Source organism: Bufo gargarizans, chromosome 6 (assembly GCF_014858855.1).
Source record: "Bufo gargarizans isolate SCDJY-AF-19 chromosome 6, ASM1485885v1, whole genome shotgun sequence".
NCBI lineage: Eukaryota > Metazoa > Chordata > Amphibia > Anura > Bufonidae > Bufo > Bufo gargarizans.
Window position 1 is genome coordinate 323,172,104 of NC_058085.1, and position 72,089 is coordinate 323,244,192.

The 72,089-nt window shown below is 45.7% G+C and overlaps 3 protein-coding genes and 1 long non-coding RNA gene across 4 annotated transcripts in view; 2 read left to right on the top strand and 2 right to left on the bottom strand.

The window, feature by feature from the left end:
* TMEM74B (transmembrane protein 74B) overlaps positions 1-175 on the top strand; it is a 681-nt gene extending 506 nt beyond the window's left edge. Inside the window, exon 1 of the mRNA XM_044299683.1 lies at positions 1-175. This exon is cut by the window's left edge and continues 506 nt beyond it. Coding sequence (XP_044155618.1) covers positions 1-175 — 175 coding nt within the window.
* A 6,587-nt stretch (positions 176-6,762) lies between these two features.
* Positions 6,763-17,544, bottom strand: PSMF1 (proteasome inhibitor subunit 1). Its single transcript, XM_044297678.1, has 7 exons — positions 17,374-17,544; positions 12,164-12,310; positions 10,561-10,643; positions 10,056-10,226; positions 9,912-9,965; positions 7,689-7,832; positions 6,763-7,596 (listed from the first exon to the last, which is right to left on the bottom strand). The coding sequence occupies exons 1-7, from the start codon at positions 17,506-17,508 to the stop codon at positions 7,545-7,547; spliced, it is 786 nt and encodes a 261-aa protein (XP_044153613.1). The 5' UTR covers positions 17,509-17,544; the 3' UTR covers positions 6,763-7,544.
* On the top strand, positions 12,319-17,365 carry LOC122940852. The gene is made up of 3 exons (XR_006390388.1): positions 12,319-15,062; positions 15,212-16,179; positions 16,212-17,365. It is a non-coding gene; the product is annotated as an uncharacterized LOC122940852 (long non-coding RNA).
* A 17,632-nt stretch (positions 17,545-35,176) lies between the features above and the next one.
* On the bottom strand, positions 35,177-38,816 carry FAM110A (family with sequence similarity 110 member A). Its single transcript, XM_044297975.1, has 2 exons — positions 38,731-38,816; positions 35,177-37,277 (listed from the first exon to the last, which is right to left on the bottom strand). The coding sequence occupies exon 2, from the start codon at positions 37,182-37,184 to the stop codon at positions 36,192-36,194; it is 993 nt and encodes a 330-aa protein (XP_044153910.1). The 5' UTR covers positions 37,185-37,277; positions 38,731-38,816; the 3' UTR covers positions 35,177-36,191.
* Positions 38,817-72,089: the final 33,273 nt, after the last annotated feature.

The following is a 72,089-nucleotide window of genomic DNA, read 5'->3' on the forward strand; positions in this document are numbered from 1 at the left end:
TAAGGGTGAGCTGTACCGCAGGAGGAAATTTACCACATCCAGAGGACCAAGGACAAAATATGGCTCCCTCAATTTAAGAATGAGACAAGTGACTACAGAGGGTGGGCAGGTGCTGGTAGAACATGAAGTTCTTGAAATGACAAACAATGTTAACCAGTATCAACAGGAGTCTTGAATGTACCAGTATCACTTACAGTATGTATGCTGGAATGTGAGGGGTTAAAAGTCTCAGATGAGCAAATTTTCTGGTATGGCGGTATTAATGTTTAATGAGGTCAGATTATTCCCGTCCTGAGAGGTTCCTCCTGTTTCAGTCTTAGGAGGGTTGAGGAGGAAGGGTGACAACACTGCAGAAGAAGCATGTCAATCTATAGCCTGAACTCACTGTAATGGAACTGCAAATTCCAGCATGCCAAACCTCATGCACATGACCGCACCTGTCTTGTGGTCCACAAACCGCGGATCTGCAGAACATGGATACCGGCCATGTGCGCCCCACACTCTCCTATTCTACTATTGTAGCACTGTCTATTTTTGTCTTCAAAAAGGACAAGAATAGGAAATATTCTATCGTTTTTGTGGGGCAGCAGCAGGAACATACGCATTTTTTGCGGCCCCACTAAAATGAAAGGGGCTAAATCTGATCTGAAAAAAAAACGTGTATCAAATGCGGAAATAAGTGACAGTGGTGTCCATGAGGCCTAGGGAGAATGTTCTGTTGCCTGGTCCCCGTCACACTAAAGCTGGCTATTCACATTAGGTCTATGCTGGCTGACCATCTAATGTGTTTGGCGTGCTCCCTACTACTCGTCACTGATGGTTGATGTCAGGTAAGACAAGGATGGGGTATGTTGGATTTCAACTGCCTGATCCTTTTGTTCTTGGCGAGATAACCTGCTGACATAGGTACAGTATATGGTAGCGGCTTTCTTCCCTCTCTGCATTCACTACACATGCATGCTTGGCTATGCTGAGCGAGTATATGCATGGGAGGATCAGGGGAGCTGGACAAGTTACCTCATGTGTGTGGCCAGCTTAACAGACCAGAGGGTTGGATTTGTCCGGTTTCATGATATTGATGGCCTATCCTCATGGTAGTTCATCAATATCAGATCTTTGGGGGTCCAACTTTCGGCTCCACCATGCTCAGCTGTTTGAAGGGCTGCTGCACTCGCGCGTGACCAGTGCGTTCTCTTCAATATTTACCTGCATGCCAGCCGCTTTGTAGCAGTGGTACAGGGTATTTACAGCTTATGTGCCATTCAGGCGAGCGCTGGACTAGTACCAATCGGGTATTGATGACCGATCCTGATGATATGTCATCGAGATGAAACTGCATACCCCTTTTAATAATAGTTGGGGGGGGGGGGATTATTGTTCTTAAACATCCTGCATCATTTAGGAGTCATTTATGGTGAGTTTACACTCTACAGTTTCTCATGCAATACAATTATGTAGAATGACCAATAACTATTGCTGCCATTTTTGAGTCCTGATTCAAAGGGCATGATTCTGCCCGTATAACAGACGTATGTGGACTTCCTGTCGGTGTCCCTGGTGCATCCATGTTTTCCCAGACCCGCTCACTTAATTGAATGAGTCTTGGGAAAAAAAGAAGAACGGCAGATGATGTGACTTTCTCGGGGCTTATGAATTGCCCCATTTACTTTTAATGGGTCCGTGTGCTTTACTGGTGCAGTCATAAAAGCACAAAAACTCCACAGGCAGCACAAATCCATTAGGTGTATTCACATATGGTTCCACGGAAGCGTGCACTACTTTGGTCCAATTTCTGGACCGAACACGCCCATCAGTGGGTCTGTGAAAACCACATGATACCATCCATTTGTAGCCCAATTTTCATTGACCCATTACATAGAAAAATGTCTACAAATTTTGTAAAATGGTGAATAAAAGAAAAAGAAAAGAAAAATGGTCCATGTGGACATGTGAATAAGCCCTAATAGTGGATTCAGTCGTAATCAGAGGGAGATGCAGGATCTGTTTACGATTAGTTTACTTATACTAGATCATACTGTGCAGATGGAAGAATTTATGAGAATGTACTACACCTCCCATCCTCTCAAATGTAAGGCTAGGGCTACACAACGACATTTGTTGCGCGACAATTTTAATAATAATAGTCTATGGTGTCTCACTGCAACATGCTGCGGCACTACAGTAGCAAAAAAATTGTTGCGTCGCAGTATGTCACAGTGCGACTCCATAGACTATCATTCTAAGAATTGTCACGCGACAAATGTCGTCGTGTAGCCCTAGCCTTACATCTGACAGGATGTAGACTATCATTATAAAAATTGCCGTGCAACATCAATGTCGTCCGACACATGTTGCAGTGTAGTTGTGCCCTATGTGTCACGCGACTTATTGCCGTCGTGTAGCCCTAGCCTAATAATATCACTGGCTTCTTAACCGCAGAAAAATCAAGATGAAACCATTCCATATACCGTATTTTGCAGAGGTTGCACTTGCGGTTGCAGAGAACATACCAATGACACCACAAAGGCTGGTGGTACACAATGGCAAAAGTAGTGCACTGGGGGTCATTCATCGTAGCTCTACGCCACTTTTCTAGCATAAAAAAGTCCCACATTTTGTCACACGTGCTGCTTTGCACCACAATGTTTGACTTTTTAGACTTTTCTGACACCCTTGCCACCATTCAAAAAAGTGGGTGGGAAAAAGCGGCCTGCGGGCAGGATCTCAGTAGTCTGTAACAAAATGTATGCCGCCAGAAAACTGACGCACATTACACCAGAAATCTACTTTAGCTCCTGGCTGAAGTAGATTTCCGTTCTGGCGCATGGTTGCAGCTCTTGATAAATTAGTCGGATCTTCCTCCAGCAGAGTTTTTACCAAGAATGGCATGTGAGACGCCGGTCTTTAGTAAATGACCCCCCGTGCAGGGCTTGAGGGGACGGAGCGTGACAACAGTGCTGACTTTGGTGGTTTTGATCTCTGGATCATGCACCCCCACATCAGACCTGGAGTGCTGTTGTGCTATTTGAACCAAGCTGGGAAAATGAACTATCAAAGGGGTTTTCCGGGAGTTTTAGGGTACTTTCACACTAGCGTTATTTTTTTCCGGCACAGAGTTCCGTCCTAGGGGCTCAATACCGGAAAAGAACTGATCAGTTTTATCCTAATGCATTCTGAATGGAGAGCAATCTGTTCAGGATGCATCATGATGTCTTCAGTTCAGTATTTTTGCCTTTTCAGGACAGAGATAATACCACAGCATGCTGCGGTTTTATCTCAGTCCAAAATTCTGGAATTTTTTCCCATTAAAATGCATTATTGCCGGATCCGGACCCGAGTGTTCTGGCAAAATGGATCCGGATGACACCGCAGATACAGATCCGGCATTTCATGCATTTGTCATACGGATCAGGATCCTGATCTGTCTGACAAACGACATCAGGTGGCATAAGTTTTGACGACTGATGACTATCCTCTGGATAGGATTCCTAGGCAATGTGACGTAACATTCATTGGTCATACCGTCTAGGCGCAGCTCAACCCCTTTGAAGTGAATGGGACTGAGCTGCGATACCAGGCACAGCCGCCATACAAAGTACAAAGCTGTGCTTGGTTTGCAGAGAGAAGGCTCAGTGCTACCGCGAGTGCCGGTTCCTTCTCAAACAGCTGATTGGCTCCAGTCCCGGGTGTAGGACTCCCACCGATCAGATACTGATGTCCTTCTCCTGATAGGTCATCAGTAAAGAACTCCCAGAGAACCCCTTTAAAAACGACATGCCCACCAGAAACTTCAATGCAGGGTGCAGCAACTAGGATACGTGTGTAGTAAAACTACCTCTTTGATTGCTCTGAAAGGCACAAGTCATCCTGGGATCTGTAGTGCCACAGGCTGCATAGGAGTAGCTACAATATTTCTGTAACTATAAAGAAAGAACACAGCCACTATGGTGGTGTGAATCCTGAGTGCTTGAATTTCAGAGAACAGTCAGGTCAAATTTACTGTGATGCTTCAATTTGTTAGAAAGATTAAAGGGGTAGTCTAACTTAGAAACCCCATTTCCATATACTCTATTAGTAAATTATGGGGGGTCCTCCAGCCGGGATCCTCCTCCTCTCGCTTTGGAGCACATGTCCTGCATAACACAAACCCTTTAATATAAATGGTCAATGTGTAATACTTCATATTCCCTGTGGTGGCGCCACAAGAAAATTAACACCTATAACCAAAGTTCCCCATAGATTACAGCTGAATGCTGGGGGTTCCAGCAGGTGGACAGTTCGTGATCTGCCTAATGTCAAGGGACCCTTTAATCAAGTAGAGACTCTGGCTAAAGGGGAGAGCCCTTTAACAGACACCAATTCTCTTTAACACTGCATTTTCTTAGATCAGCTGGACCTCTCACCTTGTGCACCCATTGATCAGTTGTTTCAGGCAGCTGCGGCACCATTAACTATACTGTGGACAAAGTGAGAGCTGACAGATCTGTACACCGCATAGTGGTCATGCTGTTGTACTGCAGCTCCCATTCTGGATGTTAAGGCACCAGAAACTGCACAATGTACGGAGCCTTCTGCTTCCGCTCCATATACTGTATAGTAGGAGAGGTCATCAGTATCTGATCCGGTATGCTCTACAGCCTGCTCACCAGCACAGCATTGTACGTTGTATAGCAATTGGGCTTGGTATTGCAGCTCAGCCCCATTCACTTGAATAGGACCGAGTTGCACTTCGGCCACGTAACATCACTGGCCTATGAAGAAGTCGTAGTGCTCACAGGATTGCCGTGGCCTTTTCAAACAGCTGCTTGGCGGGGGGTGTTGGACCCGGATTAGATATTGATGACCTTTTCTGAGGATGGATCATCAATATTAAAGGGAACCTGCCACCTAGAAAATGCATATTAAACCGCCAGCAGTACCTTATTGCAGCCTGTAGCATGACTATAAAGAGTCTGTGTCTTTTCTGTACAATGCGCCAAAAGTCTTAAAAAAGACTTATTCAACTGGATGCGCTATGTTAACAAAAAGTCTTGAAGTCAAGGGGCAGCGGCTTTCTCGCCTGAAGTCAAGCGTGTCCCGCCCCCTTTGTATTTGATCAGGGTTGCCAACCTAAATTTTAATTTTTTTCAGGACAATTTATCCAAAAATCACTGACAGCCAACATTTTTTATGGACAAATTGGAAAACTATAATGAACTATGAAGATAAGTTATAGGTCAGATTCTAAGGGTCCATTCACACGTCCGTAGTGCATTGCGGATCCGCAATACACCTGGCCAGCACCCTGATAGAAATGCCTATTCTTGTCCGCAATTGGGGACAAGAAAAGGATGTTCAATTTTTTTCCGGAGCCGCGGACCGGAAGATCGACAGAGTGCTCCGGAGAATGCGGATAGCACACTGTGTGCTTACCGCATCTCTTCCAGCCCCATAGAGAATAAATGGGTCCGCACTTGTTCCGCATAATTGCGGAACGGATGCGGACCCATTCTACGGACGTGTGAATGGAGCCTAATAGTGCACACATTACCAGCTTTTACTATGAGCTCTAAAATGCTGAGCAATACAAAAGTGACCTACTCAAGTACCACAACTTAAAAAAAAATTAAAAATCACGGACACTGGAAAAAAAAAGTGCCCTATTTTTACGGACTGTCCAGGAATTTCTGGATGGTTGGCAACTTTGCGTTTGATTGATAGGATTTCCAATTTCTTCACTACTGGACGCTCAAACGTAGTCTTGCGCATGTGCCGGCGCCTGTGCACTGTTCCCATCCGCTGTGAGGTAGTTTTAAGAGGCTCGATGCTCAGGCACTTGCACACGAGCGCCCGCTACAGACTGCAATAAGGTACTGGTGGCGGTTTAATATGCATTTTCTAGGTGACAGGTTCCCTTTAAACTCCTGGAAACCCTTTTTTTAACAATATCTGCAGTAACGTACAATATCCCCCTGCGATCACACAGGGCAGTAACCGCAGCACGTAAAAGTTGCCACGGGCCTTGACCTGAGGTTTAATGGCCGTCTAATTGGACCATTTATCACAAACCGTGTTCTAATTACAATTTGTGAAGGGGGTTGTGTTTTCTCACCGATCTGGCCCAGAGGAGAAACATTCGGCTGCAGTAGAAGACGTCAGCCAAAAAACGTAAGTCCAGGCTGCAGTTTAATTTATTGCAAAATGAAAACGCTTATTTGGCGACTAGAACCTCTCAATACGCCGAATGTAGTCCTCGGGCCAGAACTGGAGCACTCTTTACAATAGGTATTGAAGCCCCTTGTAATCATTTCCTGCGAGGGTTAAAACACATGTACACCACTGTAAGCAACTTTTTTTTTCTTATAATGGATTAAAAATAAAAAAATTAATTAACTTTACAAATAGTCTTCACTAAGCATTTCTTGCTGTATTGTGTCTACCGCTCCTATGCAGATCCATCTGTCTCCATGGTTACAGACTACAAACAAACCTGTGTAGTCTGATCCTCAGTCATGTGTTACTTCACACGCAGACAAATGAGGAAAAGGCAGGGTCGAGAAATAACACATGACTACACGTGGTATGTTTGTAGTCTGTAACTATGGAAACACGTAGGTCTACATAGGAACTATAGACAGACAGGGCTTGTAGGAGGTTTTAAGACTTTGCATAGTTTTTTTATTTTGCTAAGAGAATTGTGAGACTAAACATGGCAATAAGAACTGGGGTCTGGTCATGATGTAACATTATCAAGGGGCAAGGACACCACACCACCGTCACAACTACCGATAATGTGAAATTTATTAATTACAAGAATCACGCATCATGAAAAGAGCAGGGGTGATAACCCCGATCTGAAGGAATATACAAGTGCAAGACCTGACACCCAGGGCTGGATCGGGGAACGCTCACCCTATGCGTCAGTCGTACTCACCCTCCAAACACAAAGTTTTACTCTACCAGCGCCATTCATCAGAGAAAATGCCAAGGATTCTCTGCCATTGTGTCTTGTTACTGGTTTATAATAAATAATACCGCTCTATGTTGTTCTGTTATTTTTAATTAACTCTTACAGTCGGAGGCTTAAAAAAAAGGTCAGCAGCTGATATTACTGCAATTACACATACAGATGGAAAGGTCTCTGGGGATACTCGGCACTGGACATAAAGTAGTGATAATTGGGGGGGGGGGGGGGGGGGTAGAGAGGAAAGTTTTTTTTTGTATTTCCTGTAAGTCATCCCATTAAAAAAAGACGTACAGTCAAGGCCTGTCTGCAGCTGCAAAGGCCTGACAGCAGACAGCAATAGACTGTATTCATTTATGCAGCCATATTTTTGGCAAGGAATGTACAGAGCTAACCTAGACCAAAGCCACATGAAGTCGTTCCATGTTTGTTAGGTCACCCATGTAGCAGCAATGAAGCGACCAGGTTCTGACGTGAACGGGTCCAGTTTTAATGCGTGCAGAAAGCAGTTTATTGTACTTGTCATACTCTATATTAGCCCAAACCACCAAATAGCATGGAAGAGAAGTGCAACTCCTGTTGTGTGGTCGCAATGGGCACTTCACATGAACATGTCGTCATATCCCGGGGGCGGCAGATGATCAGGATCAGGCCTGTAAGAGAAGAGAGACGCTATTCACTTGTCTTAGGGACACTTCAACCACATACAAAAAAAAAAAAAAAGGCAGTGCTTTATTATACTCACCCAGGACGGCCAGAACCTATAGGCCCAAAGGGATCAAAACGTGCACCAGGAGGCACGGCTCCAGGAGGAAGGCCTAGTGGATCAGGCCTGGGTCTGGCCCGGCCAGCATGGAAAGGATCCATGATCATACCGCCAGAGCGCCCTCTGCAGGAAGACAGGCGCTTGTTTGTATTATAGAATAGACAAGTAGTCACAACAGTTAAAAGGGATTTTTCACAATTTTTTTTTTTTACTGATGATCTATCCTAAGGACAGGTCATCAGTATCTGATCGGTGGAGGTCCGACACCCGGGACCACCGCCGATCAGCTGGGGGGCTGCCTTAGGGTACTTTCACACTAGCGTTTTTCTTTTCCGGCATAGAGTTCCGTCGTAGGGGCTCAATACCGGAAAAGAACTGATCAGTTTTATCCCCATATATTCTGAATGGAGAGCAATCCGTTCAGGATGTCTTCAGTTCAGTCTTTTTGACTGTTCAGGACGGAGATAACACTGCAGCATGCTACGGTTTTATCTCTGGCCCAAAAAACTGAACACTTGCCTGAATGCCGGATCTGGCATTTTTTTTCCATAGGAATGTATTAGTGCCGGATCCGGCCGGATCCATATGACAAACAGACGGATCCGTCTACAAATGCTGTCCGTTTGCATGCGGCGACGGAACTGCTTGCCGGATCACTCTGCCGCAAGTGTGAAAGTACCCTTAGCTGCTCATATCTCCTGATTGGTAGCAGCTAGAGACATGGGCCTGGTCTTGTTTGAAAGCTTTCAAACAAGACCAAAATGACAACATTAACAACATAAGCATCAAATATATAGAGAAATTTGTCATCATCATAATTGTAGTGACCGACATAATAAAGTTATGTTATTTATACCACACAGTGAACGTTGTCATTTAATTCCCACAAAATAATGTAAAATTGTTGTTCTATATACACCCCAAAATGGTTCCTAAAAAAAAAAACTACAATTAATCTTGCAAAAAAATAAAATAAAATATTTAGAATTAAAAAAAAAAAAAATGATGACTGCTGGAACATGAACGGGGAAAATGTTACTGATCCTTAAGCCTAAATTAATTATGTCACTAAAGGGTTAAAAATGCAATTGTGTCCAGTGAGTTGTGCGCCAGCAAGATTTACTTCAGACACACATAAAAAAAGTGACATTTTTGGGAGGGTCTTTCCAATTTTAAGGTTAAAGGAGTTTTCCGGGACTTAGATATTGATGCTGTATCCTCAGAATAGGGCATCATTAAGATAATGGGGGTCGGACACTCAGCATCCTTGCTAACCGCTGGGACTGGAATCTATACCGGGGATGAAGCCGGAAGCAGAAGGCTCCATCCATTGTGTAGTGGTCATGTCAGGGCTGGAAACTACACAGTGGATGGAGCCTTCTGCTTCCAGCTCCATCCCCGTAATAGATTCCAGTCCCGGGGGTTGCCCGAAACAGCCGATTAGTGGGGTTTCAGGGAGATTAGACCCTCATCTGATATTGATGACCTGTTCTGAGGTTATCAATACTTAAGTCCCCAAAAACTTTTAATCAGTCTCTGGTTATAATAACCGTTTAGTTATATACTGTATTATACTCCAGAGCTGCACTCACTATTGTATTAAAGTCACTGTGTACATACATTACTCATCATGTACAAATCCCGAGTTACATCCTGTATTGTACTCCAGAGCTGCACTCACTATTCTGCTGGTGGAGTCTCTGTGTACATACATTACATTACTCATCATGTACAGATCCCGAGTTACATCCTGTATTATACTCCAGAGCTGCACTCACTATTCTACTGGTGGGGTCACAGTGTACATACATTACGTTACTTATTCTATACTGATCCTGAATTATATCCTGTATTATACTCCAGAGCTGCACTCACTATTCTACTGGTAGAGTCACTGTGTACATACGTTACTTTTCTTGTAAATCCTATAGAATATTGTAAAGTTTAGTTTCATTTACTAATAGGCCGGTTATTAGAAACAGTCAGCAAGCTTGTGGACAGAAACACACCACAGCAGCTGAGTTGTGTCTAATCTATATGTAATGCGGTGTTCAGGTGAACGAGCAGTTATATACAGTATACAGCTCGCTTTCATATATGTTCTGGATGTACAAGTACACTGCATCTGTACTGGATGTCACAGTATAGAAGGAATCTGCTCTGTCCATACATATACAAGCACATGGACCTAAGGGAACTCACCCCAATGGGTCCAGATCTGCTGCGCCATATGGAAAGTACCCAGGAGGGTCTGTCCTAGAGAAAAGAGGTAGCAGTGGTTTGGCAGTGACACAAGGAACATAGTAACAAGAAGGAGGAACAAGGAATATGAAGGGGACCGTCTACCAAGGAGGGTGATGTGATGGTGGATTCCTGGTGGGAACTCTAAGGGGGTCATCATCTGCAGGTCTCTCCCGTGGTCTCTCAGCCCTCACGTTCTCCTTCTTTGAGCCAAGTAAAGAGGAGAAAAGCTTGGCTTCCAACTGGTGCTTCAACTCCACAGGGTTTTTATAGACACTGGGAAAAGGAAAAGTGAACACATCAGCCAGAAGTATTTGAATTAGCAAATCAAACCTTTGACACTTAAAGGGGCGTGTATACTTTTGCAACCATTCTCTAATGCATCTAAAACAAAGGGAGGCAACTCTGAAATCAAGCGCCTTCCATGTTATGTATACAGCTCTCATGCAGACCTATAGCAAGAGACTAGAAACAAACCATGTGTACCCGGATGCCATATTTAGGGGTTACTGCCGCCATCCTCCTGTTCTTGATCATCTACATTGTTTATATGGAACTCTAACCACAAGGAGGCGCCCCGTGGTCAACATTATATGGTAGATGCACTGACCTGTGATACTGCTGGAGGTGAGCACCATCTATGAAGTCCTCAATGTTCAGGGTGACGTCAGAAACCTTCTGAGACTGAAGCTCCTGCAAGGAGGAAACACAGGTCTCTGCCAATTTCAAAGGAACAAGTGGACCAGGAAACATTCTTGTTTCAGAATAATCCAGGGCAGCAGGTAATGAAAGGGTAGGGAGATTTTTTAAACCATTTTTTGCTCAAATGACCCTAAAATAAATAAAGCAACTAGTCCCAATCATTCTACGGCTCCTATGCAGACCTATGTGTCTCCATGCAACAAATCCTAGATAGTGGGATCCTTCATTCTTCCTCCCCTCTTGCTGATTAGCTACAGACAATACTAGAGGAGGCAGATGGAACAGTAACATGACCGCAGGATCAGACTACACAGGGTTTGTTTTAGGGATCGACCGATATTGATTTTTTAGGGCCGATACCGATAATCTGTGAACTTTCAGGCCGATAATTTATACCGATATTCTGTGAATTTTCATTAAAAAAAAAATAAAAAATTCCTACACAAATCTGCTGAAAGTGAATATGTTTATTGTTAATGTGTATTTTTTTTTTTTGTAAATCTTTCTTTTTCATTTATACTTTTTTTTTTTTTTTACAAACTTTTAGCCCCCTTAGGGACTAGAACCCTTGTCCTATTCACCCTGACAGATCTCTAGGACCTCACACTCTCCCTGCTGCCCTGTGCTCTGTGCACACAGCATCATGGAGCTGACTATGGCAGCCAGGGCTTCAGTAGCATCCTGGCTGCCATGGTAACCGATCGGAGCCCCAGGATTACACTGCTGGGGCTCCGATCAGAGGGGAGAGGGGACCCTGTGGCCATTGCCACCAATGATTAACTGCGCCACCAATGTTTTTAATACGGGGGTGGGGGGCGCACTGCTCCATCAATGATTAATACTGGGGGACGCACTGCGCCACCAATGAAGATAACTCTCTCACCTATTCATATACAGGAGGCGGGAGCTGGCTGTAGAATCACATAGCCGGCTCCCGACCTCTATGAGCGGTAGCTGCAATCTGCGGCACCTGAGGGGTTAACTACCGCAGATCGCAGCTATCGCTCATAGAGGTCGGGAGCCGGCTATGTGATTCTGCAGCCAGCTCCCGCCTCCTGTATATGAATAAGTGAGAGAGAGTTATCTTCATTGGTGGCGCAGTGGCCACAGCCCCGCCCCTCCTCTTCCCATCTGTCTCCTCATTGGTGGCAGCGGCACAGGGGGAGAGGAGACACTGCTTCCTTCTCCCCTGTGCTGCTGAGGGAACACAGAGAGCGCCGTAATCTGTGTTCCCCATACATTATCGGAATATTGGCAAAACAGATGCCGATAACGGTCAAAATCCTGAATATCGGTCGATCCCTAGTTTGTTTGTAGTCTGTAACCATGGAGACACGTAGAGTTTCAAATTAAAGCGAAACACTTGATATTTTTTTCTTAGCAAAGACTGATTGCTTTATTTCATATTTTAGAGCAATAAAAAAGTGTTTCAAAAGTATACATACCCGTTCACATACACAGTGTATTAGATGCACCTAGCGCATAGCCCATGTGCATTTTCCTAGGCTTACCATGGCATTGACTATCAGGGTCTTCTCTACGGTCAGTGCTTTGAGTAGGATCTGTGATGTCCCGTGTCCATAGCGCAGGGTGTATAACTCTTTGTTATTGGCCCATCCATCCGGCAGCCGCTCTGTACCCGTCTCCTGAGCCCCGGCCTGCAGGTGAGAGAAGCTGTGGGGGTGGGTAGGCTCACCATGGAACAATCTGCACTGCAGCTACCATTTTTACATTGATCTCTACAGCCACATTGTTATACTATCAATGCATGAAGAAGACCTGTTGAAGGTTGAAACGCGTTGATCGATATGCAGGAGGATTCATTGTCTACATATATTTTTAATGAAAGGAATAAAAATCCCTTGACTTTACTCGCTGGATCCAATTGGACTGTTGTGACACAGCTATTACATGTGGGTCAGATCCATGTTCACAGGCAGGGGGGACACAGCTATTACATGTAGGTTATATCCATGTACACAGGCAGGGGGGACACAGCTATTACATGTAGGTCAGATCCATGTACACAGGCAGGGGGGACACAGCTATTAGATGTAGGTTATATCCATGTACACAGGCAGGGGGGACACAGCTATTACATGTAGGTCAGATCCATGTACACAGGCAGGGGGGACACAGCTATTACATGTAGGTTATATCCATGTACACAGGCAGGGGGGACACAGCTATTACATGTAGGTTAGATCCATGTACACAGGCAGGGGGGGACACAGCTATTACATGTGGGTCAGATCCATGTTCACAGGCAGGGGGGACACAGCTATTACATGTAGGTTATATCCATGTACACAGGCAGGGGGGACACAGCTATTACATGTAGGTCAGATCCATGTACACAGGCAGGGGGGACACAGCTATTACATGTAGGTCAGATCCATCTACACAGGCAGCGGGGACACAGCTATTACATGTAGGTTATATCCATGTACACAGGCAGGGGGGACACAGCTATTACATGTGGGTTAGATCCATGTACACAGGCAGGGGGGACACAGCTATTACATGTAGGTTAGATCCATGTACACAGGCAGGGGGGGACACAGCTATTACATGTAGGTTAGATCCATGTACACAGGCAGGGGGGACACAGCTATTACATGTAGGTCAGATCCATGTACACAGGCAGGGGGGACACAGCTATTACATGTAGGTTATATCCATGTACACAGGCAGGGGGGACACAGCTATTACATGTAGGTCAGATCCATGTACACAGGCAGGGGGGACACAGCTATTACATGTAGGTCAGATCCATCTACACAGGCAGCGGGGACACAGCTATTACATGTAGGTTATATCCATGTACACAGGCAGGGGGGACACAGCTATAACATATAGGTCAGATCCATGTACACAGGCAGGGGTGACAGCTATTACATGTAGGATCCATGTACACAGGCGGGGGGGGGGGGGGCACAGCTATTACATGTAGGTTAGATCCATGTACACAGGCAGGGGTGACACAGCTATTACATATATGTCAGATCCATGTACACAGGCAGGGGGGACACAGCTATTACATGTAGGTTAGATCCATGTACACAGGCAGGGGTGACACAGCTATTACATGTGGGTCAGATCCATGTTCACAGGCAGGGGGGACACAGCTATTACATGTGGGTCAGATCCATGTACACAGGCAGGGGTGACACAGCTATTACATATAGGTCAGATCCATGTACACAGGCAGGGGTGACAGCTATTACATGTAGGTTAGATCCATGTACACAGGCAGGGGGGACACAGCTATTACATGTAGGTTAGATCCATGTACACAGGCAGGGATGACACAGCTATTACATGTAGGTTAGATCCATGTACACAGGCGGGGGGGCACAGCTATTACATGTAGGTTAGATCCATGTACACAGGCAGGGGGGGACACAGCTATTACATGTAGGTTAGATCCATGTACACAGGCAGGAGTGACACAGCTATTACATATAGGTCAGATCCATGTACACAGGCAGGGGTGACAGCTATTACATGTAGGTCAGATCCATGTACACAGGCAGGGGGGACACAGCTATTACATGTAGGTCAGATCTGTGTACACAGGCAGGGGGGACACAGCTATTACATGTAGGTTAGATCCATGTACACAGGCAGGGGGGACACAGCTATTACATGTGGGTTAGATCCATGTACACAGGCAGGGGGGGACACAGCTATTACATGTAGGTTAGATCCATGTACACAGGCAGGGGGGACACAGCTATTACATGTAGGTTAGATCCATGTACACAGGCAGGGGGGACACAGCTATTACATGTGGGTTAGATCCATGTACACAGGCAGGGGGGACACAGCTATTACATGTAGGTTAGATCCATGTACACAGGCAGGGGGGGGACATAGCTATTACATGTAGGTTAGATCCATGTGCACAAGCAGGGGACACAGCTATTACATGTGGGTCAGATCCATGTACACAGGCAGGGGGGACACAGCTATTACATGTGGGTTAGATCCATGTACACAGGCAGGGGGGGACACAGCTATTACATGTAGGTTAGATCCATGTACACAGGCAGGGGGGGACACAGCTATTACATGTAGGTTAGATCCATGTACACAGGCAGGGGGGGACACAGCTATTACATGTAGGTTAGATCCATGTACACAGGCAGGGGGGACACAGCTATTACATGTAGGTTAGATCCATGTACACAGGCAGGGGTGACACAGCTATTACATGTAGGTCAGATTCATGTACACAGGCAGGGGGGACACAGCTATTACATGTAGGTCAGAGCCATGTACACAGGCAGGGGGGACACAGCTATTACATGTAGGTCAGAGCCATGTACACAGGCAGGGGGGACACAGCTATTACATGTAGGTCAGATCCATGTACACAGGCAGGGGTGACACAGCTATTACATGTAGGTCAGATCTATGTACACAGGCAGGGGGGACACAGCTATTACATGTAGGTCAGATCCATGTACACAGGCAGGGGGGACACAGCTATTACATGTAGGTATTGGGTCAGATCAATGTACACAGGCAGGGGGGGACACAGCTATTACATGTAGGTCAGATCCATGTACACAGGCAGGGGGGACACAGCTATTACATGTAGGTTAGATCCATGTACACAGGCAGGGGGGACACAGCTATTACATGTAGGTTAGATCCATGTACACAGGCAGGGGGGACACAGCTATTACATGTAGGTCAGATCCATGTACACAGCTATTACATGTAGGTTAGATCCATGTACACAGGCAGGGGTGACACAGCTATTACATGTAGGTTAGATCCATGTACACAGGCAGGGGTGACACAGCTATTACATGTAGGTCAGATCCATGTACACAGGCAGGGGGACACAGCTATTACATGTAGGTCAGATCCATGTACACAGGCAGGGGTGACACAGCTATTACATGTAGGTCAGATCCATGTACACAGGCAGGGGGGACACAGCTATTACATGTGGGTCAGATCTGTGTACACAGGTAGGGGTGACACACCTATTACATGTAGGTTAGATCCATGTACACAGGCAGGGGTGACACACCTATTACATGTCGGTTAGATCCATGTACACAGGCAGGGGGGACACAGCTATTACATGTAGGTTAGATCCATGTACACAGGCAGGGGGGACACAGCTATTACATGTAGGTTAGATCCATGTACACAGGCAGGGATGACACAGCTATTACATGTAGGTTCGATCCATGTACACAGGCGGGGGGGCACAGCTATTACATGTAGATTAGATCCATGTACACAGGCAGGGATGACACAGCTATTACATGTAGGTTAGATCCATGTACACAGGCGGGGGGGGCACAGCTATTACATGTAGGTTAGATCCATGTACACAGGCAGGGGACACAGCTATTACATGTGGGTCAGATCCATGTACACAGGCAGGGGGGACACAGCTATTACATGTAGGTTAGATCCGTGTACACAGGCAGGGGGGACACAGCTATTACATGTAGGTTAGATCCATGTACACAGGCAGGGGTGACACAGCTATTACATGTAGGTCAGATCCATGTACACAGCTATTACATGTAGGTTAGATCCATGTACACAGGCAGGGGTGACACAGCTATTACATGTGGGTCAGATCCGTGTACACAGGCAGGGGTGACACAGCTATTACATGTAGGTTAGATCCATGTACACAAGCAGGGGACACAGCTATTACATGTAGGTTAGATCCATGTACACAGGCAGGGGTGACACACCTATTACATGTAGGTTAGATCCATGTACACAGGGAGGGGTGACACACCTATTACATGTAGGTTAGATCCATGTACACAGGCAGGGGGGACACAGCTATTACATAGGTTAGATCCATGTACACAGGCAGGGGTGACACAGCTATTACATGTGGGTCAGATCCGTGTACACAGGCAGGGGGGACACAGCTATTACATGTAGGTTAGATCCATGTACACAGGCAGGGGTGACACAGCTATTACATGTGGGTCAGATACATGTACACAGGCAGGGGGGACACAGCTATTACATGTGGGTCAGATACATGTACACAGGCAGGGGGGACACAGCTATTACATGTAGGTTAGATCCATGTACACAGGCAGGGGACACAGCTATTACATGTGGGTCAGATCCATGTACACAGGCAGGGGTGACACAGATATTACATGTAGGTTATATCCATGTACACAGGCAGGGGGGACACAGCTATTACATGTAGGTCAGATCCATGTACACAGGCAGGGGGGACACAGCTATTACATGTAGGTCAGATCCATGTACACAGGCAGGGGGGACACAGCTATTACATGTAGGTCAGATCCATGTACACAGGCAGGGGGGGACACAGCTATTACATGTAGGTCAGATCCATGTACACAGGCAGGGGGACACAGCTATTACATGTAGGTCAGATCCATGTACACAGGCAGGGGGACACAGCTATTACATGTAGGTCAGATCCATGTACACAGGCAGGGGTGACACAGCTATTACATGTAGGTTATATCCATGTACACAGGCAGGGGGGACACAGCTATTACATGTAGGTCAGATCCATGTACACAGGCAGGGGTGACACAGCTATTACATGTAGGTCAGATCCATGTACACAGGCAGGGGGGACACAGCTATTACATGTAGGTTAGATCCATGTACACAGGCAGGGGGGACACAGCTATTACACCTGGGTCTGAGCCAGGCACACACGCTGGCAGGACTGCACCATCACCTGCTCGTTTATACCCAGGCAGCGGAGACCGCGACTGATCAGCTCCCAGTGGATGAAGCAGACGAGCGGGTCCTGAGGTCTAGTGATCTCACGAGAGACCAGTGCAAACAGCAGTTCTAAGCCAGGAGACGCCATGTTTGTATATTACCAGACAATAGTTCCGGGATCACCAGGCAGAGACCAAGAAAATGATTCCGCATGCACTTCTTGGCCTGCCCACTAGATGTCACTACGTTAACCTCAACGGATTTCGTTCGCAGCTGTTTTGTGTGCAAGCCGCCACCAGGTGTCGCTACAGTGCACAGAAAGAGTATAGCAGATGTCAGAGCTGTGGATCAGTGGCTGATACCAGAGAGAGAGACGGGGGGATGGGCAGGAGGCATTCATAGTTAGCAGACCCGGCTAATAGCAATAGCGACCTGCGTAAGAAATAATAATGGAATTATAAGGCACTGCAGGGGGCTCCAGGTACAGACTTCTCTATACTCAGCTTCTGGCTCCAGAAAATTACACATTCAACTACATCTTTATCTAAATTTCTCTGCTGATTAATTCCTAACAAGAGCCGTCCATTCAGCAAAAAGATAGGACAAGTTCTATCTTTTTGCGGAACGGAAGCATGGAACGAAACCCCACGAAAGCACTCCGTAGTGCTTCCATTCCATGGTTCCGTTCCTTACCGCATCTCCGGATTTGCGGACCCGTTCAAGTGAATGGGTCCGCATCCGTGATGCGGAATGCACTTGGCCGGTGTCCCGTGTATTGCGGACCCGCTGTATGCGGGCTGCGACACGGCCACGGGGGACACGCGGTCGTGTGCAAGAGGCCTAAAGTGGTCTGCTCAGTTTTTCTGCATAAGCATGGAAACATGATAAAATGCTGCCTGCCTTCAATCACCACTAGGGGGAGCTTACTGCATACTATTATACACTGAACGCAAAAACAATAGACAGTAAGCTCCCTCTAGTGGTACCTGCAGGCAGACAGAACATTATCATTAAAGGGGTTGTCTGGCCTGAGAGCTAACCCCAGGCTTGTCCCCTGTCCCCCTTGAACTTAAAAAAAAAACACTCACCTGTCTGCGGTACCACTGCTGACCAGTTCCTGGCGCTTCTGGTCCCTGTAAGAGCAGGAAACAGCTTGGTCTTGTTAACGCTGGGGCCAATAATAGGCCTCAGTGGCTTAAAGGCTCCATCAGAGCAGGAGATAAAAAAAACTTTTGAAAAAAATGTAAAATTTAATTTTAATTTTTTCTTGTCATCACCAGATTCTGACCCCATAGCTTTTTTATAGTTATGTCTACAGAGATGTGCTAATTTTTTGCAGGACGATCTGTACTTTTTGCTTATACCATTTTGGAGTGTAGCTGTTGGGAAGCAGAGTGAGGGTTAACTCTCCTGTAGCTGCAATAAACAGTGATAAGGAGACCTGAGAAGCAGCACTAAGGTGAAAGAATCAGCGCAAATAGCATTCTAAATACAGAATGCTTAGTAAACTGTCCATTGACTTTTGATGACGTCACTGGGCTCATCACATGGTCCATCACCATGGTGATGGACCATGTAATGGACCATGCAATGAGCGCAATGACGTCACCACAGGTTTTTTTTAATCATAAAAGAAAGAAGACATGCCAGGCTGAGCGTTCAAGTGGATTAAGGTGAGTTTATTAATTGTTTTTTATTTTTTAACTCCTCCATCACTATTTTACTATGCATTATGTATTCAGAATGCTATCATTTTCCCTTATAACCATGTTATAAGGGAAAATAATAAAGATTGGATCCCCATCCCGATCGCCTCCTAGCAACCATGCGTGAAAATCGCATTGCATCCGCACTTGCTTGCGGATGCTTGCGATTTTCACGCAGCCCCGTTCACGTCTATAGGGCCTGCGTTGTGTGAAAAACGCACAATATAGCGCATGCTGCCATTTTCACGCAACGCACCAGTGATGCGTGAAAATCACTGCTCATGTGCACAGCCCCATAGAAATTAATGGGTCCGGATTCAGTGCTGGTGCAATGCGTTCACCTCACGCTATGCACCCGCGCTGAATTCTCGCCCGTGTGAAAGAGGCCTAAGCGTAGATCAGGCATCCTCAAACTGCGGCCATCCAGCTGTTGCAAAACTACAACTCCCAGCATGCCCGAACAGCCTACAGGTATCAGCCAACAGCAGGGCATTGTGGGAGTTGTAGTTTTACAACAGCTGGAGGGCCACAGTTTGAGGATGCCTGGTGTAGATGTTTTTCTTTCAGATCTATAATATATCGAAATGAAGAGAATCTATCACTAGGAGGACGATGTCAGCCTTGTCTGGCTATTGGACTGGATAAGAGGGCCCAGGGACAGTAAGTAACATACAGTGCACCAAGCACTGAGACATCTTCTCTCTATTAGTGTCACATAAATGCCCTATAATGAAAGGTTAGATCTAGGGACAGGTGCCCTTTAAATAGTTCAGCAGGGGGCCGAGCTGAGGGACCAGCATGGGTCGTATTGTATATGTTAGGGAACAATCAGCTCCATTGTCTTCCTGTCTTATGGAGCAATCAACAGACAAAACGTGGAGCCCAACGGACTTCTCCTGCTTTACTGTTCTTTGTCCATTGTAACAAGTAGTCAAATATAAGGTTCATACATAGTAACTTTTATAGAAACAAAGTGACAGTATTCAGCTTATCTGTGGGGCGGAAAGTCAGATGTGCCGACCCCGGATGGGATGTCCTCTATCTACTGTGCTGATCCCTGTGCCAAGGTTCCTAATTTTACATCACCAGCCCCGTTATCACCAGCCCTGTTTCCTAAATCAATCACAATATTTCCTTCCTCCGCCACGCGATGTCCTCTCGAGGTCACACGACTCCTCGACAGAGATTTCCTTCTGATTATCAGCTATAGCTAAACCTTTTCTGACCTCCAAGGGTTCATATCTGGTCACTTGACAATACCCTTTGGGAGATCCTGCAGCTCTCAACATGGCTCGGGCCACTTGGGCATATTGGGACTTGTAGTCCTACAAGAGGAGAGATATTGGAGACAAGCCTTGTATTTGGCAGGCTGCTATCATTAGATCCCAGGTACCGTAGAAAGCATTGATACTCATATCAATCGCCAGGGCAGGAACGGGTCACCTATTTCTACCGTATGTAACCGATGGCAGTGCTATGTAGTGCTGTCTAACATGATTAAAACTATACCTTTGTCAGGGTAATAAATCTTTCCAAACGCCAGAAAATGAACTTTGTTTGGTATGCAAATGAGGTCCAAAGTGCCCAGATGGGCGTCGCCAACACCAACCCCTTCACTTGCTCCCAGTACCTCTCCTTGCGCCTTCCAGTCCACCCCTTCCTCTGCGATGTCATTCTTCTTTTGAACTCTGACTGCATTTTTAGCTTTTGCCCCCAGTAAAATTTTGTGCAGGTGCATTGACCACATGACTCACTGTAGGTAGTGCACATGCGCCAAGCCCTGTCACTTGAATCCGATGCCCACAGCAAGGAAGTCTCATGAGATTTCGCCAAGGCAAACGCTAAAGCAGGCAGAGTTCAGAAGAAGTATGTGATGTCACGGAGGAGGGGGCGGACTGGAAATTGCAAGGGCAGGTACTGAGAACAAGAGAGGGGGCGGTTTTCGACTCTGGGGGGAGGCAGGCTCGGAATCTTTGGAAGCGTTGGCGACGCCCCCGCAGGGCACTTTTAACCTCATTTGCATACCAAAGTTCATTTTCCAGATTTCTGAAATATTGATAATCCACACAAAAGGTACAGTTTTAATCATATTAGGGTTCGTTCACATGTCCGTAGTGTATTGCGGATCCGCAATACACCCGGCCGGCACCCCCACAGAAATGCCTATTCTTGTCCACAATTGCGGACAAGAATAGGACGTGTTCTATTTATTTCCGGAGCCGCGGACTGGAAGGATGGCGGCACGCTCCGGAAATGCGGATGCGGACAGCACACTGTGTGCTGTCCACATCCATTCCTGCCCCATAGAGAATAAATGGGTCCGCACCCGTTTCGCAATTGCACGGACCCATTATTACGGACGTGTGAATGGAGCCTTAGACAGCACTACATAGCACTGCCATCGGTTACATACACTAAAGATAGCTGATTCCCTTCCAATTTGAGTATTTGCATGATATTGTATGAAAACTGAATGAATGGGGCAATGTCACCCACCACATTACCAGCTGGCACACAGCTGCAAGGTTGAACCCTTTACCCTGGGTTCACACCTGAGCGTTCCTCAAACGCGCGTTTTACGCGCGTTTTTATGCGCGTTTTTTGTAATAGTAAACGCGTTTGTGTCATTGACTGCAGTGTCCTATGGTCACAAACGCGCGTCAAAACGCCCCAAAGAAGCTCAAGTACTTGTTTGAGCGTCGGGCGTTTTACAGCGCGTTCGTACGCGCTGTAAAACGCCCAGGTGTGAACCCTTCCCATAGGGAAGCATTGGTTTTCATGTCTTAAGTGTTTTACAGCGCGTTTGAACGCGCTGTAAAACGCTCAGGTGTGAACCCAGGGTTAGGGTACATGCACACGATCAGGATTGCGTGCGGAAAATCCGCACCGTAGGTCATGTACATTGTATTCTATGAGAATTTGAAATTCTCAATGCACATGATGCAGATTTTTTCCGCGCGGATTTTAAAATCCGCAGTATGTCAATTTATTCTATTTTTCCTGACCGGATTTTCTTCATTCACTTAGTGAAATCCGCACCGAATCCGCACGCAAATCCGCACCAATTAATGCGGATTGACCGCACAGATTTGCCTGCAGACACCTGCGGATTCTCTGCACATGAATCCTGAACGTGTGCATGTACCCTTAGATGTCACAGTCATATTAGTAGTTTTGCAGATGGCGGGTACTCCCTTTGTAAACCAATCGGGTGCCAGTGGCTTGCCATGGCATTGGAGGCCCAATAAGGACCCCTGGTTTGGCATCTATGAGATCCTATTAGGTTCTGCACATTTGTCATTGAGGATTCAAATGAAAGCTGTAAGTTGGCCAAATTTCTTATTATCCAGCTTTCCTAGAAACAGAAAAGAAAAAAAAGACCCAGGGTGTCCCAGGGAGGGGTAAAGGACAGTGCCCGCCCAATGCGACCACAAAGGACACCCTTAAAGGGTAACTCGGCACAAGCTCCCGAGTACAACAGCAGAAACACAAGAAAATGGAGCTCATAGTACCAAAATATAAAAATATGTATTTTATTAGAGCATAATTAAAATTACATAAATGAAAAAACAGTAAATGTGATGGCATCACATTTACAGTTTTTTTAATTTATGTAATTTTAATTATGCTCTAATAAAATACATATTTTTATATTTTGGTACCATGAGCTCCATTTTCTTGTGTTTCTTTCCTAGAAACAGATAAAATGGCTGAATAAAATGACTTAACAAAAGACTTAAAGGAATTATATTTACCGGTTATTTTATTTGGAGGATGGGGGCTCTTCAAATAATGGGTAATAAATAAATAATGCCGCTCTGTGGTCACGGGATACAGGAGCCTGTCCGCCTGGACTCCCCTCTCTGGTTACATTAACCCTGTCATCCCAGCTTCCTGCATATAATAATTACCATTCTTCCACAACACACCCTTAAAAAGAAAAAATCTGCAACCTGATCCATGTGTCTGGGCCAGGCACTCACTGTGTGTGAATGGTCAGCTATTTGAGCTGGGATTAAGTGTTTCCAGATTGCACTCAGTCTTTTCTAGTGGCCGTGTGCAATGCAGCACAATTCAAAAAATGCAACACGTGAGAAGAGCATGGAAGCCAATGGTATCAGGGTCCATATGGGGTGGGGGAGGAGGGGTCCAGATTGGAGTGCGTTACTCCAGCAGTACCCTCTGAAGGGCATTCATACCACAGACCAGTGGTCAACTTGTAGCCCTCAACCTGCAGGCTGCCCGGGCATGCTGGGAGTTGTAGTTTCACAACAGTAGGAGGGCCATAGTCAGGAGCACACCGCCATAGAGACAGATGCTGCAGTGATCATTACTTATCCAGTGCCTCATATACCGCAGTCTCTCTTAGGCCTCATTAAGCACACGTCCGTATCCATATTTCGGTCCACAAACCACAGATCTGCAAACTACGGATACCTTCTGTGTGCATTCAAGAAAGGCAGACCAGAATAAGTCATGTTCTAAAAATTGCAGAGCCGACATCCATGTGCTGTCGTTTCTTTCTTTGCAGAGCCACAGACATGAAAGGGGCCGTATGCTAGCCGCAAAAATGCGGATAGCACATGGATCGAAAATATGGTCGTGTGCATGAGCCCTTATCAAGATAGGAAGGGAGTGTGTGGGGGGGGGGGGGGCAACAAGTGCTGTGGGGTCCTGTCCTGGGATAACAGGGCCTGAATCAGCAGGGGGAGACACTTACTTTGCTATGTATATGTTTCTGGGGGTTCTCAGGACTGGAAATATAAAGCGTTAATCATGGGGGATAAGCAGGGGCGGGCTGGGAAGTTTAAGTGGCCTTGGAAAAAAAACTAAAGGTGTCTCCATGTTGTAGGTGGGTCCAATTTGACACAAGGCGGGACAACAGAAGTAGGCGGGGCCAGCAGTACCGTAGTGTAGAACAAATACCAAAGTGCAGCACAAAATACTGCCACCCCCACCACAGTACTAATTACAAAACATCATCATAGGGGTGGCAATGCAGTTGAATTCAAGATGGCACCTGTGGCCGCCGGCTAGGTGAATAAGTGCCTGATGCTCCTACGTTAATTAATGCTGAAAGCATTGAGTCTTTATGTATCTGGCCAACAGCCAAGAGGAGGGCTTGGGTGGCCCGCTGGGAAACTTCCCTGTAGGGTCTATGGTAAGTTCGTCTATGAGGACAAGGATGTTTCTGCACATTGTGTCAATCATCCAATTCAGGAAGACTACAGTCAGCCTCTCCATGGCCTGAAATAGCTGACAAGAGGGAACAACAGATTGTATTCACCCATCTTGTAGTCACCCACAGTTCTTCACGACAACTTTTATAACCAGGGGTGGACTGGCCATAGATCCTACAGGAAAATGTCCCAGCGGGCTGATGCCTATGGAGCCGCCCAAGCCCTCCTCACGGCTTCCAGTTGGTTACGTAGCAATCTGATGCTCTCAGCATTAATAAATGCTAGGAACATCTAGTACTTAATATCACCTGGCTGGCAGAAGAAAGTGCCCTCCTGCATTACCTTACTCAGGACGATGATAGAGTTAAATGCTGAGGTACTGTGTATTTGGTTCTGCTGGGGCGGTATTTTGTGCTGCACTACTACTGGCCCCGCCTACTTTTTTGCCCTGCCTACTTATATCAGCCCTGACTTCTGTCAATTTGGACCTGCCTACAACATGAGGCCAGCTTTATTTTTTTTTATTTTTTTCCAGGACCACTTTAAGTTCCCAGTCTGGCCCTGTTTATAACCCCCAACATCCAGCTTCAAGGATTTGCTCCTGGTCAGCGTCCTCATCCTAAGGGCTCATGCACATGAACGTATTTTCTTTCTGCTTCCGTTTTTTTTGTGGACCGTATGCGAAACCATTCACTTCAACGGGTCCACAAAAACAACGGAAGGTACTCCGTGTGCATTCCATTTCCGTATTTCCATTCCACAAAAAAGTAGTGCATGTCCTATCATTGTCCGCAAATCAAATCGTATGCGGAACCATTCACTTCAATGGGGCTGTAGAAAATACAGAAGTTACTCCGTGTACATTCCGTTTGTCCGCATGGCCGTTCCGCAAAAATGTACTGCATGTCCAAATCACGGTCCGAGACCCCATTCAAGTCAATTGGTCTGCAAAAAATACCATACGGATATGTTTTGTGGAATAGCAGAACGGAAGAGGACTTAAATCAGAGGGGGAAAAAAACTGAACATATCAGTGAAAAAGGACCGCAAAACAACAAAAGGTCAAGTGCATGAGCCCTAAGATTACAGGCGAAACTAACATATGAGATAGACTCATTACATGCAAAGCGAGATATTTCAAGCCTTTATTTGTTATCATTTGGATGATTACGGCTTACAGCTTATGGAACCCCAAAGTCACAATCTCAGGTACCCTTTGCTCAGGGGATATGGATTAATTAGCTGGCTAGAGTGCGACACTTTGAGCCTAGAATATTGAACCTTCTCACAAAATTCTAATTTTAAGTTGCATTACTGAAATAAATGGACTTTTGCACAATATTCTAATTTTTCGAGTTTCACATATATATATATATATATATATATATATATATATACACACACACACACACACACAGGACTGGCTTTGACTTTTGAGGACCCACTCTCAGGCGATGAGGATCCAGACTGATCCCATAATAAAAGCAAGGTCTCTGCTCCAGACAGTGGGGAGTGCTGAGTAAATACTGCTCTGTATACAGGGATGGTTATGAAATCCTGCCTGTTACGTAACTGGAAAGTTCTGGAGAGAGATGACGAGACAGAGAGCAAGTAAAATCATGCTGCCCACATCACCCACACTCTGGCACCTACTTGCGGAATCTAATTACTGTCTATGGGGGCCCTGCAATCACATAAAGTAGAGCAATGTTATGAAATGGAGAACCCCTGTCCATGCAGGTATCATATATGGGTTCCCACTACAAAAGTCTCCTTAAAGAAGTGACGTTTTCCACAAGGGCTGCTGTCAACGACCAAGAGGAAAGCTTGCTGTGTACGTATTAGATATGTGCCTCACTGAGGTCATCAGGAGCAGTATAACTACATTGAGCTCCCCCTAGTGATGGCTACAGGCCACAAGAACGTAAAGGGGTTTTCCAGGAATTAAATATTGATGAGCTATCCTCAAGGGAGGTCATCAGTACCTGATTGGTAGGGGGTCCGACCCTGGTTTTAAGAGGCCTCTAAGCACCGTCAAGTACTGAGACCTATTCACAGGTTACCAAGCACAGTGCCGTACATCGTCACTTGAATGGGACGGAGCTGTGCTTAGGCCATGTGACGATGAAAGTGATGCCACTGCGTTTCTCACCAGCGCACCATGGCCTCAAGGAATGACTTATCAGCAGTGGTGCCAGGAGTCGGACCCCCACCAATTAGATATTGATGACCTATCATGAGGATAGAGAAGAGAAGGTTGCAGCACACAGGAACCTCTTTGCAATTTCATATCATTTATTAATTTGACAAGTGCAGGTGCGATGCGTTTTTCACTGATGGTTGCTAAGAGATGTTGCTTGTAAACCTTCAGTTTTTTATCACGTGCGTGAAAAACGCATTGCACCCGCATGGAAAAAACTGAACTAAATGCAATTGCAGACAAAACTGACTGAACTTGCTTGCAAAATAGTGCGAGTTTCATTGAACGAACTCTGAACGCATCCGGCCCCAATCCGCAACGCCCGTGTGAAAGGGGCCTTACTGTTAGAAGACTTACAATCACTGTTTCTTGGGCACAGTGGTAACTTCCTGGGACTGGGTGTGTGTGATGATATGAACAGGGACTGGGCAGAGTTAGAAGTGCAGCTTAATGTAAACTATTGCCTTCGGAGACTCGAAAAGCTTATAATATATTCTATGTAAACTCCACCCAGAACTACTGTAGATGCCATGTGCAATGTGCCGCAATTAACACCACAATCCGAGTGACCCCCTCACACCCAAATGCATCCCTTCCCAAACAGGTTTGGTACTGATGACCTATCCTCGTGATACTATTGTAGAAGTGGAGCTTCGCACACTGGGTTGGCTGGTGCCAGCAAGGACTTGGTAGTCGTAATCAGAGAAGATTGCAGCACACAGGAACCGCTTTGCAATTTCATATCATTTATTAATTTGACATTATTATATTTGACTCATGATCCAGTTACATTATGCAACATCATAGCCACTTTTGATAATCGTGCTGACTGGACGTTTCGATCCCAAATGGACCTTCTTCAGCGGTCTAGTTATCTGGTTTTAGTGGCTTGGAGGTATTATCGCCATACCTCCAAGCCACTAAAACCAGATAACTAGACCGCTGAAGAAGGTCCATTTAGGATCGAAACGTCCAGTCAGCACGATTATCAAAAGTGGCTATGATGTTGCATAATGTAACTGGATCATGAGTCAAATATAATAATGTCAAATTAATAAATGATATGAAATTGCAAAGCGGTTCCTGTGTGCTGCAATCTTCTCTGATTACGACTACCAAGTCCTTGCTGGCACCAGCCAACCCAGTGTGCGAAGCTCCACTTCTACAATAGTATCACGAGGATAGGTCATCAGTACCAAACCTGTTTGGGAAGGGATGCATTTGGGTGTGAGGGGGTCACTCGGATTGTGGTGTTAATTGCGGCACATTGCACATGGCATCTACAGTAGTTCTGGGTGGAGTTTACATAGAATATATTATAAGCTTTTCGAGTCTCCGAAGGCAATAGTTTACATTAAGCTGCACCTCTAACTCTGCCCAGTCCCTGTTCATATCATCACACACACCCAGTCCCAGGAAGTTACCACTGTGCCCAAGAAACAGTGATTATAAGTCTTCTAACAGTAAGGCCCCTTTCACACGGGCGTTGCGGATTGGGGCCGGATGCGTTCAGAGTTCGTTCAGTGAAACTCGCACTATTTTGCAAGCAAGTTCAGTCAGTTTTGTCTGCGATTGCGTTTAGTTCAGTTTTTTCCGCGCGGGTGCAATGCGTTTTGATGCGTTTTTCACGCGCATGATAAAAAACTGAAGGTTTACAAACAACATCTCTTAGCAACCATCAGTGAAAAACGCATCGCACCTGCACTTGCTTGCGGATGAAATGCGTTTTTCACGCAGCCCCATTCACTTCTATGGGGCCAGGGCTGCGTGAAAAACGCTGAATATAGAACATGCTGCGATTTTCACGCAACGCAGAACTGATGCGTGAAAAACCAACGCTCATGTACACAGACCCATTGAAATGAATGGGTCAGGATTCAGTGCGGGTGGAATGCGTTCACGTCACGCATTGCACCCGTGCGGAAAACTCGCTCGTGTGAAAGGGACCTAATGGTGCCCCTTGTAGTAAATATTACCCCTAAGCTCCCTCTCACAGTAGTGATGCCCCCTCCGTGTCCCCATACACAGTAAAGATGCCCTCCAAGTGCTTTCACACTCAGTATAATGGCGTGTTTGGTGCCTCCTTAAGTGACCCCGCACAGTGGGATCTCCCTTAGTACCTCCAAAATGAATACTAGCATAACTTGCTACCACAATGAATAAAGCAGGTATCTCCGCAGGTCTGTCCGGCACAGAAGGCATCACGCCTGTCTGCACTGAACGGCTGAGGGTTACTAGGTAAATGTATTATTCTGTATCGCTATACAGCTGAATTCAGGACATGCTGCAGCCACCCTGGGACTGCAAAACATAGGCTGAAATTCAGGACTGTCCCTCTGGATCCAGGACGGTTGGGAAGAATTCTGAAACGGACTGGCTAGCACGTTTCCATTGTGACTTGGCTCTGTGGTTTACTGACCCCCTAACCTATTGAGAAACAAGGTTGGTTACACAAAAGAGACCACTTGGAAACCATTGACTTCTAGTTGCACAGAAAAGCAGAAGAAAAAAAAAAAACTGGTGGCGCCGTTTACACAACAGCCAGAACAAGACCACATTCACACGCTGCAGATTTTGTTGCAGAAATTTCTGTGACTGAAAATCAGTTCCATTTATTTGAATGGGGCGGCAAGCACATGGATTTCTGCAAGCTCCATTCCGGTGAATGGAACGTCAGTTGCGGAAAATTCTGCAGCGTGTGATTGCACCCTTAGAGGGTACGTTCACATGTGCAGCACGCCTGATCCAGCACAGTCACCTGGACAAAAACCATTGCATGCAACGTTTTTTGTCTGGGCAAAACCTGGCGTTTATACCGGAAAGTGGCCGGATCACGGCTGGGCCCCATTATAGTCAATGGGGATGTAGCGGTGGACTGTAGAATCAGGCAATGCCGGATCCAGTGAAATTTGACAGGCTGCCCTCTGCCAAATCCGCTGCCATTGTGAATCATGCATATGGCTAGTCTACATTTTCTTGATAAACTGCTGTCCCACAGGCAGCAATCAGAATGGGAAGCAGACATCGTTAGCCCATTCTGCCCCTCTTCTACAATCAGAGGTAGGGGGAGGAGATGTTGACGGTACATGTGACTCCTATGATCAGTGCCAGGAAGGGAAAGGTGCATATTAGACAGTTACCCTGTACGACACCATTTTATTAGTAAGGACCCCCTCTATAGAATAGAACAGATAGCACCTAAACATTCCTATGAGGGTGATACCAGCTGCCAGGGCGGGGCACATAGCCCTCAGGTGATGCCTCCCAGGTGTCCATCTCCTCCTGAGAGTTCCCTCCGTATCCAATGCCCTTGAAGAAACAAAAAGTGTTTTTCCCAAGAGGTAAAGTCTTCAGGCTGAAACTAAAACCACAAAATGGATGAGTAACAAGAGGAGCGAGGGATCAGCAGGTCTCAGGAGGACGGTGACTTCTGTCATCCATAACCTACAAAACCAGAACATCACCAAATCTCTGCTGATTCAGCCGCAGCTTTACAAAACCTCCATTGTCTGTGTTATGTTATTGTCCTCCAGAGAGAAAGAGATCAAAGAAGAGGGAACTTGTGTTAGGATTTAGTAGGTTTTACCCAGTGTGGGACTCAAGCCTAGGGCCCGACAAGGAAGACAATTCTGAGGGCCCCTTATAAACTATTTTCATTCCACCTACTTTACAGCTCACTAAACTGAAATGGGGTCATTTACCAAATTGGTGTAAAGTACAACTGGCTTAGTTGCCCAAAGCAACCAGATTCCACCTTTTCCAAAGAAGCTGTCAAAAATCAAAGGGGGAATCCGATTGGTTGCTATGGGCAACTAAACAACTCTACTTTACACCAGTTTGATAAATTGCCCCAAAAGACTTTATGATCTGCCCCATTCGCCAGTTGTCTTACACTGTGCTTCATGGCCCATTTTGTGCCTGGGTCCACTGAAAGGACCATCTAGTTGGCTACTCATGGATGGTGCTATCACTTAAAGGGTTGTCTCTCCTCAGACATTGGGGGCATATCGCTAGGATATGCCCCCCAATGTCAGATAGAGGTGGGACTTGCACCTGGGACCACTCCATTCATTCCTTTGGGAGCACTGGCTTAGCTATATCCATGAGTCCCTTAGAAGTGAACAGTGCGCTTCCCATTCATTTCAATGGGACTGCTGAAAATATCCGAGCATGCAGCTTGGCTATTTTTGGCACTCCCATAGGAATGAATGGAGGGCAGCCGCAAATGCAGTGTGGCCTCCTTCACTTTGGCTTCGTTTAAGTATCAGTGCGGGTCCCAGAGGCGAGACCCACACCAATCAGACATTGGGGGGGGGGGGGGGCATATCCTAGCAATATGCCCCCAATGTCTGAGGTGAGACAAACCCTTTAAGTGAAGGCATTATACATAAGTTATTGACTATAAACCATCAGTTTGATGACAACATGTATACCGATTTCTCTCAGGTGCTGTATTGTCAGAGAATCTGTGTCCATTGCAGCAACCATCCACAGCAATATCCCCATTGTTCCTGGTTGGATGCATCTACATAAATGTGGACATTGATATATTTGGCGATTAGAATCCACACTGCATTCTCTAGGACGCGACAGAAGTTCAATTTCTTTTACTTTCCTTGTCCTACGATGATAAGAAATCCCCCACCAATTATAACACGCATAATAATCAACTTCAGGGGGAAATTTAGATGGTGATCTGTCGCCTTGTCGGGCTATCTCAGCCTTTGTGATCTGTTGCTTCATTCTGGAGAGAAAGTACTTTTACGCCATATGCAAATGGACAGTTAAGTGCACTGAAGGCGGGCCCAAGCCACTCTGTGCACCCTTGCTCTTCCTGATCCTTGATTGACATGGTCAAGTTGCAGCACAGTAGTCTATAGTCACCTGGTCATATCAGACAAGGAGAGGAGAGGGCTGGCAGAGGAAGCAAGGGTGCACAGAAGGGCTTGAATCTGCCCTCAGTGCAATTCATTGCTCATTTGCATATGGATTAATAGCAGTGCCAGAGTGGGTCACCCACTGGGGCGTCATAAGGCCAAAACATCCACGGCCCACAAAACTAGTTGCCGCTGTGGATACAACTGTAGTGCCGTCCTCAGAATGGCATAATAAGCGCGGCTGATATCAGTCGCACATATGGATGTAAAAAATCTCTAGCGGTTCCCAGCACCTTAGCTAAAACTGGGTTCACATCACGTTTTTCCCATCCTTTTAATGTATACAAAAAACGTATACGTAAAACAGATGCCTCAGACTGATGCCATACAGTGAGATCCATTGTTTAAAAAAAAAAACACACTTTTTTTTAAACAGACTCTGCAAGATACAAGAACGTGGTGTGCTGCTTTTTTTGTATCTTTTTTTTTTTTTAATCGAACGGAGGCGTAAAACGGATTGTGAACCCACCCTTAGTGACAAATCTCCCCCACTGTATTTTATGAAAACTGGTGTAAAGGAAAACCAGCTTAGTTGACCATAGCAACCAATCAGATTCAGTCTGTTTTCACAGCTCCTCTGGAAAATGTAAAGTGGAATCTGATTGGTTGCTATGGGCAACTACGCCAGTTTTCCTTTACATCAGCTTTGATACCTCCCGACCAGTAAATCATATAAACTGGCTAGGCCACGTTCACGTCTGCACTAGTTATGTCCATTGACCAGCTCTGTTATAGGAGCAGAACGAAAATAACTGCAGTGGACTGGACTCAGCTCATGACTGAAACCAACGGAACCAAACAGATGGGGATCCATTTGGTTTCCATTCAGGGGTCTATTTTTTTTCCCCACTAAAAAAGAAGGCCCTACAAGCAGGACTTTTTTTTTTGCTCCCTCTTTGGCAGAAACTGCTAAAGAGGTCCCATATGGAGCCACCAACACAGAAGTAAGGGCCTAAGGGCTCATGCACACAAACGTATTTTCTTTCCGCATCCGTTCTGTTTTTTTTTGCGGACCGTATGCGGAACCTTTCACTTTAATGGGTACGCAAATAAAAAATAAAAAACTAACTCCGTGTGCTTTCCGTTTCCATATGTCCGTTCTGCAAAAAGACTAGAACATGTCCTATTATTGTCCGAAATTACGGACAAGGATAGGACTGTTCTATTAGGGGTCGGCTGTTCTGTAAAATAGGGAATGCAAACGGACGCCATCCGTACTTTTTGGGGATCCATGTTTTGCATACCGCAAAATACATACGTCATGTGCATGAGCCCTTAGTGTCCCTTTAAGAGGCTACTTGTCCGGGTGTGTACACACAACAAGCTGCAAGCACAAACCCTCCACAACCCAAAATAAAGAGTGACATCAGACACCAGAGGGTTTTTTTTTTTTTTTACTAACAAGACAAAAATCCCTTTGCAAACACTAAATTGTTTGGAAGCAGCAAATAAGACAAAAGGCTGATTGGGAGCGGCGCAGCCCCCGCAGCCTGCTAATGAGAGGCACATTGTCCTCAGTGCAGCCTGTCCAGCAGCACCGGCCAATATTAACCCTGCCATCACAAGGCTCTGGAGTCCACTGACCTAGCTCAAGGCCATCCCATGGGGTCAGGAGAAATGATGAGGGTAATGGCAGCCAGAGTCGTGCGGATTCCTAGTTTTTGACCAATAATTGCTGCATAATGGACAGGATCAGCACATGGCTCAGTTACGTCCACTCTTACACGAGGTCGTGCTCACCATTGCTCTAGTCAAAATTAAAGGGACGGATCCCGTTCACTTCTGCACTACTTTTTTTAGTCCATTTTATAGATTTCTGGATCGGCAAATAAAGCAGAGCTCAGGACAAACCGGCTGTTTGGCATCAGACAACATAAATGTGCAGGGAAACCCCACCCAAAATTACACTGAAAAGAGGTCTTCTGGAGGGGGTTGGCCTTCTCAATGAAGATGCCTAGTGCAGCCTGCACGATATATGGTGGAACTGAAATCCGGTCTAGATAAGGGGGTGGCCTTTTCAAGAGGTTGTCTTTTTGCCTTCTTATCCTTGCGAAGGAAAAGAGGTACATGCAGATAATTAACGCAATATGAAAGATTTCAGTTTCCAAAGAGAATCATCCATATTACGGAAAATATCTGGTCTTTGGATATTTTCCTCAGATAAGTGTATAAGCAGATCATGGAGACTTAGTACCCAACGTTCTGTGCAGTTTTCTTCCTTCATATAGATCTTTATAGGGGGGCAGAGCTCCTCTGATGCGTAGACAACCTTACATGGTATTCTTTTCTACCTGCAGTTACCACTAGGGGAGCTTAGCACATACTGTGTTATTATTGACAAATTTATAAACAGTATTCAGCTAGCTCCCCCTAGTGGTGACGGCAGGTAGACAATTCTATTATGCAATGTCCATCAGAAAAACAGCTTTGACCACCAAGTCCTTTTCACTGCATTGAACTTGTTTACTACTAGGGCTCATGCACACGAACGTTTTTTGCGTTCCGTATATGGGCCGTATTTTGATTCTGTATACGAAACCACTCATTGAAATGGGTCCGCAAAAAATGCGGACAGCACTCTGTGTGCTGTCTGCATCCGTTACTCCTGTTACATGGCCCCGCAAAAATTATGAGGCATGTCCTATTCTTGTTCGTTTTGCGGACAAGAATAGGCATTTCTATAATGGGCCTCCTGCTCCTTTCCGCAAGTTGCGGAAGGCACACGGCATCTGTTTTTTGCGGATCCGCAATTTGCAGACTGCTAAAAAACAGCAAATTCGTGTGCATTAGCCCTTAGGCTAAAGCTGCAGGTAGCACTTGTTACCACATCTGAGGACGTTCCAAGCGAGCCAAGATCGTGTCAATCCCCCCCAAAAGTGCACAACCCCTTTAAAAGGAGGTTTCCATTTTGATAAGTATTACTTTTATCTATTGCATAATGAATAGTTCTGTAACCTTTAAATGTATGTTTAATTTACCATTTACAAGTTCACTGCTTGCTGTTATTGACTGGGGTAATTTCAGCAGCTGAAAAACCATCGTGACCATGTCACAGCTGAGAGATTGTTACAAGAAAGATATGGCATACTGTCAAGAGCCTAGCACCTGTGATAGCTGGACAGAATCAGTCTCTGGGAGGTTTCCATTCACAGTCAGCAAGCGGATCATTTGTCTGTTAGAAAGTTGCAGAACATTTCATTGTACAAGGATTGAGCTTTTCTTACATAAAAATGAAAAACCCCTTTCTATTGGAACGTTATTTACATAAATGCAACGGACGCTTAGCGATATGCAAATGCCATCTTTTAAGAACCTGACTGGATGAGATGAGCGGCTGAACATTTGTACTGGGAATAAAAAACGAGAACAGATAAAAGACAGACACTAAAACAGAGCGCTCCTATGCAACATGTTGCTTAGGGTACTTTCACACTAGCGTTTTTCTTTTCCGGCATTGAGTTCCGTCCTAGGGGCTCAATACCGGGAAAAAGAACTGATCAGTTTTATTCCAATGCATTCTAAATGGAGAGCAATCCGTTCACGATGCATCAGTTCAGTCCCTCTTACGTTTTTCGGCCGGAGAAAATAGCGCAGCATGCTGCAGTTTTCTCTCCGGCCAAAAATCTTGAACGTTAATTTCCAATGAAATGCATTAATGCTGAATCCGGCCCCAAATGTACCGGCAAAACGGATCCGGATTTCCGGTCTGCGTATGGGCAGACCTTTAAAAATGCAAAAAAATTAATAAATACCGGATCCGTTTTTTCCAGACGACACCGGAGAGACGGATCCGGTATTTCAATGCATTTGTCAGACGGATCCGTCTGACAAAATGCCATCCGTTTGCGTCCGGATTTCCGGATCCGACTGCCTGCCGGATTCCTCTGCCGCAAGTGTGAAAGTAGCCTTACACAGTTTCTACATGCAGAAGAACTAACTTTGCCAGATGTAACAGAGCAGAGTTTGTCATTTGGCACATGCCACATTTCCAATGTTACATAAGGGCTCAAAGTAATTCTACTGCATTATAGGGGGTTAAATGACAAACTCAGCTTTACTACATCTAGCACAAAGAAAGGTGCAATCAATCAATTCCAAGACCTAAACAACTACTGAAATGCTGGTGTGCATTGTGCTACTAGGCTTAAAGAAGACCTGTCTCCACGAAATGCAGTGCAGGAGGAGCTGAGAAGACCATGCTATGTAATAAGCCATTGTAAACCACCAGGCTACACCCTACACAGCACAGACCAGGTAGGGGGTGCTGTGCTTTGTCCTGCGGGGTGCGCTGTAGACTTTAGGCTCACACAGTGTATGATAGAGACTGCTACCTGCTCAGAGCTGAGATGATCAGATTCAAGGAAATCAGGGGGTGACAGGGTTAAGGCATGATCCAGCATCATTTATCAAAAATGACTGAAAATTACGTGTGCTTCTATACAACAATAACTGCATGCTGGAGCCCGGACAGAATCTGTGGTCGTACAGCGGGTAGGGTACTACAAGTCTCAACATGCATGCAGGTCTACAGGTTGTGCATGGAAAATACTGGGCTTGATGTCAATTTACCAATACCAGCAGAATATTTTTATCAGGGATCTCCCAACCTATGGCAAAAGTACAACTCCCAACATGCCCTGACAGCCCTCAGCTGTCAGTGAACGATGGGGGCTGTAGTTTTGCAGTAGCCGGATAGGGGGGAGAACAACAGTTTATATTTAACACTACGAAACAAGGTCTTCAGTACTCCCAGATGGGTAGTACTACATGTAACACAGTCCAGTCTCCAACAGGGTCCTGTCCTCCTGCTACACGGACAGCTTTTGGACCTCTCTGACTTGCCGTAATCCATACAGCCATTTTATAACCCTGGCGTTACGTTCAATGATCGAAATCCCATAAGGAATACGCGTGGTTGCCGTTGTCTCTTCGGGGGTGCCTGCGCTGACTTGGGATTGCGCATACTCAGAGCTTTCTGCGCTGACGCTGTGGAACTTGACGGACACAATATCTGAACTGGCCCGGACCAAATGCTCCGCTCCAATGTTGGAAACCTCCCCGGGATCCAAGCCGCAGTAATTGAAAAAACGTTCTAGGTCGGCACTGGCCCTGGAGTACCGGTCGCTCAGGTCGGACTTGGAACGATGCAGAAGGGTTTGCTTTTTTCCTTTTTCGTTTGGGGTACCAGCGGGCGAGTAGAGGGGGCTGTCCGTTGGGAGGCATGATTTGGCAGGAGACTCGACCGCTAGGGTGATGAGGATATCTGGACAAGCGGAAGGATGAGGTGCATCGCCAGGACGAACGTCCACTCTGCGTACAGCCGTGGTGCCGGGGGTCCGGTGGCTGACCGGTGTGCTTGGGGTGGATGAATTTTGTGGCTTCTCAGCATCTTGCCAAGGAACCTTATCTGCCCGAGGAGAAGTCAGGGGACTGTCACAAATGTTTATCAAGTTATTAAGAATTTCCAGATTTAAAGAGTTTTTGGCACTTCGATTGTCCCCCCTAGTTGCAGTCGGGGAGCACCTGCGGTTGGGGGTCAGCAGCACTCTCCGAACACCCGGGGAAAAGAGCGGCTGCCGGGACAGCACGGGCCGGACCGGTTCTTGTCTGGTGCTGACTACTTGTTTGCTTTTGACGTACTTGGCTTTATCGGCTTCCAGTCTCTCCACCGCACTGGGTTTCCGAGCTCCATTCTCCACCTGCCGTCGAAAGTATTCGGGACCTTTGTTGAGGATACGGAAGGGCATCACGGAAGTTAGTGGGGCACCCATCCCTGCGGACTGTAACGTGCCCACGGACATGGCGATTATTCCTCAGCAGAGTTCAGTCTTGGTGCCTTTCTGCAAATCTTAACATCCCACAGTCCAGTCAGCGTCCCGGATCAATAGCTCCTCCTGGAAAAATGTGCAACGCAGGAGAGACAATATTAACTCATCCGTCTCTTGTGCAGTTTACAAGTGTTTGCCGGTCTGACAGCATCACACACACAAAGCCACAGGCTGCAGCCGAGGGCGGGCCTGCGCTTTACATTCACGTACAGCCCTCCACCCTCTCCTGCTCCTCTTGCCCAATCCCTGCCACAGTCACCTCTTCAAACTGTGCAGCTCCCACCCACTCCCTATGGCAGTTGCTGGCAGCAATGCTACCAACCCCGCACCTCCCTCCTCTGATTGAGCCCCCCTTTTAGACATCTGTCCCCGAGCTGCAGTTCAATAGCTGGAAAATTCCACGTCACAGAATATGTATTGATCAGAGAGCACTGCAGTCAGGAATTACCCATGATTCACACCACAGAACTGATTGCCGCTGACACAGTGGGGCGATTGTACATTTACATGACTAGTGCAACTTTCCCAAAGTCTAAGGCAGCCCCTGGCACTGCACAGAAGCAGAGCCCCCTCCAGATAGACACACGTACCGTCCCCTAGCCGTAGTCATCACAGCAGGTGACACAGCCCATCGTCACTTGACAGGGCACGGCAAACTGCTGCTAATAAAGGGGGGGGGGGGGCAGCATCACCAGGGCAACCGGTGACCCACATTGTATGGGATTGGGGGCTGGTGCCACAGACATTTCTGCCACCTCCTCTGGGGAGATAAGTGCTGCTGAAGGGAGGGTTAGCCCAATCACCCGGGGACAATCACAATGACCTGTCCATCAGGTCGACACAGAGAAGGGAGGGCAGGCAGATGGGGGAAGGGACGGCATCCCCAAAAATAGAGAAAGGAGACAATTAGATTTAAAGATTAATTATCCCCTCCCCGGCTGCAGAAGAAAGTGAGTTCAATGGGTTCAAATCCCAGGATATCCACACATATGGTGCCCTGTGCCTCCGACTGCACTGCACAGCAGAGCAACGCCTTACTGCAGCTACCTACCTACACGGCAGAATCATCCCTTACTGCAGCTACCTACCTACCTACCTACACGGCAGAATCATCCCTTACTGCAGCTACCTACCTACACAGCAGAGCCATCCCTTACTGCTTGGACCCATCTACACAGCAGTGTCATACCTTAAGATGGCCATAAACAACATATGCATGCTAGGGTATGTATGTATATGGGGGGTATTGGAAGAGACAGCTGTTCGCCACACAGTCTCTCTGTATGGTCAGCTTTACTGCTGCGCCCCACTAACACAGCAGCACTACCGGTTACTCCAGCTACCTACCTACACATAGTATCCCTTACTCCAGCTACCTACCTACCTACACATAGTGTCCCTTACTCCAGCTACCTACCTACACATAGAATCGTCCCTCTCCAGCTACCTCTCTACACAGCAGTGTGATCCTTTATTCCAGCTACCCACCCTCACTTCACCCCTTAATCCAGCTACCTACCTGCACGGCAGTGTCCTGGAGGAGACCTCTTTCCCAGCCCGTGGCCTCCTCACCTGGTTCTCAGTCTGCCTCCACCCCTACCTCTGAGCTCTGCACACCTCTTCCTGTTTGACTAATCAGCTCTGTCTCCTCCAGCATTTAACCATCGGTGGCCTGGCTGACTCCCATGTGCTGACAACTGCCTTTCACTTGGAGACTGTAAACTGAAGTAAAACAAATTTGTAATTATAAAATATAAATATAAAAATATGTAATTTCAGCACTGGAATCGGAGCATAGACAGCCAAATAAACTAGCAGGCATAGCAGCATGGCCTGCTGGGACTTGTAGTTGCTTAAGTAACAGAGTAATGTCTCTTGCACATGACTGTATGTATTTTGCAGTCCGCAAAAAATGGATCTGCAAAAAATACAGATGACATCCGTGTGAATTCTGTATTTTGCGGTACGGAACAGCTGGCGCCTAATAGAACAGTACTATCCTTGTCCGTTATGAGGACAATAATAGGATAAGTTCTATCTTATAGCGGAACGGAAAAACACAAATAAAGAAATGGAACAGAAACGGAATGAAAATACGGTCGTGTGCAAGAGGCCTAAAGCCTGTATTAGGCTAGGGCTAGACGGCAACATGTAGTGTAAAGCCTCATGCAGACATCCGTGGAACACGGTCCGTGAGATGCCGGACTGGCATTGCAGGAGCGCATGACGGAATAGGTTGCTATGACGCCGTGCACTTCGTGCCGCCGCTGCTGTACAGTAATACACTCGTATAGATCATACGAGTGTATTACCGTACTGCGGCGGCAGCACAAAGCACACAGCATCATAGCAACCTATTCCGTCATGCGCTCCTGCAATGCCAGTCCGGCATCTCATGGAGCGTGTTCCACGGATGTCTGCATGAGGCTTTACACTGCAAGATGATCTCTAACAAGTGTTCATGCAAACACTCGTTAGCGATTATCGGCTGATATATCGGCTTGTGTAATACAGCCTAAGGCTCCATTCACACGTCCGCAACGTGTTTTGCGGATACACGGAGCCACGGATCCGCAAAACACGGAAAGCAGCAATGTGCATTCCGCATTTTGCGGACCGCACATTGCCGGCACTAATAGAATATGCCTGTTCTTGTCCGCAATTGCGGACAAGAATAGGACATGTTCTATTTTTTTGTGGAAACGGAAAAACGGATGCGGAAGTGCGGATCCGCAAATGTGGATGCGGACAGCACATTTCGGCCCCATTGAAAATGAATGGGTCTGCACCCGTTCTGCAAAATTGCGGAACGGATGCGGATCCATTTTGCGGACGTGTGAATAGACCCTAAGGTCTCTTGCACACTAACGTATTTACATTCCGTTTCCGTTCCGTTTTTTTTTTTGCAAACCGTATACAGAACCATTCATTTCAATGGGTCCGCAAAAAAAACTGGAGGTACTCCGTGTACATTCTGTTTCCATATTTCCGTTCTGCAAAAAAATAGAACATGTTCCATTATTGTCAACATTATGGACAAGGATAGTACTGTTCTTTCAGGGGCCAGCTGTTCTGTTCCGCAAAATACGGAATGCACCGGATGTCAACCGTATTTTTTACGGATCCGTTTTTTGCAGATCACAAAATACATAGGGTCGTGTGCAAAAGGCCTTAGGGCTCATTCACATGGCCATACGTTTATTGCGGTCTGCAAAAATGTAGATCCGTGTTTTTGCAGTCAGTTCAGCATGTCCGCAAAAAAAAGGATTGCATTTTTGCGGACCCATAAACTTCAATGTAGCCACGTCCCGATTTTCACTGACAAGTATATGACATGTTTTATTTATTTTGTGGGGTCGTGGAATGGAAGAAAAGATGCAGACAGCACATACAGTCTAAGGTAGACTCACCCGTTCGGCGATGCACAGGTAAGCCCTTACCTGTGCCTGTGTCGGGAGCCGGTCTGAAATCAAATGCAGTCACCGAGAGCAGGCAGTTCCGAGAACAGCCCGATGAAGGCCCCCGGCGGCTGTTCTTGGAAATGCCTGCTCTCAGTGACTGCCTTTGATTTCAATGAAAGGAAAAAAGACCGGCACTCGCGATAATGATGAATGTTGCGTTTATTCAGTCACGTATTATAAGCATATAGTGACGCGTTTCAGCACAACACGTGCTTTCATCAGACTATACTATACATATATATACTATACAGTATATACTATACAGTATAGTCTGATGAAAGCACGTGTTGTGCTGAAACGCGTCACTATATGCTTATAATACGTGACTGAATAAACGCAACATTCATCATTATCGCGAGTGCCGGTCTTTTTTCCTTTCATTGCAAGTATTGGGACGTCTACCCACTGACTCGTGCACCGCGTCCATCCAGCAGTGCCGACCCTTCTCTACACAAGATTGCCTTTGATTTCAGACCGGTTCCCGCCACAGGCACAGGTAAGGGGCTTACCTGTGCATCGCCGGACGGGTGAGTCTACCTTACTAAAGATGGCAGCCTGCATTTGTTCGTTGGCGAACACTGTGAACTGACCATCGCTGATGTCTGCATCTTTTGGGGCCCCATAGAAGTAAATGGGTTTGCATCTAATCCGCAAATTTGAATGAGCCCTTAAAGGGGTTATCCGGGTTCAGAGCAGATCCCCTTCTTCACCCACTCAGCCCCTGGGACATGAGCATCGGAGCATTTAATTGGTATAAAGTAGCCGAACCTTTAGGCTACTTTTACACTAGCGTTGTTTAAATCCGGCGTTCAATTCCAACACCGGAACTGCCCGCCAGATCCGGAAAAATGTGTGAAAACGGATTACATTTGAATCCTGATCAGGATTTTGATTTTGAGTTGTAAAAATGCATTGGCAAAAACGGATCCGCCATTTATGGACTTTAACTTTTTTTTTCACATTTTTCGGGTTTAACATGCAAAAGCCGGATCCGGTTTGACTGAACACACGGCGCTGGATCCGGCGTTAATGCAAGTCAATGGGAAAAAGGCCTGATCCGGCGTTCAGTCAAAGTGTTCAGGATTTTTGGCCGGAGGTAAAAATACTGCATGCTACGGTTTTCTGAAAAGCCTGATCAGTCAAAAAGACTGAAATGATGACATCCTGATGCATCCTGAACGGATTGCTCTCCATTCAGAATGCATGGAGATAAAACTGATCAGTTCTTTTCCGGATTTCAGCCCCTAGGACGGAACTCAGTGCCGGTAAAGAAAAACGGTAGTGTGAAAGTACCCTTTAGTCAGCAGTACTTTGTCCTGTGTAAACAGGGATGTACTGTGGACAAGCAATGATATCGTATGGAAATAAATGATCATAGTAATGATCGCTCATCCCAAAAAACAGTAATTATTGCTGCTTGCGAATGCAGCTCACTAGCTAGTAATAATCCTGCAAATGCCACCTGAAATCCGGCATGTGGTTTTACCGCAATATGCCACTGCTTTGCAATTTTTACAGGTGAAACATAAAATAAATATTTTTCATATGTAAAAACTATGTGACCATTTAGTGCACCGCAAAACCACATCTGTTTTGTTCCTATGTAGTTTTAAACAACTGCCACATGTGAATATACCCTTTTTTCTTTGAGTAGAACATTGATGCCCTGTGTTCAGGATAGGTCATCTATTTCAGATCAGTGTGGTCTGTCTCTTGCCATTGATGTCACATTCCTTTTTCTAGGACAGTGATGTCACGTCAAATGGCCTAGGTGCAGCTTAGTCCCATTCAAATGAATGGGGTTGGGCTGCAATACCAAGCACAGCCACTATAAAGTGTACGGCGCTGTGCTTAGTAAGCAGTGAGGTAGCCGCAGCGCTCACCAGAGCTCCACAATCTCTTAACATCTGATCCTTGCCTGTGCCAGGTGTCAGACCCCCACCGATCACCTGAGGCTAGGTCATCAATATTCTACTCCAGGAAAAAAACTTTTAAAGGCTGCATGGTTTGCTGGTAAACGTCACCCGCACTGGAAAAATTGTATGACCGGTCAACAAGCTATTTGAACAAAAACAACTTTGCGTGGGCAAGGTGTCAGCCACGTACGGTCGTCACTCCATTTGTTCTAACCCATAGACTCATCTCTAGTGAGAATTTCCATGGACGGTGCAATATCACAGGGAAATTCCACTGACCTAATAATAATCATACAGAATATACACAACAAAAGACTCACTGTTCCTAAGAGCTTACAGTCAGAGAGCAAAATAATAAAAGAAAGTACACATCAAATGGCCAAATATTGTGGTGTAGTGTTGCCTGGATAGTGAAATTAATAGGATTATCTTGTGTTGTGACAGTGCAGAAATCCAGCCGGTTTGTAACTATACATTATTTTTTTTTAAATATCTAAATCAGTACAAGAGAAGTGAAGAAACTTAGTAAAATATCTAATTACAGAAAAGTGCCTCTTTCTCCACTTATCAGACTCTTCTCCTGATTCTCACTGCCTCCTGCACTGATCACTCATTCTTTTCTTCAGTGAAGACTAACCATCAGCTCACTGAGGAATCAGGTTACATGCTGCTCAAGGGGTTGAGAGCTGCTGGAGAGAGACAGAGGCAGAGACACACACAGAGAGGTTGCTGCTGCTTAGGCAGATGTGCAACAAAGAGATGCAGATAGAGATATAGAAATAGGGGAGCAGTTTCTATGTGTGCGATGTATGGGAGACATCATAGCAACTAGTCTCTACCCTCTAGCTCAGGGAAAAGTGACCATTACAGATGGATCTTGCAGATTGGTAAACTGGTGAAAATGTAGGATACAAGTCATGTATCAGTCAGAAATAATGCTGTTCACCTTGTACACACATATACAGTACCAGGAACCACAGGAACACTTTACTTAAAATGCAGCATATGAGTGACAACACTATCACGGTATTAAAGGGGTTGTGAAGCCAGTAATATTGACGCCTGCACAAACCCTTAGGCCCCTTTCACACGGGCGAGTATTCCGCGCGGGTGCAATGCAGGAGATGAACGCATTGCACTCGCACTGAATCCGGACCCATTCATTTTTATGGGGCTGTGCACATGAGCAGTGATTTTCACGCATCACTTGTGCGTTGCGTGAAAATCGCAGCATGCTTTATATTGTGCATTTTCCACGCAACGCAGGCCCCATAGAAGTGAATGGGGCTGCCTGAAAATCGCAAGCATCCGCCAGCAAGTGCGGATGCGGTGCGATTTTTACTCACGGTTGCTAGGAGACGATCGGGATGGAGACCCGATCATTATTATTTTCCCTTGTAACATGGTTATAAGGGAAAATAATAGCATTCTGAATACAGAATGCATAGTACAATAGCGCTGGAGGGGTTAAAAAAAATAAAAAATTATTTAACTCACCTTAGTCCACTTGCTCGCGCATCCCGGCTTCTCTTCTGTCTTCTTCTTTACTGTGTGCAGGAAAAGGACCTATGGTGACAGCACTCTGGTCATCACATGATCCATCACCATGGTAAAAGATCATGTGACGGACCATGTGATGACCGGAGTGACGTCATCAAAGGTCCTTTACCTGTATTTAATGCTTACCAAAGGTCCTATTCAACAAAGGAGACAGAAGGAGATGCCGGGCTTCGCGATCAAGTGGACTAAGGTGAGTTAAATTATTATTATTTTTTTTTAACCCCTCCAGAGCTGTTTTACTATGCATTCTGTATCCAGAATGCTATTATTTTCCCTTATAACCATGTTATAAGGGAAAATAATAATGATTGGGTCTCCATCCCGATCGTCTCCTAGCAACCGTGCGTGAAAATCGCACCGCATCCGCACTTGCTTGCGGATGCTATGCGATTTTCACGCAGCCCCATTCACTTCTATGGGGCCTGCGTCGCGTGAAAATCGCACAATATAGAGCATGCTGCGATTTTCACTCAACGCACAAGTGATGCGTGAAAATCACCGCTCATGTGCACAGCCCCATAGAAATGAATGTGTCAGGATTCAGTGCGGGTGCAATATGTTCACTGCACGCATCGCACCCGCACGGAAAACTCGCCCGTGTGAAAGGGGCCTAAGGCCTCCTGCACACGACTGTAGGTGTCCTGTTCCCGTATTGCGGACCGCATTTGCGGATCCACAATACACGGGCACCGATCCGTGTGCATTCCGCATCATAGATGTGGACCCATTCACTTCAATGGGTCCGCAAATCCAGAGATGCGGAATGATACGGAACGGAACCCTACGGAAGCACTACAGAGTGCTTCCGTGGGGTTTCGTCCCGTACTTCCGTTCCGCAAAAAGATAGAACATAGAACGCAGACCCATTAAAGTGCCCCACGCAGCACTGCCACGGGGCACACACGTTCGTGTGCAGGAGGCCTAAATGATCTAGTATATGATAATAATTGCATCTATGTCACCAAAACAAATCGGAAGGCCTCAATGTCCTCTACTAATGACCTATATGTCTTTAAGAATCTGAAAATGCCAGGTAGGTATAAACTGTGTGCAACAGGTTCTAACATGCCAGTTGTGACCAGGCAATCTCTCAGAGCATGGCAGAGGTTCCTGGATTTCAGGGCAGGGCTGACTGACTCAGGAGCTCCACCTTAGCACCACAGACAGTTCCCCTAAAAAACCAGGTCACCGTGCATGGGACACATGACAGGTAAATCATATCCAACCCCTGTAATCTGCTTGACTTGGGTTGTGCCTATATAAAGTTTCCGGGTGATGAAAGCACTTTCACCTTTAAAGTCACCTCTATTTCCTCATAGATTGTAAGCTCTTGTGATCAGGGCCCTCACGCCTTTTCTCTGAATAGTTAAAGGGGTTCTGCAGTTCGTTTTAACTGATGATCTATCCTCTGGATAGATAATCAGCATCTGATTGGCGGGGGTCCGACACCCGGGACCCCCGCCGATCAGCTGTTTGAGAAGGCAGCGGCGCTCCCTTCCCAAACAGCTGATCGGCGGGGGTCCGGGATGTCAGACCCCCGCCGATCAGATGCTGATGATCTATCCAGAGGATAGCTCATCAGTTAAAACTAACTGCAGAACCCCTTTAATTATTAGTTTGATACTCTGTAATGTCTGACTTTGACTGTATATGTACCTGTTGATTGTAAAGTGCTAACGTGTTGGCACTGTAGAAATAAAAAAAATTATTATTAGTATGATGATAGTGTTTTATTATGGCTACAAGCACAATGGGTGTAGTATTATAATCTCATCCTGACTCATACCACGGCCAAAATCACAGTCACTCAAACATCCTGGCCCCGTCACTGCGAACTGTCAGAACTTGTACCTTAATCCATCAGGTGGTAGTAATCACATACAAGTAATAGACTCTGCTCCCCTAATAAAGTGTGATATCATCAGTATTCAATCTATATGTGCTGGTAAGGCATGCATATAGTGATATGGATGGATCCTGCCGGTATAATCTGGGCATCTCCTGTGTATAATTATATATGTACAGCTGGTATAACTTATACATCTTGTATATAGTGATATGGACCATGCTGGTATAATCTAGGCATCTTCTGTATATAGTTCTATATGTACAGCTGGTATATGTTATACATCTTCTTGTATATAGTGATATGGACCATGCTGGTATAATCTGGGCATTTTCTGTATATAATTCTATATGTACAGCTGGTACAAGTTATACATCTTCTTTTATATACTGATATAGACCATGCTGGTATAACCTGGGTATCTTCTGTATATAATTATATATGTATAGCTGGTATAAATTATATATCTTGTATATAGTGATATGGACCATGTTGGTATAATCTGTGTATCTTCTGTATATAATTCTATATGTACAGCTGCTATAAGTTATACATATTCTTGTATATAGTGATATGGACCATGCTGGTATAACCTGGGCATCTTCTGTATATAATTATATATGTACAGCTGGTAGAAGTTATATATCTTCTTGTATATAGTGATATGGACCATGCTGGTATAATCTGGGCATTTTCTGTATATAATTCTATATGTACATCTGGTACAAGTTATACATCTTCTTGTATATAGTGATATGGACCATGCTGGTATAACCTGGGTATCTTCTGTATATAATTATATATGTATAGCTGGTATAAGTTATATATCTTCTTGTATATAGTGATATGGACCATGTTGGTATAATCTGGGTATCTTCTGTATATAATTCTATATGTACAGCTGCTATAAGTTATACATATTCTTGTATATAGTGATATGGACCATGCTGGTATAACCTGGGCATCTCCTGTATATAATAATATGTGTACAGCTGGTGTAAATTATACACCTTGTATATAGTGATATAGACCATGTTGGTATAACCTGGGCCTCTTCTATACATAATTGTATATGTACAGCTGGTATAAGTTATACATCTTCTTGTATATAGTGATATGGACCATGCTGGTATAACCTGGGCCTCTTCTATACATAATTGTATATGTACAGCTGGTATAAGTTATACATCTTCTTGTATATAGTGATATGGACCATGCTGGTATAACCTGGGCATCTTCTATACATAATTGTATATGTACAGCTGGTATAAGTTATACATCTTCTTGTATATAGTGATATGGACCATGCTGGTATAACCTGGGCCTCTTCTGTATATAATTATATACAGTGGCGGAAATAATTATTTGACCCCTCACTGATTTTGTAAGTTTGTCCAATGACAAAGAAATGAAAAGTCTCAGAACAGTATCATTTCAATGGTAGGTTTATTGTAACAGTGGCAGATAGCACATCAAAAGGAAAATCGAAAAAATAACTTTAAATAAAAGATAGCAACTGATTTGCATTTCATTGAGTGAAATAAGTATTTGAACCCCTACCAACCATTAAGAGTTCTGGCTCCCACAGAGTGGTTAGACACTTCTACTCAATTAGTCACCCTCATTAAGGACACCTGTCTTAACTAGTCACCTGTATAAAAGACACCTGTCCACAGAATCAATCAATCAAGCAGACTCCAAACTCTCCAACATGGGAAAGACCAAAGAGCTGTCCAAGGATGTCAGAGACAAAATTGTAGACCTGCACAAGGCTGGAATGGGCTACAAAACCATTAGCAAGAAGCTGGGAGAGAAGGTGACAACTGTTGGTGCGATTGTTCGAAAATGGAAGGAGCACAAAATGACCATCAATCGACCTCGCTCTGGGGCTCCACGCAAGATCTTACCTCGTGGGGTGTCAATGGTTCTGAGAAAGGTGAAAAAGCATCCTAGAACTACACGGGAGGAGTTAGTTAATGACCTCAAATTAGCAGGGACCACAGTCACCAAGAAAACCATTGGAAACACATTACACCGCAATGGATTAAAATCCTGCAGGGCTCGCAAGGTCCCCCTGCTCAGGAAGGCACATGTGCAGGCCCGTCTGAAGTTTGCCAATGAACACCTGAATGATTCAGAGAGTGACTGGGAGAAGGTGCTGTGGTCTGATGAGACCAAAATAGAGCTCTTTGGCATTAACTCAACTCGCTGTGTTTGGAGGAAGAAAAATGCTGCCTATGACCCCCAAAACACCGTCCCCACCGTCAAGCATGGGGGTGGAAACATTTTGCTTTGGGGGTGTTTTTCTGCTAAGGGCACAGGACAACTTATTCGCATAAACGGGAAAATGGACGGAGCCATGTATCGTGAAATCCTGAGCGACAACCTCCTTCCCTCTGCCAGGAAACTGAAAATGGGTCGTGGATGGGTGTTCCAGCACGACAATGACCCAAAACATACAGCAAAGGCAACAAAGGAGTGGCTCAAGAAGAAGCACATTAAGGTCATGGAGTGGCCTAGTCAGTCTCCGGACCTTAATCCAATCGAAAACCTATGGAGGGAGCTCAAGCTCAGAGTTGCACAGAGACAGCCTCGAAACCTTAGGGATTTAGAGATGATCTGCAAAGAGGAGTGGACCAACATTCCTCCTAAAATGTGCGCAAACTTGGTCATCAATTACAAGAAACGTTTGACCTCTGTGCTTGCAAACAAGGGTTTTTCCACCAAGTATTAAGTCTTTTTTTGTTAGAGGGTTCAAATACTTATTTCACTCAATGAAATGCAAATCAGTTGCTATCTTTTATTTAAAGTTATTTTTTCGATTTTCCTTTTGATGTGCTATCTGCCACTGTTACAATAAACCTACCATTGAAATGATACTGTTCTGAGACTTTTCATTTCTTTGTCATTGGACAAACTTACAAAATCAGTGAGGGGTCAAATAATTATTTCCTCCACTGTATGTACAACTGGTATAAGGTATATTGTGAAGCATTTTTGTACTGGCACACATTGCAAGGGGAAATTATTTTACTGGAAAACATTATAAGGTGTCACTTTTTGTATCGGCAAACATTATAGGGGGAATTATTACTTCTGGGGGTAAAATGAGGGCCGTTTTTTACGGGCCGTTTTTAGTTCAGTATGCGGAACATATACTGAACCATTCATTTCAATGGTTCAGCAAAAAAAACTGGTGTCTCCGTGTGCATTCCGTTTCAGTATTTCCGTGCCGTGAAAAGATAGAACATGTCCTATTCTTGTCCGCAAATCACGGTGCTTGGCTCCATTCAAGTCAATGGGTCCGCAAAAAAAATGGAACACATACGGAAGTGCATCTGTATGTCTTCCGTATCCGTTCCGTTTTTGCCCATTGAAAATGTTATGCCCAGCCCAATCTTTTCTATGTAATTACTGTATACTGTATATGGCATACGGAAAAACGGAACGGAAAAACAGAAAGGAAACGGAAACAAAAAACGGAACAACGGATCCGTTAAAAACGGACCGCAAAACACTGAAAAAGCAATACTGTTGTGTGCATGAGGCCTTAGAGGTGGCAGGATGGGGTGTTCAGAAGGTGGGGAGGAGGATGGAAAAGTAGTTATCAAACTCTGCAGAGAAGAAATGGCTGAAAGAAATCATCCTGGCAGTCTGATCTGAATGAAGATGATAAAGAAAGAGAACGTCTACATCAGAGGACACGTCACTGGATGTAAGAGGTATGTGGTGCTGTTTTACCCTGTATGTTTTGTAGCTTTGTATGTAATGTCTTTAACAATAGGGCTGGAAGGAAGGGGTAAGGTTGAGAAATTGGCATTGGCGCCATTTCAGTTTTCGCCTCAGGCAGCAGAAAGGCTAGGTGCACCCCTGAATATTTGGTATTAAATAAGTCAATGGATAGGTTTGTAATATATGGTCTCATATAGTATAGAGTCCCAACAACTAGGAATATGAATATTATTTTGGGCTGATGAACACGTGTAACATAGAAAGGGAGTGTTAATATAGGGAGCGATTTCATATTAGAAGGGGAGTGTTAATATAGGGAGTAACTTCATATTAGAAAGGGAGTGTTAGTATAGGGAGTAACTTCATATTATAACTTCTCATCTCCTAAATAGTATTTAATGATATTCTACATATTACAGCCAAGCTAAATAAGGAAGCCTTCACCCAACACCATCCTTACAATCTGCCTCTAGCTGCTAATTATAAGTTTTTTTTTTTTTTATTACCACAGACTATATAAGGATATATAAAATTGCTAACATTAGCAGGTTATAGATTACAATGTCTGGCTATGCTCGCCTATCTACATATTTTATAGGGCTTGCCTTGAGGAAGTAATACAATAATACCAGCATTGATATTGCAATATGAAGCACAATGGGTGTTGCTGGAATTTGTTTCTTGTTTGGGCTTGCCTTGTTCATTCTGGCCTCTAGGTGGCAGTGTTTATGCAATCAATGGCTGCACTGCTACACAGAGATCTTTGGTCCTGGCGTTGTGAGATGGCCAAGATCGCCATGTAGACTCAGCCTTAATACTATTGCAAATGTGGCAGAAACATTCTGGCTGAAACTGAGCTACAAAGTCGTGCACCACATTTATTAAGTTTCACAGACATTTATTTGCTTCAGCCAGCAAGGGGAGGGGAAGGGGGCACGAGGAGCTTGGCTTTAGATGTGCCAAGGGTGTACCAAAAATCAGTCACCTAAGAGCCTCAAGATTTATCATCCAGCATCGGCCACTATGATAAAACTTGCGCATTTTAGACTGTCTAGTATAAGTATTAGGATTATTAAATCTACCCCAATATTTCCATTTACTGACTGCAAGCAGCTATTTTGAAAATGGTGAGGCGTTAAAACAGAAAATATCCTGGGGCTCTTGCACTATGTGGGATATGAATGCGTTCCTTATCATATTACAGATATGTGCAATTGATGCATGTGTACAGACATACTGGTGGAGATTTATTAAACTGGTGTAAAGTAGAACTGGCTCAGTTTCCCACAGCAACCAATCAGATTCCACCTTTCATTTTCCAAAGGAGCTCTGAAAAATGAAAGGTGGAATCTGATTGGTTGCTATGGGCAACTAAGCCAGTTCTACTTTACACCAGTTTGATAAATCTCCCCCACTGTTTATAGTATATAACGGATAGGTGTGACATAGGACTGGACGGGGTCGTCTCTTCTTCTTTTGTTTCCTGTTGTCTTCAGGGAAACCTTTTATAACTGAAGTTTATCTCTGCTAAAATCTAATTAGCGATTGGCTGTCTAAAAAGACGCCTGACTGCTACTTATATGTCACCCAAAATGATCTGCACCAGAGCGTCCAGCAGACAATGATGGGAGCAGCTGACATCTGCTCCAAGATTTCCATCACAAAAGGCCCTTAACACACAACCACTTTTGAAATCCAGCAACACAGTTGGGTTACATCTCAGTGCGATATGGCGGTTAATCATTCTTTGAGGTCACATGAAGTCACATCCGCACCTGTAATATCATGAGTGGTTTCATAATCACATCCATATTGCACAGTGATTCTCCCCTCTAAGCGTTGATTCTAAAGGTGCTTAATGGGCACACCATTCAGTTAAAGTGGTTTTTCGAGATTTTCAGACTGATGACCAGTGGCGTACATAGAGAAGTAAGGGCCCCATAGCAAGGATCAAACCAGGCCCACACAGGACAGAATAGTTTCCTGCTAAACCTCTTTTAGTGACCCTTGGGCCATTTTTTCCACTGCCTCATTTGCTAAAAGTTGTTTCTTTAGGGTAGAGTCCTGACCAAGTTTTCACCCCCAGTAGACGACGAGAAAATCCCAACTGGGCCCTCTCTTGCCCTGGGCCCCATAGCAGTTATATGGTCTGCCGCTATGGTAGTTACGCCCCTGTTGATTACCTATTCTGAGGATAGTTTATCAGCAGGGTTGCCAACCAGAATTTTTATTCTTTCTGGACAACTTATCCCAAAATCACGGACAGCCAATATTTTTTACTGACAAATTGCAAAACCATAATGAATGATGAAGATTATAAGTAATATGTCTATAGCTCAATCTACTGATAATAACTCATTACCAGTATTTACTGTGAGCTGTAAAATGATGATAATTACCACCAAAATGATTTAGTGAAGTACCACCAGCCTCAAAAAAATTACAGACACTTCTATTTTTTAACGGACACAGGAAAAAAGTTGCTTATTTTTATGGACTGTCCTGGACGGTTGGCAACCCCGGTCATGAGTATCTGATAGGTGGGGGTCCGACCCCCACCAATCAGCTGTTTGAGAGAGCACCGGTACTCCTGTGAGTGCCACATTCTTTCAGTTTTCCCTAGGCCAGTGACGACACATGTGTCATGTGGCTTAGGCACAGCTCAGTCCTACAGAACAGCGGCTATACAATGTATGGCGCTATGCTTGGTAAGCTGCGAGAAGGCGCCAGCGCTCACAGGGATTGATCGGTGGGGGCCACATGGCCTAGTGGCAGTTCAGTCCCATTCATGTGAAAGAGGCTGAGCTGTAAGACCAAGCACAGCCGCTATACAATGGACAGCACAAGCTACGAAGGGTGCCACAGCCTCTTAAAAACAGCTGATCAGTGGGGGGCCTGGGGGTCGATCCCTTCACTGATCATATACTGATGACCTATCCAGAGCATAGCAATCAATAGACGGTAACGGCAGCATCTCCAGGTGTTCCTTTATTAGACATACGTCAGCAAATGTGTACACAGAAAGCCAAGATGCAACGTTTCGGCTACATGGTCGCCTTTGTCAAGCATAATAACAAGTGATATTCCCATCTATAATATAGTATACATAACTCCTCCCTAACCTCCAAAGGGCCAATCAATCGGGCGTCACAACATCCACTAATAAAAAACCACCAATACTCAATGAGTCTCAATAATGTGTGATCTTAATCGCAGTTGTGTTTGATTTAATCTGTGTACACATTCGTTGAAGTACGTCTAATAAAGGAATACCTGGAGATGCTGCCGTTACCGTCTATTAATTGCTGATCTGTGGACTGCTGAGGATCTGCGGTCGTGGTATGGCTGGTGCATTCCGGTAAGGACATAAGGGGGTGCTGCTCTACAACATTTTTTCACTATCCAGAGGATAGATCATGAATATAAAAATCTCAGAAAACCTTTGTAAGGCTTCATGCACACGACTGTATGTATTTTGCGGTCCGCAAAAACAGATCAGCAAAAAATACAGATGACGTCCATGTGTCTTCCGTAATTTGGGGAACGGAACAGCTGGCCCCTAATAGAACAGTCCTATCCTTGTCCGTAATGCGGACAATAATAGGACATGTTCTATTTTTTGGGCGGAATGGACATACGGAAGCGGAATGCACACGGGGTAACTTCATTTTTTTTTGCGGACCCGTTGAAATGAATGGTTCCACATACGGTCTGCAAAAAAAAAACAGAACGGACACGGAAAGAAAATATGTTCGTGTGCATGAGCCCTAATACCGGTGACCTATCCTAATCTCTGATGCCAAATGTGTTGTGCCATTGTTCATGGACCCATAGACTTCACTGGGTGTTTAGTCCTCATCACAAAAATTCTGCAGGTCTCCATGGTTTTTCCACTAATGTGTGAACTAACAACACTCAATTCACGCTGAAGTGTGAATAAGGCCTTAGAGGAGTGGTACAATGTGGTGTAAAATATTGGGGTAAACACACGCCAGTCCTGAGTAATCATGAGGAATTATGATATGACATAAGTGTCTCTGTTTTCACCAACTTCAGCAGCACATACTGTCCCCACTCTCAGTAAGGCGCACATGACTGTATTTTACTTCTGTGTGCTATCTACATTCCTAACATGCAGCCAGTCTGCAAATTACAGAGCAGGTCCTGTTCTTGTCAGTTTTTCTGGAGGAGAATAGCCCTTTCTATTGCTGGGAAAAATATGGAATGTACGCGTATTTTGTGGACCGAAATATGAACATAGCTGTGTGTATTAGGCCTAAAGCTGGGGATACATAGCGATCACACATCAGGAGGAAACCGGACAACTCAGGGGATCGACCTTTAATAGAAAATAGATGATTACTTACCTGACATAGCCTGCACCTCAGTTCTGGTTCTCCTGGCAGGCCTCATTTTCTTGGCTGCAGTGATGACATCACATCAATACAGCTGCAGCCAATCACTGGCCTCTTCAGTGCACCTCTGAGGCCAGTGACTAGCTGCAGTGGTCACTTGACGTCCATGGCAATGGCGCAGGAACCATGGCAATGGCGCAGGATCTGTTAGGTAAGTAAATAACTATTCTGTAACAGCGGCTACTGTACGCCGCTGTTCCCCCGCTTATCGCCGCAGGTCCCGGGCACCACGCTCAGCTGTGACCTGTGGTCGGTGCTCTTCAAAGAGCGGCTGGAAGGTAGCCAAGACAGTCTGCAGATTAGTGGTCTCTGGACCTCCATGTTCCCAAATAGGATATGGACCCAAACCAGTAGTCCTTAACCGCTTCTCTACAGCTCCATCTACGGCGACTCCGGTGTCTGGGAACATGGAGGTTCTGAGACCACTAATCTGCAGACTTTTCTGGCTACCTTCCAGCTGGTCTTTGAAGAGCACCGCCCACAGGTTACCGCTGCGCACGGTGCCCGAGACCTAGGCGATAAGCGAGTGAACAGCGACGTACAGTAGCCGCTGTTACAGTACCCCCCTTTACGCCCCATTTTCTTGAGTCCACGACGGGACAAGAACCTTTTTATCAGGTCCGGAGCATGAATATTCTCCTCCTGCTCCCAAGACCTCTCTTCCAGACCGAAGACCTTCCAATCCACCAGGTAGTAGGTTTTCTTACCACGTTTCCTGAAGTCCAAGATGTCATTGACCTCAGATGTCTTTTCCGAGTCTTCAGACACCGGAGTCACCGTAGATGGAGCTGTAGAGAAGCGGTTAAGGACTACCGGTTTGGGTCCATATCCTATTTGGGAACATGGAGGTCCAGAGACCACTAATCTGCAGACTTTCCTGGCTACATTCCGGCTGGTCTTTGTATAGCACCGACCACAGGTCACCTTTGAGTGCGGCTGCCCGGGACTGGGGCGATAAGCAGGGGAACAGCAGAGTACAGTAGCCGCTGTTACATATTCTTTATTGCAGGTCGTATGAATCGTCTGGTTTCCTCTTACAACCGGACAACTCCTTTATATTGCTGCAGTGCTACACAGCTTTCTTTGGTCACCTGTACTCCCCAGCATTAACCTCCGTCCTCCATATATTCTGGGTGTTTAGCAGCGTTCTGATATGTGAAATAACGTAAGCATTCAGCTTTCCTAGAATCCTGAAAGGCAAAACTATGTAGTGATATAAGAATGAGTGATAGATCGCTGAACAGTTTCTGAAGTTTACTGTTCAGACGCCAGGGAAAGCTGGGTGATAGAGACAATCTGGTGCTGTGAAGCAGAGCGTGTTGTTTGTCATCCATCTTTTCTAGAAACAGATTGAAAGCTATACAGCATTTTTGACAACTTGACAGAAGAAGGTGGCTCAAGGACTAGTGAACACGGTTTGAGGGTTTGGCTCAGCTGAGGGGTGTTGTGTCTGTGGCACTGACCCATACAGGGGAGGGGGATGGTGGGGGCGACAGGACTGCACATTGTCCTGAGTGCTCAGCATCTGCTGCAGGATCCAGGAGACCCGCCTGCTCTGGGCTTTTCTGGATAGCAGCTGCTGTGTGTAATTGCAGAAGGAGTCAATGTGCTAATGACAGAGCAGCGGCAACACGTGCGCCCTGGACTATACAGACGGGATCACCCCTGGGGGGTTTCATCATCCCAGTCTTCTCCAGACCCACACCCCATTAAACTTGGAAATGAAATTCTCCTTCCATAAAAGTTAATTATCTCTGTGTCTGAGGCGTTACAGGGTTCATCTCCTGACTCCTAATTTAAGTCATCTTATGGTCTTAGAAGACAAAAAGCTGGAATGGATCCAGTGGGTGACGGTTTGGTGGGGGATAGGAAGGGGAAGGGGGGGGGGGTAATTTGTCATTTTTGATATACAAGCATATTTAAATCCCCCCTCCAGCCATTCATGGGCCTGCGAATAATCACTCTCCATGGACAAAATATGAGGTGCACATGTAATTGCACACATCTACAGTATAATGAGCCGTGGATGATTAGACCACTGCTGGAACATAACTCTCATGTTCTGCTATATAATAATGTAATCAAATACAATAATCCTCAGTTCTGATGGGTCCTGTGTCAAGGCAGATTGAAATCTGACCAATTAGGGTACTGTCACGGCGTGGTGTGGGCGGTAAACTCCACACCGAACCAAGATGTTGTCAGATCACATCACGTGCAGCCAGTCTCTTAGATCTTCTGACCAATGTCATGGGAGAGACCGTAACAGGTACAACCCCACCATGAGGCTAGCCGCACAGGACGAAGCCATGCCCACCAGTGGTAACTAATGACCACGCGATTTTAGGGATCAAATCGCATGCCTATTGACTATCGAGAGTGGGTGTGGCTTGGCCGCTTGTGGGCAGCTGCACCATGGGGTTGTAGTGCGGCTGAGAACTGTGTAGTAAAAATTGCACGTTATTTTACCTCCAGTTAATGCAGTTGCGCAGCTAGCACAAATTTCGAGAAGAACGCTCATCTACTTCCCATGCATCGCACAGACATTTTGTGGTTACACAGTGGGTGAACAGCAGGTGAAATGCATTGGAACTGCAAAATCACCAGACACGGTTTTGCTGCATGGGGCGCATTGTAATCGTATTCGTGGTTAGAACCGCACGTTAGCCACTGTACAAATAGACTGGTTCGAATTATCCTTTGGGGCTGTTCGGATGGAGTATTCTGTGGGTGCTTTTTTTTAAAAAGAGAGCATGTCTTTTCTTGCAAGCATATAACGCAACCTCCCATTAAAAATAATGAAAGGTAGTTTCTGCGCTGCCACCCGGTGCTATTTTGGTGAGAAATCTGTGTCACATTTTGATGTCACAATCAGGGGCGTTGTTAGGGTCTCAAAAGATCCGGGGCCCAAACCCCAATGAATATGGCCCAGTTCTCTAAGTAGACCCCCCGCCCCCCACACACCGCATTTTGCTGTACTTGCTATACAGCAGCACATACCTGTCACATCCAGGGCCTCCGGGTGACGTCTCCTCCGATGTAGTTCTTCTCATCATCTTCTCCATTTGGTCCGGACACTTCTCTCAGCCGCCTCATCTCTGCAGAGTGTGAGACACGGACATCTTAGCTTCCTCACATTTCTATCATTATCCCCCAACCTGGAGCCCCCACACTGTTATCCTGCTGCTCGCTGTGCTCCCCAAAACCCCCAAATACTATCCTGAAGAAATAGTAATAGTGCTCCTCATAGTCCCAATAGTAATTCCCTTCTAGAATGCCCTCATTAGTAATACTGCCCCCTACAGTACCCCCAACCGTGATAACGCTCCCCAAGAGTGCCCCCATTAGTAGAAAGCCCTCCTGTATTAATAATACCCTCACAGAGCCCCCGGTAGAAATAAGGCCCCCCTATTGTTCCCCCAGTGCTAATAAAGCTCTCTACAGACTCCTCAGTAGTAATAAAGGACCACCATAGTGCTCTTAGTAAAAATAAGTCCCTCCTATAGAGCCCTCAGTAGTAATAAGAATGCCTATAATGTCCCCTGGATTTGCAGTGCCCCCTGTAGTTATATTCCTCCCACAACCATACAGTCCCATGTAAATAACATCACATCATCTCTCCTGCCCCCTCCAAAATATAGTCCTATGTAAATAACATCATTCCCCTCCCTTCAGCCCCTCCAACATTCAGTCCCATGTAAATAACACAATTTCCCTCCCTCTGCCATACAGTCCCATGTAAATAACATCACACATCTCTCCAGCCCCATCCAATATACAGTCCCATGTAATTAACATCTCTCTCTATCTACAGCCCCCTCCAAAATACAGTTCCATGTAAATAACACCTCCTCCCTAGCTGCCTTCAACATAAAGTCCCATGTAAACATCACCCCCTCAACATTCAGTCCCATGTAAATAACATCCCTCCCTCAGGCCCCTGTAACATTCAGTCCCATGTAAATAACATCACTCCCTCCCAGAGCCGCCATAAACATACAGTCCCATGTAAATAACATCACTGCCTCCCCCAGCCCCCTCCAACATACAGTCCCATGTAAATAACATAATCCCCTCCCACAGCCACCTTCAACACAAAGTCCCATGTAAATAACATTGCCCCCTCAACATTCAGTCCCATGTAAATAACATCACTCAATCCCTCAGACCCCTGTAACATTCAGTCCCATGTAAATAACATCATTCCTTTCCACAGCCGCCATCAACATAAAGTCCGATGTGAATAACATCACTCCCTCCCACAGCTGCTTCCAACATACAGTCCCATGTTAATAACATAATCCCCTCCCACAGCCGCCTTCAACATCCAGTCCCATGTAAATAAAATCACCCTGCCCCAGCCCCCTCCAACATTCAGTCCTATGTAAATAACATCACTCCCTCCCACAGCCGCCATCAACATACTGTCCCATGTAAATAACATCACTCCCTCCCACAGACGCCATCAACATACAGTCCCATGTAAATGACATCACTCCCTCCCCCCAGCCCCCTCCAACATACAGTCCCATGTAAATACCATCCCCCCTCCCCAGCCACCTCCAACACACAGTTCCATGTAAATAACATCCCTTCAGCCCTAACATACATTCCCAGTTAAATAACCACAACTCCCAGCATTGCTCTGTCTTTCCCTTCACTTACCTCTCCTCATGTAGCAGACATCACCACAGCTTCTTCTCCCAGGTCTTCTCCTCTTCACTGCCGTCTTCTCCAGCACTGGTAACATGATGGTGACATCATCTCAGGTCCTTCTCAACCACTGCCTGTTTTACTGGTCACATGATCTCTGATGTCACCACAGGTCCTTGAGCATTTCCAGCGCATTAGATTCAATTGTATTGCGGTCCTGAGGACGGCAATGCAGTTGTAACTGGCAGACAGGCAAGACATTTGGGGCCTGGGACAAAACATCAGGGGCCCAGGCCCCGAATATTTTAACCTAGCAATGCCTCTGATCACAATACTCCCACCTGTACAACCAAATTAAAGGCACTGGCCCATGAACATTTATCACCTAGCGACAGGTGATAGATCTATTATTTCTGGGGATCTGACTGCTTGTACCCCCGCTGATCATGAGAACAGGGTTACTCGAGTCTCTGTGTGAATGGAGAAGCAGTGCACACACATGACCTTCCCTCTATTCACTTTTATGGGACTGTCGAGTGCTGTGCTTGGCAACCACAGTCGGTCCCATAAAAGTGAATGGAGCAGTGGTTACACATGTGCACCACTGTGCTTGGCTACCACAGTGGCTCCCATTGGTGTGGGTCCCATCACTGTGGTTTGAGGCCCAGTCATCATACGTTTAGCACCTATTCTGTCAAGAGGTTATGGATGTTGTTCATGGAGCAACCCTTTTAATGGGACCATCCCCATAAACGACAGTAGTAAGGGCCCATTCACACGTCCGCAAAATGGGTCCGCATCTGTTCTGCAATTTTGCGGAACAGGTGCAAACACATTCATTTTCAATGGGGCTGGAATGTGCTATCCGCATTTGCGGATCCGCACTTCCGTATCCACACTTCCGTTCCGCAAAAAAATAGAACATGTCCTATTCTTGTCTGTGGACAAGAAAAGGCATTTTCTATGAAAGTGCCGGCGATGTGCGGTCCGCAAAATGCGGAAAGCGCATTGCCGGTGTCCGTGTTTTGCTGATCCGCAATTTTCAGATCCACAAAACACATACGGACGTGTGAATGGACCCTAAGTGAACCGAACAAAGGATGCTGAGTTCAAACAATCAGATTTAACTTTATACTCAAGTCTTCACCTGCAAACTGTCTGTGCAATGCATGGAGGATAATTCTAGAGACCTTCCCAGTATAGATGAAAGAATTGATTCTGTAATACCCCAGAGTGGCATTACCACCTCTTTTGGACCCCGCTATCTTTATTGGTGTGATCCTGTCATCTCATAGATATTTATTGCCATTTCCTGCAATGTGTGTATGCATTTCCTTATAAAACAATGTTCAAGTGTAATGTTCCTGGTTCACCAGCGGGTGGTGGCAATCTGTGCAGAGCTAGTTCCTCTGGAAAGGAACCTCCTAGTTCTATCCCAGCCCTCTCTAGAGAGGGAGGAGTTTAGTTAGTCAGTGAGAGCAGTCTAGCCTACCCCTTCCTGGGGAAAGGTTATGTGTTGGCTAGCAGAGCACTGTCTGCTCTGCTAGGCCCAGCCTCTGAAGTCTACTTGGTTGCTGTCCCCTTCTGGGCTTGCAGTGCCTTAACCCCAAGTTAAGAGAGCTTGATGCCAGGAAGAAGTTCCTAGGATTAAAGTAAGAGACAGACAACAGCTAAGCTAAGTTCCAGCAGAAGAGGAAAGTTTCCTATTTAACCTAGCTAGCATAGCAGAGGTGAGAGAGCTACAGCATAGCCGATCTGAGATTGTAGCAGAAGTGTTTGCCTGCCACGGAGTTAAGTATAACATAACATAAAGTCTGGAAACTGTTTGTATTACCGTTTATTCAAGTAAAGCTGTCTTCAACGTTGTTACAAGTATGGGCTCAATTATTCCTTCATCATCCAAGTTAATCATCCCCTTTTTGCACTGCTTTGGACCACCACATCTGGGATCCAAGGATATCCAGGTAGGAGCACCGTGACATGTGCATACAACACCTTCAGAGAGATAGACCACTCTACATCACTCTGGCAATCCTACACCTGGGTACCAACACTACCATCTACAAAGGGGACTCCATGTCCTCGTTGCTTAACTGCAACTGGCTTCAGGACTACTTGCTCTATAGGAGGGACATATTTCGTAGAAACCTCCTAAGGGTAAGGGATACCCCAGATGCTGTCAACCGCCCGCTGCAAACCAGGTGGTGTCACGACAGGCCAGGAACTCTTTCACTTTAAGGGACCCCTGGTAGGACCCCATCCGTTGTAATTCTAAATGAATCAGATTATGCTGGTAGGTCCTTCTGCTCAAACACCGTTCTGTTTCCAGATAGGTTTGTGAAAGGATGTCTTGTGGCACTGTCTGCCAAAAAACTGCAGTCTCAAGCCAGTAATCTAGTTGTACTAGAGATACTATACAGATTTAATTATATAATATATAGGGAGATATAAATGGATAGGTTTTCGAGTTTTATAAGGGAAAGCTTAGCATTTTTTGTAAAAATGTTTCTACAGTTTGTAACGCTCCAACGGGTGTGGACCTGCTGTGCCACTTACCGTTTTGGCTTTGGGCCAAACTTGGGAGTGGAATCTAAGTGTTCCCCTGGTCTTCACCCTTTATCCCGCTCTAGGATCCAGAAGCTGGTCTTAGCTGCAGGGGAGACACCAGGTCGCTACCTCAAGAATGGTCCCGGCTAAGTTGCAGCTGGCCGAGCAGCCCCCGGAGCAAACACTGGGCATACAGGCAGGTGGAGCGAGCTGTCGCTGGATGGAAGAAGCGCAGCAGCAGAGTCAGATAAATCAGAGCTGAGTTGGTGATTAAGCTGAGCTGGAGCTGTTAGAACAGCAGAGCTGAATAGCTCAGGTGCAGTAGGTGTAACAAGCTGAACCGCAGGCATGGTCGTCAGTCCGAATCATACACTTTAAAGCAGCGAGGTACAGGAAGATCAAGCAGAGACGAGCTCAGGATACAGGCTAAGGTCGGAAGCAGGATAACAACACAGGAACAGCGAGCTGGAACCATCGCTGTTGAAAACTACAATATTGCTCAGGCATCACAGGAAGGGGAAAGCACCCTTATAAAGGTGGTGCCTGGTCGGGATTGGAGAGAAGGTGGAATCAGGGGCACACACGAACCCTTAAAGAAACAGGACGCGTTCGGCTCCTACAAGGTGCAACTGAAGCTGTTGCCGCCTGCGACAGTGGAGGAAAGCAGGTCCGGAGCCTGCAGCGGAGAGGAGGAGCCTTGTGTGCAGTTCGACTGAGGTACATAGCAGGATGCGCTGCACGCTGGCGGCTGCCAACTCCCATTGTTACATAGTTCATAAGTTAAGATAATGGCTAGTTACAGCAAAATCATTTTACTGCAATAATGTCATTATTATACCTGTGTTATTGATCGCATTGTATATTACTGCAAGATAACGGGTAGATACAGCAGAAGAATTTTACTGCAATTACGTCATTATTATTATATTATTGCTTTCCTGTTTTTAAATTAGAGAAAAAAACACTTGTAATTTTGCTACTACCGTTTAATAATCTATATACCAAACCCGTGACTTTTGATTTATCAGCCTCATAATAAAATGTCTGGTAAATGGAAGTGTAGCAAACTAAAGACCCATACCTCACCATCCAAGATTCAGAATGTGGGTAGTAGTGCAAACAGCAGTAGTAGCACCAGCATCGGCCGATGGTAGTAGTAGTAGGCCATAGTTCTCCCTGGCTTTCAATCCATGCCACATTAATATTGAGGACAAAGAGGAAGACATTGTGGACTGGGTGGCTCACTCCTCCTCTCAGTCACAGCAGGATGATGTGGTTGTCACCTCTGAGTCTGACACCATGCCTTGGAGCCAGGAGTAACAGCATTCCTCCTTCTGCTCCTCCCACTTGGAAATCCAAAGAAGTCTTTCAATTGCTTCATCTCTGTCTTCACTGCCCCCTCCATAACCCCACATGCTATAGAAGATGACTTGTGTGAGAAGTGTCTGCCTTTGGACTGCCATAAGGCGGAGGTTGAGGCATGGGACCTCATGCATAGCTTGTAATGGCGGTGGTAGTGGCACTTATAACCACAATGGTGGCAGTGGTGGCAGTGGTGGCAAAGTTAGCGATGGTGGAAATGTGGGCAAATACTTGGCAGGGAATCAGGAGACATCAGAGGAGACGATTGGGCCATGGCGGCAATAAAGAGCGGAGGCAACATACAGTATAAAAAAAAACTGATATGGTCAGATCTGCTTCCATTGTTGTCAGCTTGGGAACTGGTGAAGCTGCTGATAGTGTGGGTGTAGACTCAAAACGTGCCAGACCTAGGCCAAGCTGGGCTGCTACCTGGGGCAGACTGGGAACTTAAAGTAGCCCTGGAAAAAAAAACCTAAAAGTGGCCCCATGTTGTAGGTAAGTCTAAATTGACAAAAGTTGGGACAACAGAAGTAGGTGGGGCCAGCAATACCACAGAGCAGAACAAAATATTGCCCTAGCAGAACCAAATACCACAGGGTAGCACAATATACTACCTCAGCAGACCCAAGTACCACAGTACAGCACAATATACTGCCTCAGCAGAACTAAATACCACAGTGCAGGACAAAATACTGTCTCAGTAGAACCAAATACCACAGTGCAGCACAAACTACCTCCCCAGCAGAACTAAATACCAAATAGCAGAACAAAATACTACCGCCCGCGCCACGGTATGAAACTGTATCATCGTCCTGAGAAATAGAGTTGAACTTACGATGGCACCTGTAGCCTCTGGACAGGTGCATAAGTGCCTGATGATCCGACATTGAGAGCTGAGAGCATCAGATCTTTATGTACCAGACTGGCAGCCAAGGTGAGGGCTTGGGCGGCCCTCTGGGCATTGGCCCACCTGGAAATTTCCCTGTAGGGTCTATGGCCAGCCGGCCCATGGCTGCCACTAGCTCTGTGTGAGTATATCCAGTAGTGTTTTTTCTTCCCAAACATAGGTACTGGCGTTCTATTGCAACACATGAGGCAAAATCATCGGTCCTGTGGAAAAATAAAACCTTCTCCCAGTATACTTTGTTGCAGTCAGCACTCATCCCCAAGCTGTACAGTGTCCATGTCATCATCATCAGCTGCTTCTTCTCCTGCTCAGACTTCTCCTCATTGTCCTCTGCTCCATCTTGAGCCATTCCTATTTGAATGTGTGGCCATGAGAAAACTACAGCAACTAGCTTGTGTGCATGCTGAACGCCCACTTAGCCAAGTTGCTGGTGGTGCAGTTGCTGCCATATCACTTAGAAAAAATATGGGGGATTCAGCCCGCACAACCCCTAGCAGGTGCAGATTGCTATGGCGAAATACAGATACAAACGCAAAAACACAAAATGCAATCACACTCTGCAACCAGCACTCTGCCCTGCCTTTATGCTGGATGTTGAATAAGGCATTGGTGTACATTTTGGCCAAAGTGCAATAAGCCACTCACCACGTCAAGGTCGCCTTCATTAGTGGACCCTAACACTAGTTCCTACCTTTTATGGGCCATGACAGCCACACAAAGTCCAGGGAGCGCAGGTACAGCATGCACGCCAAGCACACTCTGCTTTTAACCCCGTCCGGTGCCATTACAGCTTTCATCGGATCCAGGGATGCAAGTAGCCAACATGCATGCTGAGCCCACTATATACTTCTCCTGGAGCCAAATGGCTACTGGTAGGTGCTATATAAGCAGACTCAGTTTTATACTGACTTTAAAACCAGCCTCCAGGGCATACTAACTGGTCAGGTGTGCATGACTGCTTGGAGACCGCCACGCCTCCAATATATAATACAAAGAAAAAATATGGGGGATTCAGCCCGCACAACCCCTAGCAGGTGCAGATTGCTATGGCGAAATACAGATACAAACGCAAAAACACAAAATGCAATCGCACTCTGCAACCAGCACTCTGCCCTGCCTTTATGTTGGATGTTGAATAAGGCATTGGGCTTACCTGCGCTCCCTGGACTTTGTGTGGCTGTCATGGCCCATAAAAGGTAGGAACTAGTGTTAGGGACCACTCATGAAGGCGACCTTGACAGTGGTGAGTGGCTTGTTACGCTTTGGCCAAAATGTACACCAATGCCTTATTCAACATCCAGCATAAAGGCAGGGCAGAGTGCTGGTTGCAGAGTGCGATTGCATTTTGTGTTTTTGCGTTTGTATCTGTATTTCACCATAGCAATCTGCACCTGCTAGGGGTTGTGCGGGCTGAATCCCCCATATTTTTTCTTTGTAGTATATATTGGAGGCGTGGCGATCTCCAAGCAGTCATGCACACCTGACCAGTTAGTATGCCCTGGAGGCTGGTTTTAAAGTCAGTATAAAACTGAGTCTGCTTATATAGCACCTACCAGTAGCCATTTGGCTCCAGGAGAAGTATATAGTGGGCTCAGCATGCATGTTGGTACTTGCATCCCTGGATCCGATGAAAGCTGTAATGGCACCGGACGGGTTCAAAAGCAGAGTGTGCTTGGCGTGCATGCTGTACCTGCGCTCCCTGGACTTTGTGTGGCTGTCATGGCCCATAAAAGGTAGGAACTAGTGTTAGGGACCACTCATGAAGGCGACCTTGACGTGGTGAGTGGCTTGTTACGCTTTGGCCAAAATGTACACCAATGCCTTATTCAACATCCAGCATAAAGGCAGGGCAGAGTGCTGGTTGCAGTGTGCGATTGCATTTTGTGTTTTTGCCATATCACTTAGTTGTGGTAAATGTGTCACAGTTCTGCGCTTTCACCCAAATTTATTTCTGTTCTATAGTATTACTATTTCTGGATAGCTGTCTGTAAAAATTTTCTTTTTTTTTAAAAAAAGTGCTGTTTCACGCACATGCGGTGGCATCACCAGTTCCAATGAAACTGGCCAGCAATAGAGACAAGTCTGTCCTCCTTTTTCTTGTTTTCTTTGTGGCAGCCAGGTCGCATCCACATCCAGTACAGTGTCCTCGTCATCGTCCTAATCAGTTAATTGAAATTTTTGGTCAGAAAAGAACTCTACGCGCTCAGCAATCTGGTTATCAGCAAACGGAACTCTCAACTGGCCAAGTTGCTGGTGGTACAGTTGCTGCTGTACCACTTAGTTGTGGTAATTATGGCACAGTTCTGCACCTTCCCCAAAATTTAATTCTGTTCTAAAACTAAATCCTTCTCTATGCTGTATGATGTTCGGATTTCTGCTCAGCTGCCTATATTTTTTCAAAACAATTGTTTAAAATTATCTGATTTTCTAAATGACTATTGACTTTTCCCAGCACATACTATGTTCCCTGACCACAATGACTTTTGGGTAAATTGGAACAGTGGCTAGAACTCGCCCAGTTTGCACGCTATGGGGGGCATTTACTTTCAGAAATGCCTATAATAGGTGTATTTCTGGTGCAGATTGCAGAACAAAGATTATTTGTGCTGCAGTATGCAACTTTTCCCCGCTCACACCAGGTCTAAAAAGTGGGCGTGGTGTAGGTAGGGAAGGGCCAGGGGGCCTGTCTCATTCATAATTTCTATGCCTATTTTGGGCATAGAAAATGGTCTAAATTTAATCCAGCAAGGAAGCTTGCTTACATTCAGACTGGCGGTAAATTCACCAGCTAAAGGGCTTCTAAACATCCTTACACCCCAGTGGCCCAACGCTGACCCAAACTACAGCATGGCACGGGAGTGCATAGTTCCCTGCCCCCCGATCACAACTATAGGCCTGAAGACTATGCGGTAGTAAAATCCGGGGGCAGGCGGGGGTGATGACGTCATTGCGCGCCTGTGTCCGGATGCAGCACACTTACGTTTGTGCGCAGCGCACCTGCCTACCATCTACGAGTGAGCGATGACTGGGACACAGGTAAGTATTAGCTTTTATAAATTTTTTGGGGTGTGCCAATTTTGGGGGACATTACTGGGGGGCACAGGAGAATATTACTGAAGGGACAGTGGGGGGGCAAACTACTACATGTGGAGCAAACTACTACGTGGAGACAAATTACTAGTGTGGGGGAAATTAACACTGTGGGGGAAGTGTGGGGGGAAATTACTACCGTGGGGGGAATTATTACTGTGTGGGAAATGTGGAGAAATTAATGAGGAATGTTGCTATTGGGTAGGAACTATAGGGGCATTTATATTACAGGGACATATTAGGGGACATTATTTAGGCATTATTACCTGGAGCACAATATAGGGTGTTATTATTACTGGGGGCACTCTAGGGGACAATATAATTGCTGTAGACACTATAGGGACATTTGGGGGTCATTTATCAAACTGGTGTAACGTAGAACTGGCTTAGTTGCCCATAGCAGCCAGATTCCACTATTCATTTTAAACAGCTCCTTTTAAAAATGAAAGGTGGAATCTGAGTAGTTGCTATGGGCAACTAAGACAGTTGTGCTTTACACCAGTTTGATAAATGACCACAATTATGAGTACTCTAACATGTCTGTGTAACAAACTCTGTAGAGACAAGATGCGGCTGAAAGAATTAGTCATGGTGGTCTGGGGCAAACAGAGGAGAAGAGGAAAGAGAAGATCTACATGACAAGAGATGTTACTTGAAGTAAGAGGTATGTGGTGCTGTATTCCATTATATGTAGAGCTGGCTCACAGTTGTATCCCATATTGTTCTGATCCTTCTGTATTTGATAAAGGATGACTTTCGGCTCCGCTGAATCTGGGAGGCTGTGTGGTGATAGGAACATCTATTGTTTCATCCAATTCAATTATGCTAATACCAGATGTTGGGTCAACTGGGCCCTTGTGGTATTGTTTAATAAGATAAGCACCAATCTTCACACAAGCAAATCACTCAATCCCAAGGAAATGTATGGAGGTCTAGAGATAAAGTCTCTACTCACAGCATGAGGTGGACAGGCTGTAGAACTACATAGGAATATGAGTAAATATACATATTAGGTCTCATGTACACGGTCGTGTTTTATTGTCTGTAAATGGCGGATCCGCAAAAGACAGATCCCAGCCGAGTGCATGCCACCATTTATTTTTTTAACTTCTGTAGAAATGTCCAATCCTTGTCCACAAAGCGGACAAGAATAGGACCTGTTCTACCATTCTACAGTTATTAGAGTGACTGTAAACACATTTGTGTGATTCTCTGAGGTGGAAGCAGGTAGACACTGACCCTGTTTTATGCTTGTAAAGGGGGAATATTAATCGCCAGTATTATGCGAATATCGATAATTAATATTCATAAATAGGAGGAGCCGTCTAGTGATGACTCCGCCTATTTATACCTTTATATAACAACAACACAATACCTTCACTATGCCTTACACTAATCACTACACTAGCTGCATGCGCCTAACTAACTCACTACCGCTAACAAGTACACGCTACACAAAAGGTACAAATATAACGGTATTTATTAACACCTGACGCACACGATATACAGTAAATACACAGCACTACAAATACAATCCTAAAATACACTACACATTCCCAAATTCCACCCATAAACTATCTATACAGTTCACACATACATATCAAACACCCACCTGTCTGACTGATCACTGTCCCTACGGGGTACAAGGGGTTAAACACAACAGTGGCTCTGCAGGGGTTAATACCTGCAGGCCAAGGAACACAGGGTTAAAGGGTTGTTTGCAGAGCAAAGCTGCTGGGGTTACAGTAAGGGGGGGGGGGGGGATGGCAGGGCAGGGGTTTGCCACCAGGGGTTAATCAGGGCCACTAGGGAAATCAGGGGCCCAGAATGTAGGGGATATATCAGGGGTTTAGGAGTATGGATCCGGGGTTAAGGGATATGGCACAGGGGTGTGAGGGTTAAGTAGGGGGAGATACTCAAGGTTTTGTTGCTCGTTCGTCCAGGGGTTAACGCCGAATCCTGATCTCCTATCGGGGGGGGGCGGGGGGGTGTCCGGCAGGGTTCCTGTTCCTGAGCGCAGGATGCGCTCTCCTTCAAGGTGGGTGCCCAGCGCCTGTTGCGCTCTCCTCTCCAGGCCAGGGGGGGTCCCGACCCTTTCTACCTGAGTGCAGGGGCCGCCGGATATTTATCCCGGCGGCCCGCACTCCCGCGCCGCCCGCTCCTCACCCACGTGGGCCGGCGCAGTGATATGTCGTCACTGCACCGGCTCGCACATCGGGTACGCGCTGCAGACCAACAGGCGGGAGAAGTCTTTGATCTCCCGCCTGTGGCACTCTGCATTCCGGCCAGCGAGATGTTAATTTCACTGCCGGAATGCGTATAATAGAAGGAGGGGAGGCTTCTCCCCTTCTTCTATCATGCGTAATTATCTCCAGCAGAGCTGGAGGTAATTACAACAAAGGGCTCAGATTCTGTTGAATCTGAGCTCTATGTATCCATCAGGATGACTGGACCCTTGTCCAGTCATTCTGATGCAATTAGCCAGATTGCATTGGTGTGAATGCTTGGGGCACATTCACACCGATGCACCTGGTTTCAGGTATGGGGGGGGGGGAGATACCCATATATATATATTATTATCATACATATAAGGGGCATATTTATTCTAAGGGGGATTATAGAGAGATAGATAGATAGATAGATAGATAGATATAAGTCTATCTATATATAGAACAAGGGGCCACAGTCATATATAAATATATATATACACTAAGGGGGCACATATTTCCCACAGGGGCCACCATGAGCCCCTGGGGATCACCATGGGCAGACGTGCGCAGATGCTGGGCACATCTGCGCACATCATCCCATGATGCGGTGGTTAATGTATGCATATATACCATACATGCCCGCACGTGTTTAAAGGCATGCATGGATGGATATATATGCATACGTCTCAACCCTTCCTCAACAATGCTTAAAGGGGTTATCCCATGACTAATGTAAAAAATCTAAATCACACATCATATAGTACATGACTGTCTCTTTCTAACAAAGCTAGAACCAGCCCTGTACCTCACATGGATCCAGAGATCTCCCCATTCAATGCTCTGCTAGATTTATATCAAGCTGACAGCTCAGGGGAGTGTCTTTTCTGCTGCAGCTAAGGGGACATGTGCATGCTCTCCCTATCACAGCTCAGGGGGCGTGCCCATGCTCTCCCTATCACAGCTCAGGGGACATGTGCATGCTCTCCCTATCACAGCTCAGGAGGCGTGTCCATGCTCTCCCTATCACAGCTCAGGAGCCAGTTGAAGGATGAAACTGAGCATGTGTGGCCATCTCAGTGAGCAGGTCAAAGAAATAAGAAAAAAAAAACTGCAGGTGGCGCTATACAGATACATTTTATTGAATAACTCTGTGGCTATGCAAATTTTTGAATTACATATAAATACAAAAGTATTCAGACCCAGGTGCTGGTTTGAAAACTGTAGATTATTTTCTGTGAGACAACCCCTTTAAATGCTGTGAGGGGAAAAAAATGTTTCCCTCTGTAACAGCTCTTTTTTATATAAACGTAACTTTCTTTTGTAAAATGAAACGTAGGTCAGCATCCTTACACAGGACAAGTATGGATTTGCAGATGATTGCCACAATATCCTTACAGATATGGCTGAAATGTGTACTAATGGTAAATTTGTCACATGTAGAGGCACATTTATCTTTAGATGATCTCCTTGTTGTGTACACGGGTTCTTCAAGCAGCAGCCCTTTATTTGGCCCCACTTAAATTATTGATATTATACCCGCGGTTGCTCAATCTGATCATGATGTTTTCACATTTCTTTTCAAATGCAGACTCTTCACAGGAAACTCTTCTCGCCCTTACAAATTCAAACATGTGTGGGTTTTTGTGGGTCTACAAAAGCCTCTAATATGAACACGTCACTAGACAGGCCCTTATCAATTGGGCATTTAAAAGATGACTAGAAATCGGAAGTTGGTGAGTATGTCTACAGAATTGGGTGTAATATGTATAATAATGCCCTCAGGCCTTATTAAAGGCATAAATGAATAATAGGATAATGAGTGCTATACCTGGCCAGTCGAATACGCTGAGAGGCTGATGAAAAAGATCCTGGTTCTCTTTGGAATGATTGGGTGCAGTCGGAGAAAGCCTGCATGTCAGTCCACTTGGTATATCTGATGTGCCTGTAGAGCAAAAGCACCTGGGTGAGAACAACTGGCTGATGTAAATGTGGCATGGGGATGGGGAAAGGTGGATTGTGCAGAATGGCAGATTTTACTGTCATTATTGGTGAACTTCCCGGGGTGGAGATGAAGCCCGCTGTAGGGTAACTAAGCCCACCACCGATGGCCAGGCAGAAAGTTGGGTATCTCGGCCAATGGTCTTCAAATTAATTGACATGATAAGCTTATTAATTGTTTGCAAGACCCATTTAAACACAGTGTTAAACCTCTGGCCCAGGATGTTTGGCCCCTGCTGGGATGGATCGGCAGTCTACCGTCTGCATTTTCCTTCCGCAAACTCTAGGAGCCAAGATCCAGGCATTGGTAAAACCTCCGTTTGGAACCTGAGGCTGCAAAACTCTGCCCTAGACACAGAGTCTGCTGATGCTCCATAAGGGTGCAATTTCAGATTTCCTCCTCCGATGGCAAATTAGAATCTTACCTCTTTGAACTTGCTTTAAAAATCAACATTGTGCCATGCTATGAGGAGACGGTTCCCAAGCACCGCCCCCTTCCATTGTCCAATCCCCAACTGTCACTGGGGGGATAAACACCACTGGTTCCCGGAGACAAGGAACTCTGGTGTGGGCTCAGCGACTGCTAGGGTCCCATTACATTTCCAGGAGAAGATTACAGGGTTTGTGCAGAAGGAATATATTATGACCTATACTCAGGACAGGTCATCAATATCTGATGGGCGGGGGTCTGACAACCCAGCTGATCAGCGGTTTGAAGAGGTGACGCTCCATGCGAGAGCTGCTTCCTCTTCATTACACTCAGCGGCGACTCCTTTGCAGTGGTGGCATTCAAGTGAATATAGCGAGTACTTGTGATTACACTTCACTTCCGAGACCACGGGCAGTGGAGCACTGTCTCCTCTTCAAACAGCTGCTCGGTCGGGATGCCTGATGTCGGACCCCCACCGCTCAGATATTGAAGACCTATTCTGTAAATAGCTCAATGTATAGCACCTACACAAACCCTTTAAGCCCCAGGGAGGAAGATGAAGCAGTCCTCTCAACATGACTGACCTCTATTGAGTTTGAGCTAGCATCCTTTCACACCCCCAGTACCTGAGGTCCACGCAACAAGAGAATGGGAGGTCGGTACCCGGGTCCATGGAACAGAAATAACCGGACTCGGGGCGTAGCCTGGGGGATTGGCTAGTTTAAGTTTGGGGGGTGGATCTGGAGGGGTT

Bases quoted from the DNA above. Each gene is read 5' to 3' on its own strand.
- PSMF1 (XM_044297678.1), bottom strand. From the start codon at position 17,508: ATGGCGTCTCCTGGCTTAGAACTGCTGTTTGCACTGGTCTCTCGTGAG. The intron at 10,644-12,163 runs GTAAGCCTAGGA...TCCTCCTTGCAG, and splicing joins CCCTGATAGTCAATGCCATG to GAGCTTCAGTCTCAGAAGGT. The intron at 9,966-10,055 runs GTAGACGGTCCC...TCTTTTCTCTAG, and splicing joins CCATCACATCACCCTCCTTG to GACAGACCCTCCTGGGTACT.
- FAM110A (XM_044297975.1), bottom strand. From the start codon at position 37,184: ATGTCCGTGGGCACGTTACAGTCCGCAGGGATGGGTGCCCCACTAACT.